This window comes from Medicago sativa, chromosome 4 (genome assembly GCF_051527215.1).
Source record: "Medicago sativa cultivar Bolivia chromosome 4, Bolivia_mono, whole genome shotgun sequence".
Lineage (NCBI taxonomy): Eukaryota > Viridiplantae > Streptophyta > Magnoliopsida > Fabales > Fabaceae > Medicago > Medicago sativa.
In genome coordinates, this window is record NC_140752.1 from 4699392 (window position 1) to 4760339 (window position 60948).

The following is a 60948-nucleotide window of genomic DNA, read 5'->3' on the forward strand; positions in this document are numbered from 1 at the left end:
GTCATGATCGGGGTTCGAACCCCGGTACCTCCACTTTATGTGTGTTAGTTTATGATAGCTTTGTTATCTCGTCTATCTAAAAAAAACTCTTACGAAGAAAAAAGCCAATATCATTTCATTAAGAATAATAGCTGAAATACGAGGTAGAAAGAGAAAATTTTAGTGACTAGTCTACAATACAGCTTTTGTCAATGAATGAGTAATTGTATATTTTTTTTTCCCTCATAGTAAATTAATCAAAAAGTTTGGAAAAAAAACGAAGATTGATTTTTTTAAGGAATAAGAAAGATTGATATTGAGCAATTATATAATCAAATTGAGAATTTGATTATATACGAACTACTAGTTTTTTTTATTTTTTATTTAGAGAATACGAACTACTAGTTGTGAGTCAAGTATACAAAATTCTGAGTTCCCCAAATTCTGAATCCACCAAACGCATGAAGAAAATCCAAAGTCTCTCCTTTGCTAACCAGAAGAATCAGAGTGGATCGGTAAGTGAAACCAAGTAATGATATCGATACAATCATTTGATGATAATTTTTCTGACAACTTGACAGAGTTAGAATATAACGTGAGTATGCGAGAGAGTTGTCTAAAAGTTGTCACAAAGTGGTTGTACTAATATCGTTTTTGTGAAACATGCATTGAAGAAAATCCAAAGTCTATACTAGTTGTGCACGAGTGAATACGCTTTTGCTGGGCTCCATTCTGATCATTACACACACCTTTCTCCTGCATAAATATGTATGAAGTATATTTCGTTGGGGAATGAATACATAAAAACGACATTGTAATGTGCGGCGGAATCAAAATTCCCCTAACTTGGAAGAACATGCGAGGAGCAACAACACACGCACACAAACACAAACACACAAGGGACACCCAAATTTTAACATGGAAAATCTCTCAAAGTAAGGGTGAAAAATCATAGGTAGTTCAAACCAAAAAAATGGCTTGGTTGTAATCAAATAAAGATTCTAATATAGTGCATAAATTGTGCCAACAATCAGCCTAAACAACAAAGCACAAAAGCTAATACTCCCTCCGTCTCACAATATTAGTCGTTTAAGGTTTGTGCACGATTATTAAGGAAATGATTAATTGTGTTGATTTCAATGGTAAAATTAGAAGCATTTACTAAAATGTTCTCATTAATTGTAGTTAGTGGAGTAGTTAAGTTAGATGAAATTCAATAAATAAGGGTATAATAGTGGAAAAAAATAATAAATGTTGCATTGGTATTATAAAGTGACAATTATTTTGAGAAAAAGAAAAAATGCTAAAGAGACAATAATTGTGAGACGGAGGGAGTAAATGAGAACAAGGAGATGTGTGGAGTGATATCTCTCGTTTGATCCATACTTGTTTTTGACGATCCATCTAATGAAAGTGAAGAATTACATGCCCCGAGTCTTCTGGCAAAATTTGAGTCTAATCCAACGGTGGACGAATTCCAATCTGAGTTTTATGGCTATGAGTTATGACAAAAAAGATAATTGCTTTTACCTTTTTTTTGTCTCCTTGGTGACTGTTCTCCTCACCAAAATACTCTCTTCTTACAGGTCTAATATGATCTTTCTCCAGTTATATAAGTGAGACGTATAAAGAACTAAAATATTAGGGTCTTCTATGATATGGACCTGAGAGGTTTTTCATCTTGATATAGACTTCTACACTTCTATGATATTGACCTGAGAGGTTTTTTCTATACTTGCTAATCCGCGTTTCAAGATGCATGGTTGATAGGATCGCTCCCAGAGCATTAAGTACCAGGCTTCCTATGATAAGGTTATAGGGTGACTTACCCTCTACCACCATCACCCTTGTTTGAGTGGACTTAGAATCAATGTTGGTGGTGAAAGGTGTTGGAACAAACTATTATTTGGAAAAAGAAGGATTAAGGAGAAGAGAAAATTGCACTCAATTGTAAGAATCATAAAACTTTATTAGTCAATCAATCTCACTTACAATGAATTACAACCATTTAACTTGCTTATATATCAAGTACATCAACTAATATCTAAGGGGGTGTATTGGATTAGGATTTTAAAGTAACAGTTATAAACTAACTCAACTAACTAGTTAACTAACTCTCTATATTAGTTAACTAACAAACTTTAACCAACATTGAATTATAACATAAAAAAGTCATTAATGTCTTAAGGTAACCATGTGAAAATTGTGTTTCCTTCTTCATGAGTTTTCTTCTTCCGGAAGAGGGGCGGATCTAGGATTAAATTATTAGTGGAGCTATTTTTTTTTTGAAGGAAGTAAGACTAAAAAGTTTAGAGAAATAAAAACATATGTATTAATCGTAACAAGTCGTCAATCACTTTTTTCCTTGTGTAGTTATGTTGTTCATATTTTTGTGAAATTGAACTTTTTAATTACAATTTAAATAACATCATAAAAATGATAAAATAGTTTAAATCAATGTTAAATTCAGAGTAAAAAATCTCAATCCAAAAATAGGTCTCCTCTATATATATATATTTGCGTTTAAATTACAAACAATATTTTATATAATTTTTTTTATATAGCTTAAAATTTTAAGTTTGGATATTTGTGACTTTCAAATTTAACAAACTCAGCAAACCATATTTATCTTTTCATATTGACAACAATAATATAACAAATATAATAAAAATCCTTATCTTTTTTAATAACACCAACAATATAACATTATTATAAGAAAATATGTTCAAGGGTATAATTGAAATAACAAAAAAGTCAACCTAAAAAGCCGAAACATGCTAATTCTTTATATGTAGTATAGTTGTACGACATAAGTTGCAAAATCTTAATATATGTTTATATATCTTAGCATATTAAGATATATAATATATATCAATGTTGCAACACAGATAACATAGCAAACATTGTAGCTTAGTGGGAGATATTCAATTTAATGGGTTTCACCTCACAAGTTTGATTCCCACTTTGTTTGTTTATACAATTTATGTTGTTTATATTATTCTTTTAAAAAATTATGAAGAAAAAAAACGTAAAAGTTGAGAGTTGAACTGGGGACAACCAAGTATCAACATAGACACAACACCACAAGACAAAAGCATTATGATTGACAAGGTTATCTAAACCGGACCGGTTCAACCGGTTCAGCTGTGCACCGGACCTTTGTCCGGTCCGAAACTCCCTTAAAACCGCTTGGCAAAAAAACCGGAATAAAGACCGGAAAACCGGGAAACCCGCTGAAAACCGGCGGTTGAGCCGGTTTGAGTGGTTGGACCGGATTTTGTCGTTTAATCTTGAAACCAACAAATAAACCAACATCAACTGAAATTATGTATTTCTTCATCCAAAAATGAAACAAGTATGTATGGAATGATGGACTTGCATTTATAATGAAGGAAAGAACAAAGAAAAGATATAGAGAGGCAAAGAGCTAAGAAAATTATACAAAAGAAGAAAGAGAAGAGAGAATAAATGTGAAGTGAAAGTATCAGCTCGCTCTAGTCTCTACCCTATAGAGAGTTCTGTTGGAAAATTCAAAATTGTGTTGGAACCTTTTTTTTTTAATCAGCAAATATTATTAAACGCCATCCTTGCAAGACGCAAGGTATGGACGAAACAAGATACAAATGGTGTCGCATATAAACGGTACACCATAACCCCTAAACAAAGCTCATGAAGATAAACCCACCAAAACACATCACCACCTAAGATGGACACCTTAACAGAAACAAACACTGTAAACACAATATCCACAACCACCCATCGTCACTACTCACCCCAAAGAACACCCCTCAAAAAACTCTCAGACTTCAACACCCAAACTGATCCACATTCGAAAAGCTCCTAACTGAATGAACATGCAGCTTCCACAATCTCTCGACCTCCGATCCACCGAAAGAGCACAAAACAAAAGCCCAAAAACCAACTTGAGCCAAAGAGCTGACTCCCGATCTCGAATCAAAAGTGATTGGCCCACCAGACTCTAGAACCAAATCGGCAGGGCACCCCTCGCCCCCGGTACACCAGAGAACACCATATCAAGTCAAACAGTATTGCAGCTAGACGTCGACTCCCAATCTCGAATCAAAATTAACTGGCCCGTCGAAAACCAGCACACAAAATGAAGGACAAAAGACATGGTATGCAAATGTGCAAAACCAAACAAATCAAAAGGAAAAGGCTCATCACAACGGGACACCCACCCTCTAAACACCCCAAACACCTAAACAACCCAAAAAGCATAAAACAAGAGACAGTGACGACGAGCATGGACCCGAGTAACAGAGGTTGTCTCCAAAGGAAATCACCCCAACAAACACCCTCCTTCTCACCTAAACAACACCTGCCACCCCCTTAGGTAGCTCACGTCCGCAATCCTTTTCGACACCAAATCCGAGTCCAAAGCAACCCTGACCACTTATCCAAACCTCTCCAAGACAGCCTCACGATCTCCCACACAAAACCACCACCACCACACAAACAGAAAACAACCCCAGTGACCTCGGGGGTCTGCCACCAAACAAGCAAAATCTGAATCACCATGGCCAACGACGCGAACAACCACAACCACCATGATCCTTACGACGACAAACGATCCAGAAGTTTGTTGAAGGAGGATTAATCGTGAATGAAAGGGATGCCACCACACATGCAGCCGCCGGAAACAGTTCTCACATATCGGCACCACACAACGCCCCTTCCACACCACACATCTGTCTCCACCGCCGATCATCCCGTCTCCACCTACACTCCACCCAAAAACCACCACTAGTCGAGCCGCCGGAAAAATAGACCACCCACGGCACCACTCAACACCACCACCATGTCGCTACCCATCCATAGCACCATCACACATCACCACCGCCACATTACCACCACCACCGCTGCAGTCCCACTGCCGCCTCAGCCTAAGTCCCACCTCCGCCTCAGCCTCAGTCTCCTTTAGACGGATTGGTGACAGATCCACCACCACACAACCTAGAACCACCCAAGCTCACACCACAGGAACACCCTCCCATCACCACAAACATGGATCGGTAGAGGTGGAGTGACGCAACCGAAGTCACCGAAGCAACAGGAGCAGCAACACAGAATCTTCAAAGTAGAGAGAAGAAGACATGCTACAAGATGGTATATTGACTCTAGATCTGGAACAGATCTAGGCAGGAAACGACAGACACGAAAACAAAACGGACAGAAACAAAGCACCCCCAGGGGAGGAGGACGGTGGTGCGGAGATGAGGTCTCATAGCACCACCACCGCCATAGAGCTACATGGGGTCGGCCGGAATTTGGATTAAAGGGTGGAACAAGGTTTGAGAAACTAGAGAGAGGTCAGAGAGAAAGTTTTTAGAGAGAGAAAAAGAAGTTGTTTTTATTCACTTTTTGAGGTGTTTTGTGTTGGAACTTGAAAGTTGAAAGTTGGAACAAAACCCCATTAAATGAAAGGAACCAATAAATGGGTGCCATGCTAGCGGCTAGGCTGCTATTTGCTTTGTTTAGTGTGTTTTATATCTGACAACAAAATAGCTTTTATTTTATAAATTCTTGTACCTTTTTTTAACCTTTTAATCACAACTTCTATATAGTTAATTATATTAGTCAAAAAATAAAATATCGTTACTTATATGTTATATTTACGTTGATTTGTGATTTATCAAGTGAAATTAATTTCTATCAATGAACTTATTTCTCTATTTTTAATTAATTTTTGTTATATATACTATAATTTATAATTAAAAATTATATTTAATTAATACCGGTTGAACCCGGTTCGACCTCCGGTGGAACCTTTAAACCTTGAACCCATGCCTACATTGGTTTTATGTCCGGTCCGATTTTAATTACCTTGATTTTTGGTTATATTTCGAAATAGAACACATACATTATATAATTAGGCTTTGTATAAAAACAAAGGTATGGGCTGGGCTGGTGTGGCAATAGCCACACCCCGCCTCACACACATCCGCCCCTGTTCTGAAAGTATAAATTTTCACATGAGACATATAGTAGTGTGAAAATTGTGTCTTGGTTAGATCAAGTGGTTCATAAAGCACTACTATTTCACATGACACTACTATTTCATATGAAATTTGAGTTTTCTTCTAGATCAATTTTCACATGGTTAAATCAAGTGAAATTTGTGTTTCCCTCTACCACTAATTTTCACATGAGAAGGAGACACAATTTTCACACTCATTTTTCATTTGTTTTAACCATGTGAAAATTTTGTTTCCTTCTTCATGAGTTTTACCTATTCAATATCTGACGCTACCTTTTAAATCATACTAAGATGATGTACAATTTTAAGAGGATTCATTACAATGTGAATAATCATTAGGGCATGTCATAATTGGTAGATAAGTTGGTCTTTTAAACATGTGATCATGAGTTTGATTTTTGATGCATAAAAAGGAATATATGTTAAGAGAGAGGTCAAATCCTTAAAAGATATAAAGAAATTGATGTTGAATTAAAAATTTAATTAATCAATTACAGATTGATAATAATTAATTATTATAAATTATGGTCTATTGTATTAAACACTAATTAGTAGATGAATATGTGTGATTGTGCTATTGTTTTTAAATGAACCGTGATGGGTTGACCATTTGGTTAAGCACGATGAGAGGTCTCTTCCATCAACCGTTTAACTATTTAAGCGTCATTCTGTCAGACGGTTAAACATATTGATCAAACACTAAAACATAATAATAATTAATTATTATGGATTGATAATAATTAATTATTATAAATTATGGTCTATTGTATTAAGCACTAATTCGTAGATGAATTGTGCTATTGTTTTTAAATGAACCGTGATGGGTTAACCTTTTGGTTAAGCACGATGAGAGGTCTCTCCCCTCAACCGTTTAACTATTTAAGTGTCATTCTGTCAGACGGTTAAACATATTGATCAAACACTAAAACTTAAATGGTGATGAGGGTAGTTACTCTTCTCATGATTTCCTCTTCATTCTGCCACGACGACTAACTGTTCAAAATTTCATCAATTGAGACTACACATGCAATGTTTTCCCTTTATTGTTATTTTTATTCATGCATTGTCGTTGCTGCCAACTTATTGTGAGTGCATTGCACACAACATAAACTTCATAAATTTGACTTGTAGATTACATGTGTTTAGCATTGGTTGAGACTTGATACCATGATTCATTGAATACAGTGCAATTGGTAAATTTATCGCGAGGAGAACTACTACATTTTGATTTTCACATAACATACTTTTGGGATGGGATGAAAGCTTTGAGATAGCAATCAACTATAAATTAGTCATATAGCTGGTTTTAAGGACCAAATCTTGAAAATATATTTTGTAGTACACTTGAAATGTCAAAGACCTTAATTTACCGTTGTTGTATTTTTAAAAAATAAATATGAGGGAAATAGTACTATTATTATTGTCTAAGTTATTAAAAATCTTAAAGAATAATGCTAGCAACACTCATTACATTAGAAAACCAAAAAACATCAAACTAGGAAATTATAGGTATCTTAGAAGGCCATGCATGGAAAGTTGATTTATGAGCAAATATATTACTCAAAATGTGGCCATTGCATAGTAACTCATTAAGAATTAGAGAGCTTTATGACCTTAGCAAGACAATTGTCTATTGGCTTAGAATATGGGAAACTAGTAAGTGGACATTCAGGATTTATTCGCTCCAACCTACAAAATTTAAGATAAAAATTAATATTTTGATTACTATATATAACACCGTCTAAGACCGGTACAATATGAGTATCATAAGTGATCAATGTAACATGTTGATTTAAAAAGAAAGTTACAAAGAAACAATACTAACTTGTAATTAAGGACAAAATAGTGTAGAAATATAGATATTTCATATTTGGCCAGGTCTCTTCCAGGACAAAGCCTCCGACCTACTCCGAAAGGAATAAAGGTTCCCGATCCTGGGTTATAATCCTACGCATATAATCAACTCATAAGAAATAATTTTTTTATAGATATTAAATCTAATTCTTTCATTAACACTATAACTCAATTAACGCATATAAGATGAATAAGTGGTGTATCTTTGATTTAAACCCTAACCCCTACATATTATTTGTGTTCTCCATTTATTATTATTAAAAATATATTTTATTGAAAACCGTTAAGGTCCGCATTTGGACCAATTGGAAATGTCCTTCTTTAGTGTGTGAACTATGTATCCTCTGTGCCCATAAAAATAATTCATAAAAAAGTATAATATTAGAAATTGTTGATTGAATCATTTTATTATTATTATTATTATTATTATTATTATTATTATTATTATTATTATTATTATTATTATTATTATTATTATTATTAGTATTACTACTACTACTACTACTACTACTACTACTACTACTACTACTACTACTACTACTACTACTACTACTACTACTATTGTTATTGTTATTGTTATTGTTATTATGTCAAACTTTGAATTGAAGTCTTTTTTGAGTTGCCTATGCTTACATTCCATCTCGTTGGATTAAATTCTTTTGGATTTGAGTAATGCTCGGGATCCATATGAAGAGCGCTTAGCCAAACTAGTACTTTCCATCCCTTTGGTATTAAATAACCTAAAATTATTGAGCAAAAGACATATTAAATTCATTATTCCCTTTCAATAACTAGAAAAAGTAGCTTCTAGAAAGGTGTAAGGAATATATCAAACCATTGATGTTTACATCAGTTGTTGCCTCTCGAAATGCTGAAAAGATAGTGATATGGCGTATTGTTTCATCAACAATCTACAAGATAAAATGAAAACAACATTTTCTCACTTTGATGATGTTGTATTATCTCGAATTAAATAATTTTATTTGCAATGTATAAGATAAGAGAAACGATTAATTGAGTACTCGTGATCCAATCTAATACATATAGAACTAAAAAGTAAAAGGGAATTAATATGAAAATGGCACCTGAGTCTCTCAACATGAATAACACCCTAAAACTCTATGAAAACAAATATGACAGTATACTACTCATAGTATAGATAATAACCTCATTTTCCCATGTTAAAAATCATTTCCAAGACATAATTTTAATATGTTCAACCAAAACTCCTACCTTTGAGATATTCTTTCAAAAATACAATCATTCTTCTCCCTCTATATTTCCTAACAAAGCACATGTCAGATACCCACAACCCCACTTCCATCTTAGTACACTAAATGAACCAAACAAGATAAATTTCATCGATGCATCACTCGACATAACAATGACAGACCTAAGTATATTGAAGACCTCATACCAGATAAATGTAGATAACTTTCTAAAAAAACACAATGATTAGTTATCTAATGATACCACACCTCTCGTCAAGAGGCTCACCCTAGTTGGAAGCCTATTATTTCTTATAGTACACTATAGGGTAATGTAATGATACATGAATTATATATATGATATGTTGTATCCTAATATTACCTGAGAAAGATAAACCATTTTCTTAATTTCCTCAATGCTTAATTGTTTTTGGGAAGGTGGTCTTGCTTTCAAGATTTCTTCTTGCTCTTCCTACAAAATAAAGATAAAGAATGATTGATTACCAGTTTATTGTCCTGTACTAAATTAGATTTTGCTAAAATTTGCAATACTTTATTTACAATATTAAATCATCAAGAAAAACTTTTGACAATCTAAAAAACAAGTACATTATCTTCTATATGTAGGTAAATTGAGTTTTATTACTATTTTCTAATAAACAGAATACATAATATTATTTTAAAGTTCATTTCTTGAGTGGGATATGTCCAGTCAAATTTTCGACTTCAAGTTTTCAAAAATGTTCCGAAGACTCAAGCATTGTTAGAGTTATTTGATGAAATTCAAAATAATACAACTACTGAAAAGTGTCATATCAAGTGTGTTGAAGAAGCTTTTCAGGAAAACTGTTACTTGTTTCTCAGCGCCAAAATTTAAATTCAAAGAACAAACTTGCAGAAGAAGTTCCTTAAAATACACATGATGTTCATGCAAACATATGAGTTTGTTTGTTTCTTGCCTTTAAATTGTAAGATTGAATTTCATGCAAAGGAGTTCATTTTCGTTCAACAAAACTACACCTACTTGATCCATATCCACCCTCGTAAGCTGACATTCTTACTAAAATCCATACATTTTATCGACTCATAACTGTGTGTTTGTAACTCTAAACTTGTCTAAATAAAAAAAAAAACTTTAAACCTATCAACTAAGAGCCCTATTAAGAATCAAACTCAAATTCTAAACTGATCTACTAATTTAGCAGCCCCGGTATATATATATATATATATATATATATATATATATATATATATATATTTTAACACAAATAACAAATATCATATATGGAGTAACAAGTAACAAACAATCAATAGAACTTAAGCAATACCTTAAAAGAAAACATATTTGTAACATCAAATTGATTAAAAAACTACTATAAAAAGGTTATGTTCGTATTACTACTATTAGCTCTCTTAACTAATTAGAGAAGTTTTCCATTTCTTTTGCATTTATCTTTTCTCTTGTTCTCTGTTAGATAATTTCCTTGAATCAATTAAACCCTTAGAGTATGTTTAGATAATTTTCTCTGTTAGTAAATCATTGCATCATATGTAATTTTCTTGCCAAACAGATAATTTTGGGTAAGTATATGTAATACCCTAAAATTAAATTTATGATAATATATGATGCTATATTAAAACAAACAACAATAATGGCAGTATATCCTTATGTACTTGCCAAAACATTATGGTTTTCACCCTTGTGTACGGTGGATATGGGTGAGCTGCTGGAGCTCTATCGTGCTATTATGTGGATCAATGATTTACAGTCAGCGAATATTGATTTTGAGGTAGACTAGTAGAAAATTGTCGACTATTTAAGAGAGATAACATATTACGAGGTTCGGGGGCAATTATAGTGGCTTGCAAGCAATATCTTAATTTATTTTTTTACTCAGAGACAAACGAATGAGGTCGCTCATGCTACGGATACTAACATCTCGAACTAATCCACATATCATTACTGATGTACCCTCATGTAATTTTTTTGGGTCAAATAGTCCAATGACTAGAAATTCACCATTTTTTTCAAGGTGAATAAGTGGGGGTGTTCAGAGTTCCAACCCGACCCCTACATATATTATGTTTCTACCAACTGAGCTAAACTCACGGGGACAATGTAAACTTGTATATTACTAAATTGATATCTAATTAAATGCAAAATATTTAAAAGTAACAAATTCTAGGTGATTTACCTTGGCTTTCTTCAAACAAAGTGGATTTTGTGTAAGATATATAATTGACCACATAGTAGCAGTTGCGATCGAATCATGAGCACCAAATAGAAACGCTATCAGTAAGTCAATAATGTCCTTATCCTCCAACTTTTCACCCCTTTCGTCATTGGTTTCCAAAATAATGTCTAACAAATTATTATTTTCTCCAATTTGTCCTTTTTTTATCGTCATTCTTCTTTCATAAATAATATTTTGAATTATTTTGACAAACTTCATACGCGCCTAAAGTAGCCATGAAAAGTTAGAATAAAAAATTCAGACATATTCATAAATAGAAAGAGTGGTGGGGGGAAAATGGAATAGGAAATAGAAGTAACGAACCTTTAATGCTTTGTTGTATGCAAAACCAGGTACATTTATGGGCATGAAGGATAACAAAGCAATACTCATAACGTTAAATAAATCTCCAATATTGTTTACGGTATCTTGATCGCAAGAGTCAAAGAAAATGTGAATGACGAATTCAAAAGAAGCTTTCTTCATCTCCGTAAGGAACTCAACAGGGTGTTTCATGCTGGATAATTCTTCTAGTTTGTTGATCACAATATCTTCAATACGCTTTAAGTACATTACTAATACATTGTGACCATTGATAGGAGATGATACTAGTTGTTTAAAACGTCCGCGTTCTTTATGTAGAATCTTACTATCGCCTAATTCAAGGGCGGATTTTGGGTAACCAATCTTAAAAGTCACTTCATCAATTAAGACTTTCTTGCATATAGCAGGTGCAATGACAATGATACTTGGACTTCCATACAAGTGAGTCTTGTAAATACCAGTTCGTCCAAATCTGAAACATCACAAACATGTTAAGGATTCGTTTGTTTTCTAAAATTATTTTCATTCTTCCTATTATCATATTGCATGAATGGAAAGACTAATGATTTAACAATCATGATAAAGAAGATGAAAGACCAATAAAGGACAGTTCATTTTTTAAAATAGTGAAAATAGTGTTGGAATTTTCCAAATTTATAAAAATATTATAAATGTCTCCGAAATGCATCTTAAAAAATGTTGTAAAATTCATTTTTCAATACTTGTTATTTTGAATGAAATGTAAACCAAGTGGGCGTGTTATAGAAAAAGAAAATTGATGACAAACAAAATGAGAGAAAATGAAAGAGACTTGAAAATAATGTTGTTGATGAACATTTCACCGCGACCAGATGAGAAATATTTGAAGAAGGTCCAAAGATTTCCAATTAAAGGCCATCCCATGTCACCAGGGGGTAGTGGATATTGTTTGTTTTTAAATTTAAGATCATAATACCACCCATTCAAATTCTTCATAACTTTGCTAACAAAAATGTAACATGCCAACAAAGTGGCAGCAAACATCCAAAACCATTGAAGTTCCATTATATTCTTGGAATCTCTTTCGTCTTTGTGTTGTCTTAGTGATGTGATTATTGATTTTTCAAGTATTTATGTCAGTGGCAATGAGATGGATTTATATTTGTTTATTATTGGGTACTACTAAGTTAGGAAAAACGTTAAAAATTTACTCCCTCCGGTCACTATTATAAGCAAATTTTAACTTTTTAGGTTCATTCAATAAATAATGTATGTGGTCTATATTGTAGACCACATACATCATTTATTGAATGAATCTAAAAAGTAGAAATTTGCTTATAATAGTGACCGGAGGGAGTATGTATTTAGATGGAGATTATAAGTTAAACTTCGTTGTATCTAAAGAACCGAACACCCGAAAACCACAACAAACACAAAGAGCCAAAATCATAGGAAAACAAAAACCACACTAGCGATACAAACAATTAGACACCCACTCCCAATTATTGGCCATGTATGCTTTTGATTTATGTGTGATATATAGATCCACTTCATCATGAATTAAAAGTCAATATATTTATTTATTACACTAACTGCCAATGAATCTTATGGACACTATTACAAAATTGCTCATCAATTCCCAGTTGGAAGAAGGCGATTGGTCTCAAAAGGTTCAACTCAATCCTTTGATATTAAACAATATGGCTCTTTTTATCCGTAGTTCGCAATAGCAAAGTTGATTATAGTAGTTATTTAGCCATGAATGAGGTCTTGAAAAACAAGACACCAATTATTAGCATTAGAATTCTGCTCTTCTCCCTGCACTTTTTTCCTGCGTCCAGCATGATTTCCTGTTATACCCTTGCGTGAGTTCAGTCACGCTGCTTGACTTAACTCACGCATCTTATAAGCTCTGCGTGACTTAAGTCACGCACCACTGGTCTGGGCGCGAGTTAACTCACGCACGTTGGTCGGTGGTCTGAGCTCATGAACAAACGTTTTTTGGACGGTGGTCAGTTTTTCAACATTCAATCTACACGTTTTTTTATACCAAATTTACACTTTTTTTGACCCAATTTATGATTGTTATAACTTATACTACCATTCCCACCTATAAATACCCCTCCATACTTCCCTATTTCCTCACACCATATCACTTTCTCTCACTCTATTTCTCTTTTTTTTTTTTCTTTTTCAATAGTCTCTTTGGGGGGCAAAAGTGATCAGACTTCTTTGGGGCAAAATAGTGGGTAGCCGACTTGGGGAAGTGATCAACCCTTGGGATAAGATTAAATTTGCTTCTTTTTACCCCAAAAACTTTTTACCGTGGGTAAAAATAATCTTCTTGGGGTATAAAAAGAACCAGATTTAAATTTAGCCCAAAGGTTGATGATGTATTTTCCCCAAGAAGGTTGCTCACTATTTTACCCCAAGAAGGTTGGTCACTTTTACCCCAAGAGGGTAAAAAGAAAATAAGTAGATTTAGTGAATTCGAATAAATTATTGTATCAATTATTGTATGAATTCTATTAATAAAATGAGATGTTGTTATATATATTAATTTTGTTCATTTCTTTTTATTTCTATTTGCTATTATGTTCTGATTTTATATTTAATGAATAAATCCGAATAAATATTAATTTAATTCATTTCTTTTTATTTATATTTGCTTTTATTTTCTGATTTTGTATTTAATGAATAAATCTGAATAAATATTTATTTAGTTCATTTCTTTTTATTTATATCTGTATTTATTTAATGAATAAATTCGAATAAATATTTATCTTAAGTGCATAAATAAATTAGAATAAAGTGAACAAATAATTTAGAAAATAAATAATTTAGAATAAAGTGAACAAATAATTTAGAAAATAAATAAATTAGAATAAAGTGAACATATAAATTAGAATAAAGTAAATAAAATAGTTTGAATATAGTAAATAAATTAAAAAAAAGTATTCACCATGCGTGACTTAACTCACGCCACGTAACTTGCGCACATTTTTACACTTGCGTTAGTTAACTAACGCAGGGGTAGTTTAGGTATTTCAGCTGGGCGCGAGCGAAACTTGCTGGGAGAAGAGCATAATTCTTAGCATTATATAATCAGACGTCATCTTAATTTTTTTTGAAGGAATATTACTTTAGATATTAAAATACTTCTAAATGACTTTTTTGGGTTATTGAAATCGCGGCTCAGGGTCGGCCCATGGATCAAGCCACCCAAACAAGGGCTTTAAGCCTTAAGATTTTGGGTTAAAATATCAAAATAAGTTTAGTTTAGTTGGTCAATTTTAAGCCTCAAATATCCTTTTAGTCCTAAGTTTAAATTTTAGATTCAACAAAACTTGATTTATTATGCTTTTACTAAGCATTGTGTTATTTTTTGTTAATTCCAAGAGGTCTCATTATAAAATTTGCTTTAAGTCTCTTGTCATGTTGGCCGGCCCTGTCGCGGCTAAACATTTGTTTTGAATTTTCTTGAAAAATAAATCAAAAATAAAACGTGATCATGAATGAAAATCACTTTAAAATTAAAAAGAGTTATGAAAATGTGATGTGATTTTTTTTTTTTTTTGTGGTGGCCGGGGTTCGAACCCCGGATTTTTTGATGTGATTTTTTTTTTTTTGTGGTGGCCGGGGTTCGAACCCTTTTTTTTGTGGTGGCCGGGGTTCGAACCCCGGATTTTTTGATGTGATTTTTTTTTTTGTCGTGGCCGGGGTTCGAACCCCGGATTTTTTTTTTTTGGTGGTGGCCGGGGTTCGAACCCCGGACATATTTTATGTATTGTCCATACCAACTGAGCTAAGCTCACGAGGACAAAAGACACTTAAATGGAGTGACTTTTATCTTAGTTTTCGTTAAAAAAAAATTAAACAAAATGATGTTTTATCTTAGTTTTCGTTAAAAAAATTCAAACAAAATGATGTTTTAAATGTGCATTTGTAGCAAAACAGAAGCTCAAACCAACTGAACCGTAGAAATTTCATAATTTTAATAGCAAATAAGTATAATTGCGTGATTTGCATATTCTATTTATGTACTCCTCCGTCCAATAGTATAAGCAAAAAAAACTCATTTTCATTGTCCCAAAATATAAACAAAAAAGACAAACTTTTATCCTATTTAATCTTGTTTTTTTAAAAAATCTTTTTTCCAAGAAAAACTTTTGTTTATTCTCATAAAATTAAATGCAAATTACATTCAATTTTCTCTCTCTTTTATTTTTTCCATAACCAATAGCTAATGAAAATTGTTTTTACATCTTCCTATAAAACTTTTTCCAAAGAAAACGCAAAAAACTATACTCCAAATTCTTATGTTTTATTTTTTTTAATAAGTGTGATTTTTTGGGACGAATGGAGTATCTCATACTCCCTCCGGTCACATTTATAACTTTTTAGGTAAATTGAATAATTAATGTATCTACCCTATAAATGTGATCGGATACATTAATGATTCAATATATTATTTTTTTGAAAGAATGATTCAATGTATCTAAAAAGTTGTTTTTTTCTTATAAATGTAATCGGAGGAAGTATAATATAAGTCTTCTGAAATTTCTATCTCATACAATCAATAAGGGTCTGTTTGGATTATCAAAGAAAGTGAAAGGAAAGAAAGAGTAAGGAAAGATTATACGAGGAAAGAAAACGAATAGAAAGTGAGAGGATTGTTTTGGTTGTTTGGTATAAAAGAAAGTGGAATAGAAAGTTGAAGGAAAGAAAGATATATATTTATTAATTGACATAAATACCCTTAAATATATACACCCCTTTACAATATATATATATATATATATATATATATATATATATATATATATATATATAATATTAGGATGGGATAGGAAGAACAAAGGAATTGAAAAAACAGGGGTGTTTTTTCTTCACGTGCAATTAAACGGCAAATTGAAAAAATAAAAAGAGAGAAACAACAAAGAAATAATAACATAAATAAAATAAGTAAGGGTATTTTGGACTTTTCAGATAAAAAGTGGTTGTTCCTCAACCTTTCTCTTCATGTTGGCGTGGAATGATTTCTCGTGTGGGTCCCATTAAATTCTTTCTTTCCATGGCCTTTTTAGAGAGTTCCAAACTAGAGAAAATGTTTCTTTCCCTCATCTTTCTCTCCTTCCCACAATCTTTTCTTGGAAACAAACACACCCTAAATGTTTTGTCTTATGTATGTATAGTGTAGATAAATGTGCTCTTTCACGTTTACATTTCTAAAATGGATGTCTAGATTAACTTTTCTTTCATGTTGGCTTATGTACGTATAGTATAGATGTGCTATTTCACGTCTTCATTTCTAGCTCCAGAAAGAATGAGTTCAAAAAACCCAAAAAAATAGTTGGCCGTTGGGATATAGAGCAAAATTTTTTTGGTGGCGTCCAAGGTTCGAACCTTATGAGTTCAAATAACCCAAAAAAATAGTTGGCCGTTGGGAGGGATATAGAGCAAATTTTTTTTGGTGGCGTCCAAGGTTCGAACCTTGAAAAGGTTCGAACCTTATGAGTTCAAATAACCCAAAAAAATAGTTGGCCGTTGGGAGGGATATAGAGCAAATTTTTTTTGGTGGCGTCCAAGGTTCGAACCTTGGCGTCCAAAGTTCGAACCTTGAACCTTGCATATATTATGTATTGTCCTTACCAACTGAGCTAAGCTCACGAGAACGATATAAAGCAACTTTGAATGTATAGGTAGAATATTTACATATTCATTTTTAATTAATATTATTCTTATATTTTCCTCCTATAAAAAATTCTCGTTTTCATATTTTCTTGACATTTTAGGGGTGATTGAATGAATATTTTTATAATCTTTTTAGGTGTAAATAAGATATCTTTTGCATCTAACGATAACGATGAAGATTAATCTCTTAAGTCTGCAGGATCCAAATGGATAGCAAACATTTCCTAAAACTTACGATAGGAATATATCAAAGGAAATTCTACGGTGCAGTCACCCAAATGACTTTTCCAATAAAGTCAAACATTTTAAATCAGTTTGTGAAAAACCGGCTTTAAAAGTCTAAATAAAAATGGAATTTATTAAAGGACCAACAGGGAAATGTATTTTGCAACCCTTTATATTATGTCCAAATTATCAAGATATTACACTAGTTAAAGCACAAATTAGATGGTGTGATACAACGGCTGAATATTTCTTAGACAAATATTTATATGAAACCCATGAAACTATATATCATTTTTTATATAATGAATATAAAGGAATAGCTCAAGATTTAAGGAATAAACTTAAAGAAATAGCTAGATGAGTGAAGAAAATAATACACTCACAACCAGAGTCAAAGCTTTGCTTGACGAAACCAAGAAGTTAAATGAGAGATTTGAAAGACAGATTTCTTTTCTTGAAACCTTACCTCAAATCTATAAACAAAATAATTTGTTTACAAAAGATTATGAGCAAGGATTAGAAAGACCCCATGAAACTTGGGCAAATATGGAAAAAGATTTTCCGTGTTACAATAAAAATGAGAATAATAAATATCCTCATATATATCATTCTTTTAATCCTCAGTTAAACAATATCACTGATATGATTAATTATCTAATAAAAAACTGTTGTAAACAACACCTTTCTCTTCAAGAAGGGGGGAAGAATAAGGAAAAGATTGAAGAAATTGAAAAAACTCTATTTTCTAACTATAAGAAATGAGTATAGAAGAAAATATAGAGTATCAACTCGAAAAATTAGATCAACTTATGGCTACTTTAGACATAAGTGAAAAAGATTCTATTAAGGAAGAATCTGAACCTAAAGATCTAGAAGATTTTGTCTACGACTTTAGTTCTGATGATGATTCAAAAGACGATGGAAATTTTGTTAAAATAGAACAATTAGAAATGGGCGAAAGCTCAAGAACAAAAAGAGGACCCTCTTATAATTGGAATGCAGAATTCCGTAGAGAATTTTCCCAAGCTAAATACCAAAAAATTCCTATGAGTTATATTCCCAAACATAGTATAAACGATGGAAGTGGAATTTTAAATATTGATTGTGTTGACAATCTTGTCCAAACCATAAGAAGTTGGTATAATAAAAATACTATCCAGATACAGTTAGATAGTGACTTAAAAGGTCTAAGCCCAAAACAAATTTTTAATTATCTTTTGTGTAGAACAGAAGGTAATGCATATAAATTTCTGGCAGAAAAACCTGAAGAAGAACAAACTGCAGAAAACAGTATGGGAATGATCAATAAAATCTTTGAATGGCTTTTAAATGAATTCAAGGGATGGCAAGATACGGTAGACTCAAATACCGCCTTTAACACTGAAAAATTATGGAGAATAATGAATTTATCCATATGTAATCCCTGTTACATAGAAAATTATATTTGTGAATTTTCACAATTATATTATGATTTAAATAAAGACACTAGAGAAAACCAAAAGGTTGTCGAATTATTTTACCAAAAATTACCTATGTCTATGTCCCAAATAATTCAAAACGAATTTAACAGTGCAGTATCCTCAGGAACGGTTAAAGATACTTTAGGAGCTAGAATTTCTATCCTTAGAAATTGGATGCAAGAACAATGCCTAAAGAAACAATCAAAACGAGATGCACGAATAGGTTTGTGCTGCGATAGAATCCAAGGAAAAATTGGAGCATATGGTTGTGAAAAAACTAGGAAAAGAAGAAAATATCCTAGAAGAAAGAAATTTAAAAGATTTTCCTATGATAAAAAGAAACATAGGAAGAAAAGATTCTATAGAAGAAAAAGGGAGTACCCTAGAAAAAATAAAACCTGTCCTAAAGGTAAAAAAGCATGCACATGTTGGCTATGCCATGAAACTGGACATTATGCTAATGAATGCCCAAAGAAAGTTTCTAAAGAAAAGAAACAAGTTTTAAACATGATCTATAGAATAGGTTATGAACCAGTAGAATCAGACTCAGATTCTGATTGGGAGCAACAAAGTTTCTATGAACTTTGTACAGATTCTGAAGATGAGCAAAACCAAGATTTTGAGTAAAGGAAACCCTAGTGCTACCTTTATTAAAATAAAACTTCGTAAGAAGGAGATTTTAGCCTATTTAGATACAGGCGCAACATTATGTTTTGGAAAACGAAACATATCAAGAAATTGGGAAAGATTAGGAAAACCCAAAGAAATAATTGTTGCAGATAAGTCAAAACATCAAATATGGTTTGTTTTGAAAAATATCTCAATTACTATAGAAGGTCATGAATTCTTCATACCAACAATTTATCTCCATGATTCAGGATTAGATTTAATCATTGGAAATAACTTTTTAAAGTTATATGCACCGTTTGTGCAAAATGTTAAAACTATTTCTTTACTTTGGAAAAATTTAGCAAACCCCAAAGAAAAGACAAAAGTTATAACAACAAAAATTATAACTAGAAATGAGATTATTCAATTAATTTCTGAAAATCTTATAAACCTAAAGAGTATTTGGGAAGAAGGCAAATTATTTTTAAATCTTGAAGAAATAGAACAAAAACTTGATTCTGTATGTTCAGAAGATCCTTTGGATAATCTGAAAAATACAAATCATGAACTTGTTACCATCAAATTACGAGATCCTAATAAAGAGATTAATGTAAAGTATAAAATGCCTTATTCAGTACAAGATAAATTAGAATTCCAAAAGGATATAAAAGAACTTCAAGAAAAGAAGTTAATTACTCCATCTGCAAGTCCACATTCAGCACCCGCTTTTTATGTGACAAATCACAATGAAATAAAAAGAGGAAAAGCTAGAATGGTGATAAATTATAAGAAACTCAATGATGCTACAATCGGAGATTCTTATAAATTACCACGAAAGGATTATATTTTGCAAAAAATAAAAGGATGTGATTGGTTTTCATCTTTTGATGCAAAATCAGGATACTATCAAATCAGACTTTCAGAAGAAACTAAGCCTTTAACAGCTTTTTCATGTCCACAAGGACACTACCAATGGAACGTTCTTCCATTTGGACTAAAACAAGCACCATCTATATACCAAAGATTTATGGATAATGCTCTTAGAGGATTAGAACATATATGTTTGGCATATATTGATGATATTTTAGTTTTTACAAAAGGAACTAAAGAACAACATCTTAAAGATGTAGAAATTGTTTTAAATAGAATTTCAGAAAAGGGAATTGTTATTTCAAAAAAGAAATCACAATTAGCCAAAAAAGAAATCGAGTATTTGGGCCTTATTTTTAAAGAAAATGGCACCCTCGATTTATCTCCACATGTTCAGGAAAAAATCCAAGCTTTCCCTGATGAATTGAAAGATCGAAAGCAAATTCAAAGATTTTTAGGATGTTTGAATTATATTGCCAATGAAGGATTTTTCAAAAATTTGGCAACTGAAAGAAAGATTTTACAGAAAAAGATATCTGAGAAAGTTCCATGGTCATGGACTGAACAAGATACTCTAACTGTAAAAGCTATTAAAAGAAAAATTAAAGTTTTACCCAGCCTATACAATCCGACAGAAAATGATTTTTTAATTGTTGAGATTGATGCTGATAAAACAACCTGGGCAGGTTGTATGAGAGCTCTACCTAATGGTAAAGCGATACTGAATCTTGATGATTCAGGAAACTATGTTGGTGATGTAACCCATCAACAAGGAATGAAAGATACTGGAGCAACCCAGTACGCTAAGTCTAGTAGCTCGAAAGAGAAATTGGACAAACTCTCTAATTCATCAGAAAAATTAGTATCAAAAGATACTAAGATTGATTATTCTTATGAAAATATTAAAAATAAGATAAAAGATGAAGATCTTTTACTTTGTAAATATGTTTCAGGATCATTTACAGATACCGAAACAAGATATCCAATTCATGAATTAGAAACATTGAGTTGTGTTAAAGTTTTAACAAAATGGCAAATGGAATTAATTCCAACCAGATTTTTATTAAGAACAGATTCCAAATATGTAACTGGATTTTGGAAATATGACCTTCGTGTCAATTATAAATATGGAAGACTTGTAAGATGGCAGATGAAACTTCAACCGTTTCACCCATATATTGAATATATAAAATCTGAAAAGAATTGCTTCGCAGATGCACTGACAAGAGAATGGAAGCAGCTATAAAGACGCTACAGAATTCTCTCAGACAAAAACAGGAGCAAATTGCCTCTGCAAAAAATCGTCTAGAAACTCTTCTTTCTGAAGAGGGGGAGATGATATTAACAATTCAAAACCTTGAAAAACTGTGCAAAAAAGAAACATCAACAGTTTCAGAATCTAAAAATAGTGAAAACTGGGATCTGCTTGGTCAAGATTCTGGAAAGTTCAACTACTATGTAAAATACTCAGCTCCAAAAGAGTCAAACATCCCAGTTAAGTCAATAGAACCAAAAGGATGGAAATCCCCAACAACTGATCTTGCAGATTTACCAAAAACATCTTGGGCTGATAAAGTCGAAGAAGATGAAAGAAAAAATGGAAAAGAAAAAGAACCCATTGATCAGCAAACAAGTCAAAAGATTGACAGTCAACTTGGAGGCAAAAAGAAAGCTTATGTAATTTTTGATGGACCTATGAAAGGTATCTACCAAAACTGGGAAACCACAAAGTTACATACAAACGGCAAAAATGTCAGATACAAAGGATATGAGACCCTTGAAGAAGCCAAAACAGCCTACAACGCTGTTTACAAGGAAGTTGCAACAGCAAACAATATAGTCCAGCCATCAAAAATGGAGACTAAGAAGAAAATATCTGTAGATAGAATTATCTATGGAGAAAGTAAATTTGTTAAAGAAGTCACCATTGGAGACTACTACAAAAACTGGAGATGGTTAACCAACTACTCAGAAGAGTTAAAAACAGAATGTTTTTATCCTAGCAACAACGGGATAGAAGTAAAAGCTGTAACAGTCCCAGGCGTAGGAAAAGAATTAGTCAGATCATTCTATGATTGTGGAATGATTAAAACAATGTATCTTCAAGAAGATGCAGGAAGAAAAATTCATGAACTAGAACTTCTTCCAAAAGATATAGGCGAAATCGCTTATAAGTTCAACAATAGCTTTGCAAAAGGTAAAGAGTTCTTTTTATCTTTTACTTCAACCTATCCATGGTTTGAAGACGATGAAGTTATTAAAGCCAGACACTTAATCAAGATTGGCATTTCAAATCATTCATATCCAACAAATGATGGAAGAGATGTAGATCCAAGACCAGAATGTTTTCTGCATCAAATGGAAAAATTCTATGATACTCTCATCAGATTTGGAGTAAAATTACCAAACTTCAGGGTAATTACTGCGAAGGAAAGCTTTCTAGTCTATAGTGACTCAAGGAAGCAAGCAAGAGAAGAACACCTTCAGCAAATTCTAAAGTTCGAAGAAAACTTTAGCGGGCTTGAAGCAGACTTGGGCCGTCTACCCGACCCAATCCAACAGGAGTGCTGCCGACACTTTCAAAAATACAAAGGACACCAATGCAAGTGGTGTGCAAAGGACATAAAAAACGTGGCCGACAAAGAATCGTTGTATGACAGTGACATATCACCAAATAACGAAGAAAATGTAGAAAGTTAGTGGGCATGGGACCCATTTAGAGATAAGCCTTATCTCTAAGGCAATTATGTAACATATTTTTCTACGTTTTCTTTTTCTTTTTGTCTTGTCATTACTTTTGTGTGCTGTAAAGGAAAGAGACGTTGTGCCAACTATGAAGGCCAACTTGTGAGTCTCTCATCCTATAAATAAGGGCCTCGAAGCTCATTTGTAAACACCATGTTTTGAAGCAATATAAGTTATATCGTTTGATATGAGCTTGCCTCTTAGTTCTTAGAACTAGTGGTCCTATAGTGGTAAAACACTATAGTTGAGAATTCTTGAGGTAATACTCTGGAGGAATTCGCCCTGAGTTGGGATAAACTCAATACAAGCAGAAAAAACTGCTGAAGATCAGATTGCTGAAGCAAAACAACCCATATTTCTGAAGAAAAATCAGGTATGAATTTATCAAAATTATTATAAAATATGTCTGAAGTTTCATATTTTGAAGGAACATCTAGTTATCATGCTGATAGCATAATAGATAATAAAATTGAAGAAGCAGATTTGTCTTTAACTGCTGAAGAAAATTTTAAAAGAAAGTTTAGTAAACTTAAGGAATTTCTGTCAAGAAAAAATATTCTAAAATTCGGAATAATGGTAGGAGAGGAAGCAATTCCAATTGAAACAACTAATGGAAAAATAGTTATATCAACTATAGATAAACAACAAATCGATAAAAGACTTGGAAAATTTTCTGAAAACGAGAGAAAAAAGATTGGTTATATTCATATATCAACCATTCAAATTCTAATCAAAAGTACCTTCATGAAAGGTATTGATTCACCTCTAGAAATAGCTCTAGAAGATTCTAGAATTAGAAATAAAAAACAAGCAGTAATTGCAAAAGGAAATTGTAATCTAAAATATGGAAAGATAAAATTTGATATAAATTTACAGATGGGATTATCCCTAAAAGATATAGATCTGAATAAATCTATAGTTTTTCATTATAAGCTAAAAGATTCAACATTTATGAAAGAAGGTAATCATCCTTTTACAATTTACTACAGAATTAATTATGCTTTGAGTAATTCACATCATAGCATAGAATTCATAGGAAAAGAAACAATTCATATTGATGAGTTATTTACACCATTAATTACTTTGGAAACACCAATATTTAAAGATATCACGAGAAATAGTTTTTCTCTGATAGAAGCAGAAAAGAATATGTTTGAGGAAACAGAAAAACCGTTGTTTAGAAGCCAAAGTCTTCGAATAACATCACCAAACAAAGATCAAAAAGATTTTAACAAATCATTAAGTTCTCAAACCATATTTGAAGATGATACTTCATCCTCATTCGAACCACCTAGAAAGGATTTCGAAATAAGCAGAGAAAAAGAGCTTAAGGATCTGCATGATTCTATAAAAACTCTATCGATACAGGTTAATAAGATTAATCAAAGACTATAAAAAGTCAAAATGCCTGGTCTAACTCTTAAATCAGAATTAATACTTTTTAAAACTAGGTTACAACATCTAGTAAGTGATATAGAATGGTATTATGATCTAATATCATACAAACAAATAATATATAAAGCTCAAACTTTAATGAGATCTCATATAGATTTAATTGAAGGTCTGGTAGAAGAAATGCAAGAAAATCTCACAGAGATCCAAATGAAAAGAGCAAAAATTCTTTTAGAACCTTTTTGGGGCTTAGAAGGAATTGAATACCTTATAAACGAAGCTCGAGAAAAAGATAAAGCTCGAAAAAATTCCGCTGGTAATTCTGCTGAAAATCTATAATGCCTGGATTAAATCTAAAAACAGAGTTACAACTCTATAAGCAAAGACTAGAAGAAATAATTTCTGAAATAAATTATCAAAATACAAGAATTATATTAAAACAAATTCTTTTTGCTTCACAAGATTTAATAATCTACCATGTAGGTTATATTTCTAATTTATTAGAAGAAATAGAAGATTCGAATACTCTTACAAGTATTCAGCAAGAAAAAGCAAAAAGACTTTTAGAACCCTTTCAAGGTTTAGAAAAAATCGAACAAATGTTAAACGAAGTTCGAAAAAATTCCGCTGAAAACCCCACTCCAAGGGAAAAACATGAAAATAAAAATAAAAAAGAAATTAAAAAATATTTTTTATATAAAACAAAAGTTTTTTAAAATCGTTTTTCCAAATAACCGATTTAAAAAGACATCCACGTGGCACTCTCCCATTAAGCCACATAAGCGACTTTTCCAAAAAAGTCACAAAAGCAACTTCACCATAGAAGCCCCCATATATCAAATTACTGACAAGTTTGATTTTGTATTAGTGGCAGATTTGACCATCAATACTTATCGACAGTCTATACTCTATACCCTCAATAATGGTGAAAACCCAATAAAAAAATGATATTTAACATTTTTGGAGGAACCCACTTAAGTTGGTCTGGTGGTGTTGTCTTGACACTTTGGAGTGTGCTCTTCCTCAAGGTCTCAATTTTATTTCTCTGCGGTGTTAATTTAAGTGAACTAATTTAGCTTCTTAAGAGAATTACTAAAGGACTGGACCGCCAATAAAGACTTGACACCAATTTAAAATATCATTTTTTGAAGAAAACCAATTTAAAATAGGGTTATGCTAACATATGTCCTAAGGGCACTTGTTAAGGATTCAAGGATAGAAACAATTGATAAACTTTATGCTAAAAAAGTTGTTTTTTTTAATGTTTCAATATATTGATTACACAATTCTCAATATAAAGTTTCCACTTTAATTTTCTTAACAAATGCCCCAAAACACTTGTTAGCATTTTCTTTTAAAATACGTTAGGCATTGGTTGCGGATTTGAGTAACATTTGGAATATGATTGTTACTTGCATTAACGATAGTTGACAGTCTTTAGCAAAAGGCTCCTAGCTTTATAATAATAAACATAACACTCCCTCCGTCCCATAATACATGACACAGTTGACCCTATCATGTATGCCAATGCATAATATTGAGCTTAAATATCTTGAATAATATATTGGAAAAAATTATGAAAATTTGATATTTTGAAAGTATTCGTCGAGACAAATCCAACAACATCTTATATGCTATAATTTGTCCTTGTCTATTAGTAAAAAAAATATAGTCAAAGTATGTTATAAAAAGCTTAATTATACATTACACACATTAGCAAATCAAAAACTGCAAACTAGGAAATTATAGGTATCATAGAGGACCATAGAAACTTGATTTACGAGCAAACTATGTATAACTCAAAATCTCGACCTTGCTCGGTACCTAATTAAGAATTAATTTTAGAATAGAGGAAGTTCAAATTAAAAATCTAAACTGTTTGTAGTAAAACTTACATGTCTTTAGACAACATTTATATTTTTTAATATGTATGTAAAAACCTTAAACGACCCTCTTTTAAAACAGAGTAAGTACTAATTAAGAGTTAGAGAGCTTTATGATCTTAGCCAAACAATTGTCTATTGGTTTAGGTTGTGGAAAACTAGTGAGCGGACATTCCGGGTTCATTCGCTCCAACCTACAAAGTTTAAGAAAAATCAATATTTCCATTATACACCATCCAACATCTCAAACGAACTAGTAAAGTATGAGTATCATGAATAAAATCATGATTCAAAAAGGAAGTGACAGAAACAATACTAACCTATAATTTAGGATAAAATAGTGCAAAAATATAGAAATTTCATATTTGGCTAGGTCTCTTCCCGGACAAAGCCTCCGGCCTACTCCAAAAGGAATAAAGGTTCCTGTTGCGGGGTTATAATCCTGCATATATATAATCAACTCATAAGAAAATAATTTTGTATAGCTATTAAAGCCAATTATTTCATTAACACAACAACTCAATTAGCATGTGTGGGCATGTGGGTGTTTATATACATAAGTCCTTGAAAGTACAATATAATATGAAAATAGTTCATAAAAAAAAAATATAATATCAAAATTAGTTTATTGAATCATTTTATTATCATCATTTACTAGTGGAAGTTGGAATTAACGTGTTTGCCTATTTGTTTTTTTTAATGGTATTTTGTATGTATGTACACACACACACACTTTCTATAATATCTATACTATCTAAGTTTATGTACATTTTCATTTTAATATTTATTTTATACCTTTTTAAAATTTGAATTAAAAAAATAACAAAACAATCTCAACTAAAATAGTAGTTAGTTTCAAATTTCTTGTAATTATGATATAACGATATATATTTAAATTTTTATTTAAAAAAATTGCTAGAGGTAAAGTTGTCTAAAAAAGGCGTGACTTAAAAGTTGTTAATGGTTAGTTAACTTTGGAGTGGTCTTTATATATAATGATATAGATTTCTGCTGCTACTATCATCATCATCATTATTAAGTATATCAAACTTCGAATTAATGTCTTTATTGAGTTGCCAAAAAATACTTGCTTAGTCACAAGCTCAAATAAAAAGGACTTAAGCTCATAAACATAAGTGAGAAAAAGAAAACGGAGAATAAATGTAATAATATGTATTTTTTTAAATAATATGTATTTTTATGTGTGTGTGACGAAATCCTTTTTATTTAGTTAGGGTTGTGTCCAAACAAGTGTTGATCGGAATTGCTTATGCTTATAGTGCTTACATCCCATCTCGTTGGATTGAATTCTTCTGGATTTGAGTGATGCACTGGATCCATATGAAGAGCGCTTAGCCAAACTAGTACTTTCCATCCCTTTGGTATGAAATAACCTAAAATTATTGAACAAAAGACATATTAATTAATTCATTATTTTAATAACCAGAAGAAATAGCGTTTGACAAAGCGCAAAGAATATAACAAACCATTGATGTTCACATCAGCTGTTGCTTCTCGAAAAGTTGAAAAGTTAGAGACATGGCGTATTGTTTCATCAACGACCTGCAAGGCAACAAGAAAACAACATTTTCTCGCTTTAATGATGTTGTATTTTAACTAGAATTAATTACTTTTATTTGCAAAAAATTTACCATTAAAAAAATAATTATATATACAATAAAACTCTATTTGTAATTTTTTTATCAATAAAAGAGCAATTGTTGATTGAGTTTTAATGATCTGATCTAGTCTAAGTACATATATAACTAAAAAGTGAAAAGGAATATGAAAATGGCACCTTAGTCTCTCAACCTAATAGCCTATATTTAAAAAAAAAAAAAAAAAATCGTTAAGGAAGATTTCTTTAACGTCAAAAAAAAAAATGTACCACTCATAAAACAGATAATAACTCCTATTTTCTCAAGCTAAAATTCATTTCCAATACATAACTTAAATATGTTCAACCAAAACTCATACACAAGAGGTGTTGTTTGCAAAGATACAATCATTCATCTCCCTCTATAGTTTCCATCAACCCGTGTGATGACTTCCAACAACCCCACTTCCATCTTTGTACACCAAATGAACCAAACAAGTGAAAGATCATAGATAAATCGTCCGATATAACAATAAGAACCCTAATTGTATTGAACTTCTCATACCAAATTATTGTAGAGAAGTTTCTAAGAAATAAACAAATGGTGTTCAGGATTCTGGTCCACATAATAATACACATGTACATAATGATTGGTTATCTAATGATATCAACTTATTTGTCAAGAGGTTCGCCCTAATAAGAAGCCTATATATGCAACAACTGCCAAGAGAAAGATGTTGATGAAAAACATAAAATCCCTTTTCATAAGATGATTTAATGATAACAAATTTACTAGGAAAAAACCATTTATAATTCTCATGTATTTTGTTTTATAATCAAGTTTCTTTGAGTGTTCTTAAGGACATGGTATTTCAAGCTCACATACAAAAATTATCAACAAAAATAAACATCAAAATTATACTTCAAAATCATATCAAGTCTAATTCAAAGCACTGCAAATTAAGAATCAATGCAAGCTCAGAATAGTCCAAATGAAAAATTAAAAGCAAAGTCATGATAGACTTCATAATGGACTTCAAAATGGTCAATTTATTAAATAAGACATCATCTCTTACCAAAATTCTCTTCTCCACAAGTCCGCTTTCTCAGCCTCAACAATGATATTTAAACACCCCAAAAGTTTCACACACTCATTCAACACCTTATTTTATCTTTATCTTTCTTATACTATCACATAACAAACATATCAATCTATCAAACTACTTTCTTTCTCGAGATGTATATGTCTATTGGGGTGTCCATTAAACATTTTTCTTCCGACCCCATCCATCCAACTCCCAACCTTCAAGACCATGCTATCCTTCACGAGGGAAATTTAAAGAGCTAGAGGAATACTATATATCCATAGAAAATCACCCACCTTTTTGGATGCCATGTAAACAATTTAATCATAAAGATCGAGTTATTATATGAAATTAGAACACACTTACTTGGAAACCATGGTGACTGGATTCGCCGAGATTGAAGACAAAGTCTTCCTTTGCCTTTCACATGCTCCAAACTTAGGGTTTTCAATGGGGCAAACCACCAATGAGCAGAAAATAGTCAGAGTGATGGCAAAGGGGACCTAGCCTCTCTATTTATAACCGTGCAACCCTAGGCACCACCCATCATGGGCCTAGTGTTTGGGCCTACACTATGTTTCTACACAAATCAGATTAAGTGCCCAAAAGCCCAATATTTATTGATCACTTTTATTAGGGCCTAAGCATCATCAAATGGATCACAACATCAGTCCGTTTTTATTAAAACCAAAACCAACAATTGATTGTAGCCCACAAAATATTAGAAGAAATTCTAACATTCTCCCACTTGGGCAAAATCAATTGTGTATTTTAAAAATTAAAATTAAAATAAAATAAAAATAAAAATTTAAAAGTAATTTTTGAAAACGACTCTCGGACTGATAACAAACTTCCTAACGTGGCCACTATATGATCCCATGATGCAACGCTTAATAAAGACTCCGTCCAACTAAGAACTGAATGATATCGAATCATGGCGGTAGTTATATCATTAATTGATACAACACCTTCCATGGCTACAAATATCACCAATTCCGTCGACTAGTCATCTGTGTAGAGTGTAGCAAGAAATGATATGTCAACGTGATCATCGACCATACTATCATTTTCATTGTCGGTCCTCAATTTCTCTCAATGCCTTAAAGCCAGAGAAATTATGTGATTTCTCTCAAATGCTTAAAGCAAAAGAAATTATGTGATTTCTCTCAAATGCCTTAAAGCCAAAGAAATTATGTGATTTCTCTCAAATACCTTAAAGCCAAAGAAATTATGTGATTTCTCTCAAATGCCTTAAAGTCAGAGAAATTATGTGGTCCACGGAAAACCACATTGCCTCAGCTCCAAAATAGTGTCAATCACCGGCATAGTGATCCCAACGACACTGAGCTCTAATTTTCACACATAATACATCAGCTCCAAAATAATGTTAACAGCCGGCATGAAGATCCTGTCAACATTGAGCTCAAAATTTTTCACATGTAATGTCTCAGCTCCAAAATAGTGTCGATCACCGGCATAGTGATCCCTTCAACACTGAGCTATAATTTTTCACATTTAATATTTGATGTATACAAGAATTCATCTCATCATCAATAATTAAATTGAATGGAAATTCACATCAATATATCAAAGAAAATAAGTGAAAGAAAAATTCATCATAAAAAATTAATAATATAAAATTCAAACTCCCACTAACCAAATGCATCAAAAGAATTCACAGTATTCATGTTATTCAAAATGACTCTTGAAAACAATGAACCTAAGTCATTTGGTTAAAAGAACAATTAATGTCAAAGTTAGGGAGCCACTAATTTCATTTTCGACAAGTTCAAAGGGTTCAAAAATGCTAGTTGTAACTTTTGGTTTTAGTAAATTTGCTTCTAATGCAATCCACACAAGTACCTGGATCATCAAACTTTAAGAAAGGTAGAATATTTACTTTGATTAATTTCTCAGTCCTTTCCCCAATAAATATGATCCAAGTGCTTATGTCATAAACTAAAGGACGAAGCAAGGTTATGTGAAGTCAAAGACAACTTAAATAAACCATCAACAAAAGATCCAGGGAGTCATGAACTATCTACTAGAGACCATTTATATAGATGAACAAAGGATGAAGCAAGGTTATGTGAGTTTAATCTCAAACTTAGTTTTCTACCTCCAAGAGTAAAACTAAAACAAAGTTGCTCCAACAAAGAAACACAAACAAGATTCATCCTAAATGAAGGTAAGGGAAAAATATTTTTCAAAACAAGTTCAAAACTAGAATGTTAAATTATGGTGACATCTCCCACTGACTTCACAATTACTCCTTGATCATATTAAACTGATGGACACCAATATGGTCAGGTACTTTAACTTGTGAGTCATCTCCCACTTACTAAAAGGTTATTTCAGTTCAGGCATGTTCTCCTAGAGATAACTCCAAATCTTACTTCCATTTCTTACGGTTTGACTTGTTTAACATCAATATCTCGATGGAAACATAACAATTATTCACATAGAAATTCATTGGTACAAAACATGAATTCATTAAAATATGTCATAAGACAAGATTTAGCTCAAAATAAATACGCTATTATAACGAGGCCAATATAATTGTGCAATCACCTTTGGGCAGAATGCACAAACTAAGGTCAAAACCCAAGTCAAAACCTCAAATGAGTTAATCAATGAGGATACATTGAACTTAGGAAATTGTCACCTTTGGGCAGACAAATTCTTTGGTTCAACATATACTCCAATAACTCTATCTCATATAAGTTAATTAATGAGCATGCATAATAAAAGCATAACAATTATCCATTGAGGAAATATATGAGACAAAACATGAATGCATCAAAATATATCTTTTGACAAGATATAGCTCAAAATAAACAAGTTATCACAATGAGGCCAATATAATTGTACAATCACCTTTGGGCAGAATGTACAAACTAAGGTTATAACCCCAGTCAAAACCTCAGGTAAGTTAATCAATGAGCATGTATTGAATTCAGAAATTTGCCACCTTTGGGCAGGCAAATTCCTTAGTTCAAAACATTCTCCAATAACTTATCCCAACTAAATTTTTAATTGTAAAATGTAATAACCACCTTTGGGCAGGAAATTACTTGTTACAATTAAAAACATTCCTCAAACTACAAAAGAAAATTTCATCAATCAATCAATAGAGGCGGTCCCACTTTGGTGGTAACGGCCTATATCAACGCATGAAATTCTTTTTGCATAGGAATCAATAACTCTTGTCAAAATACGACACAGAAAAAATATGCATCATTTAAATGCATCTAAACTGGTCAATATCGTTTTAATTTGCATTCATCATAATTTTGTTTGTTCCAATGCGGTAAAATAGTACGTTAAAAGCACATAAAAGAAAATCAACATATAATTATGTGCTATCTTTTGGAAGAGTAACTACTACCGCTAAACTCATAATCTCATACAAGCAATGATTTAAATAAATTAACTACGCAGCGGAAACATACGAGACTTGAATTTCACCACAATTGAGGATAAAAGACAAAATAGTCACAAAAAATATTTAATAAAAGACTATAATATCCTCAATGTAAGTCTCCATAATAAACAAAAGAGTATTCATCAACAAAGGATATTTGTTTCTCATTTATAGATAATTGACATGTAAGATTCTCCCACTTGATAGAGAATGATAGTTGGATTATCAATCCAAGATTTTAAAATATTTAAACAAATATTCAACTATATTCTCTATCACACAATGGTCATGTCAATTAATATTACACCAATAGGATATGTATATCCCCTATATAATAAGGGAACAAGTGTAATCAAAGTGTAATCAAATTCAATAAAAAGAATTTAAATTAATTAAACTATGACTAACCTCGAAAAGTGTAATCAATTCTCCTTGTATGTAGAGTCATTAAGCTTCGATGACTTAAAGAAAATTCCGCACAGCTTGGCATATTGTCATCTCAATTGGTTCATAATTCAACAACAAACCAATATAGCAAAAGAAAGACTCTCATAATACATCAATAAAATACAAGGATAACAGTTTTTGATTGCCTTCAGAATTGCTCGAAAATTATCTTTTATGATATTTCACAATTGAGCATTCAAATAAGAAAAAGGCAACATATAATTTAATAATTATAAATTCATATACGTTGATATTTGGTGCTATGATTGACAAAATTGAGTCTAAAGTAATTTCACAATTACAACACTTTAATAGAATAATTCACTTCTATAAAAGAGATTTTCACATATAATATTTTAGACTCACATCCTTGAAAATATATGAGTTCAAATTCTATAAGATTCTCATATTTAATTGACACCAAATATTTACACATTTCAAAAAATAAAATTTATTCCCAAATGTTTGGAAATTAATCCCAATCAAATTACTTAAATTTCAAAACAAATCAATCCATCAAAATTAAATCAAATCCTCTTGAATATGCAATCAAATATTAATCATGATGTTTCCTTCTAGATTTGAGATAAAATAAAATTATGCTTGATGGAATATTCATATAGTAATCATGTCAATGGTTATACACACTAGATGCACATACATAATGAATCACAACATGTGAAAACTGTTTCAAAAACCGCAAACCTTTTGCCAATAGAAACAAATGTAAAACCAATTTGCAGTGACAAACTCAACATCAAAAGGAGTAGCACAAAAATACATAGATTTTAATTTGCACGTGACTACTCAAAATTATCACTGGATCCACATATGCAGCTGTAATTCAATTATGATAAACATATTCTTAAAGCAAATTCAATCTAAGAATAAACCAAATCTCAAATCCACTCAAATAAAAGAGTAGAAACAATGGCCAGATATAAAGAAAGTAACCATAAACATAAATGAAGGAGACACACAAAAATTGGATCAATGTACCATTTTCACACGTATTAATTCACCTATGGCACATATAAAATTAATAATAATTGAGCAAACAATTATTAAACCCAAATCATCTTTCATATAGATTAAGGAAATTTACCAAAATGAAAAAAAACAATCAAAACTCTTGTTCAAGTAACTTCATGTTGATTGAAAATTGTTTGCAAATAAGCAAAACCAAACACATAAGAATAAGAATAGGAAATATTTAATTTTCCTATCAACCATATGATTTTAAAAATTGAAACAATTTCAATAATTCAAATTGAATATTAAAAGTAAAAAAAAATATTTTAATTCAAAACTTCAAAATGTATGCTTAAAATAAGAACAAATCTTGGAAACAAAATTGAACCTTTTAAATAATATGCAAATTCACCATGAAGTATAGACCATATATATAAATATACCAGCCCAAAAAATACCAAGGTGAAAAGAATGTCAAATTCCAAGATATGGCAACGATATTAAAAAAAAATGAGCAAAGTGAAAAGATTTAATTCTAAATTTTTAGAAACATGTCACTCAAAATTAATCGATATCCATATCCACTTTAGAAACTTGAATTCAATTGCATGATGAGAAGCATCCTCTTCCGATCCATATTAATATCCAAAAAATGTCACTTTAGTAGTACATGGATTCAATCAATTCATGCCAAAATATGAATATAAATTATGTCCAAATTAAAACATAAAAATCATAGCATAAAATTGAAAATCAATATCTCTTACTAGTTCACATAAATACCATAAAACTTGATTCGTGTAAAAGCATAAAAAGCCTCAATCAGTACACATAAATATATACACATTGTTTAACTACCTTCATGAGTTAGTGACGAAATCAAGTAGCACAATCAATGCCCTTAACCCTTTATAAATATATCAACCCAAAAAGAGTATTCATGTTCCCAAGCATACAATAATTTTCTTAAGAAATATCGGAAGTCGCACAACAAAATTACACCGACTTTGCTTTGCAAAATCTCAAATAACAAATAACATGCAGCCAAAATATAGCAACTAAAGAGCTATTTACCATCAAAACTCACATAGGATGCAAAACACATATTATCAAACTCATGGCAAGTTATAATCAAAATCAAGAACCGAAGGATAATTACTTTCTCGATGATCAAAATATAATTTGCTACCATCAACCCATTGATATATTTTTGAAAACCGCAATAAAATTAAAAATAACAAAATCATTATGAGTATGTTTTTGTTATAAATCATATTGATTCTCAATAGTGCAGAATTAAGTGACGGCAGTAACATAATACTGATGTCAATCAAAAGTGTAATTAATTTTTTTTTTTAACACAGTCACTGTACAAAAGCACATATCAAGTTATAATCAAAATTGAAAAGCCATGAAAAAGATGTCCGATGTTAAAATCTTATAATCGCATGCTGATGAAACAATGATTAATTATGATAGCCATGCCAACACAAATTAATTTGCAAACGAGTAAGTATATATGTTACGATTTGCAATCCGATAAAGTGAACCAACTTATCAATAAATAAAAACCAACGATCCATAAAATCCCAAGTACGGATTAATTTGGGAAAAGTTAACCATGAACTTTAAAATAGAAAATTAGGGTTCTAAATCATATAATAGTAGGCTCTGATATGTAAACAATTTAATCATAAAGATCGAGTTATTATATGAAATTAGAACACACTTACTTGGAAACCATGGTGACCGGATTCGCCGAGATTGAAGACAAAGTCTTCCTTTGCCTTTCACATGCTCCAAACTTAGGGTTTTCAATGGGGCAAACCACCAATGAGCAGAAAATAGTCAGAGTGATGCAAAGGGGACCTAGCCTCTCTATTTATAACCGTGCAACCCTAGGCACCACCCATCATGGGCCTAGTGTTTGGGCCTACACTATGTTTCTACACAAATCAGATTAAGTGCCCAAAAACCCAATATTTATTGATCACTTATATTAGGGCCTAAGCATCATCAAATGGATCACAACATCAGTCCGTTTTTATTAAAACCAAAACCAACAATTGATTGTAGCCCACAAAATATTAGAAGAAATTCTAACATGCCCCACTCTAAGTTCAGCTTGAGGTTATCTCTCTTACTATTTTATATAGTACACAATAGGGTAATGCAATGATACATGAAAGATATAGATGATAACGTTTATATCCTACTAATTACCTGAGAAAGATAAACCATTTGTTTAATTTCATCAATACTTAATCGTTTTTGCGAGGGTGGTCTTGCTTTCATGATCTCTTCTTGCTCTTCCTACAAGATAAAGACAAAGAATGATTGATTACCATGTTCCTTGTTATGTACAACTTGGATATTTCTAATGTTTGTAATACCTTATTTAGAATACAACAACATTTATTGTCTCTAGCAACACTTTTTTAGGTAGTGATGACAGTGCATCAACATTAGTTTTTAAGTCATATTTAGGTCTTTATTATAGTATTTAGAGAGTCAACTGCAATGAATTCATGGGGAAATCAAGCTAAAACAGGAACAAGAGCTCAAGAGAAGAAACTTCAAGAAACCAAGGAAAATTGCCTAAAACTCAACCATCGTGCCACGTTTATCACGTTCGTGGCACGTTGAAGGAAGCGTGGGACAAAGGATTCAGCACTGGAATTTTCGTGGCACGAAGCAACATGCAACGTGCCACGATGGTTGATTTTGTCTACTGCCACGTAGGATTAATGAAGCATCGTGCCACGACCAGCCCGTAACGTGGCACAATGATGGGCTTTTCTGAAACCCTAATTTTCTTTCTATAAATATCCAGCTGCTAGCAAGGGTTTTGGTACCGATTATTATTGCGATTTCGAGCATCAAGGACGACAGGAGACCAAGGAACGAGCCCTGAATCTCATACCAACACCCTGTTGGTTAGATTTATGTATGTTTTCTCTTGTTATTTCTTATGATTGTTTAGCTATGAGTAGCTAAACCCTTAGTTTGGTTAAGCCATGATGAAACTTTTGTAATATATGATTTTGTAGTTGAACTCTCTCTACAATCAATGCTATTCAGTTTTTATTCAGAATTACTTGTGTTTATTGCTTTTCATGATTATTGTTTTGTATGACTACTAGCCCTAGCTTCTTGCAATCACATGAATTGATCTTAGGAATTGAATGACTACTAGCCCTAGCTTTTAATCCTGAAATAGTAATTTTGTTTGACTCAACACTAGGAGCCTAGAGATAGGAAATTGAGGGTTATGATGCATGAATTAACGTTCCAATATTGCTTCCACGGTTATTCAATCACGTTAAGAGATTAATAGAGTTATAACTTAGGAAAGGGCTTTGATGCGAGAGATTGATCAAAGTCACTTAGTTAATTTATCGTAAAAACTGAGTAGTAATTGAGAGTAGAGAGAGGAAGGCTTTTTCATATAAAGCAATAGTGGATTCACCGGCTTAACCATTCATCTCAATATAATTTTCTTTCAAACTCTTTTTATTCTAATCAAATTTGATTAAAACCAAACCTTACTGCCTAGGGCAACCTAATACAAACTTTACACATCCTAACGTATAATGCGCTTGCTACACTTGAAATTAACACAATCCTTGTGGATCGATATTTTTACTACTTCGATAGTTTTTGGTACACTTGCCAGATATCTATCAAGTTTTTGGCGCCGTTGCCGGGGACTGTTGAATCATTTCAACAAGGCAATTACGTTATAATTTAGGATTTCTGCAATTTAATTTTCTGTTTTTATTTTATTTTTCTGTTTTAGTAATCATTGATTACTTTGCATCGTGCAGTGCTACTAAGGTATTTTGTTGTTTATGCGAGGTAAGGTGAGCGCCGACGATCTCGAATTCAATCCAGAAATTGAAAGGACTGCTAGAGCACTCCAGAAAGCTGTCTGGTTGCAAAGGTTGGCTCATTCCGTTCCTCCGGGTGTTCGAGAACAAATATCGGAGCCACTCTCAACTGAATCTGAAACATCTACTTCTCCTAAATCTGCTATCATGGGAGATCCTGCACCAAGACCAAAGCTAGGAGACTACGGGTTAGCCACTCATCGCGGTCAACTAACCCACACTTTTCAACCAACTAACCCCGTTGCTTTCGACATCAAGACCACCGTTCTCAACGGTCTTAGAGACAGACAATTCGATGGGACCGAAGCTATGAGTCCCCACGAACACTTGAGCCGCTTTGCTGAAACATGTGAATTTTGTGTGCAACCAGCCACCGTGACTGATGCGCAAAAGAAACTCAGGCTATTCCCTTTCACTTTGACGGGAAGAGCAAAAGATTGGTTGTTAACTATACCAAACGGGACTGTCCAAACATGGGAGGAGTTAGAGCTGAAGTTCCTAGAAAAGTATTTCCCGATGTCTAAGTATTGGGATAAGAAGATGGAGATTTCAAACTTCAAACAAGGGGAGAATGAGTCACTATATGATGCTTGAGAAAGGTTTAATTTGCTTTTAAAGAGATGTCCTAATCATGAGTTCACTGAAAAACAGTACCTCCAAATCTTTACTGAGGGGGTGACACCTAACACTAGGATGTTCCTAGATGCTTCAGCGGGAGGTAGTCTCAAGAGTAAAACTGATCATGAAGTTCAAGCTTTAATTGAAAACATGGCTAGCAATGAGTATCGTGCTGAAGCGAAAAAGAAAGAAAGAGGAGTGTTTGGGGTGAGTGATCAAACTGCAATCTTAGCCAACCAAGCAGCCATGAACAAACAAATAGAGACTCTAACTAAGGAGTTTCAGAACTTCACATTGGCACACAAATCACAACAAGTGGCTGCAATCAGGTGTGATTTATGTGGTGAAGGACATGCTAATGGCGAATGTGTACCTGAAGGAACTAGTGAGGACGCCAACTACATGGGAAGTTATCAAAGGCAGAATCAATATTATCCTTCACAGCAACCACAAAGAAAGCCTTCAGCTCTGGAGGAAACTATGATTAACTTTGACCCAAGGAAACTTTGAAGAAATGAAGAAGAGTCAGAAGGCTGAAAGAAAGAACAATGAAGCTTCTAGAAAGATGCTTGAAACCCAGCTGGGGCAATTAGCTAAGCAATTGGCTGAACAAAATAAAGGGGGATTTTCAGGTAACACGCACGAGAACCCTAAAAATGAGTCTTGCAAAGCTATTGAATTGAGAAGCAAAAAGGTTCTTGAACCTTTAGTTCCCAAGGCTCCTAAGAGAGTAGTAGAGGAGGAAGGTGAAATGGGAAAAGAAATTGAACATGGTGAAGTCGAAAATGAGAATGATCAAAGAGTAGTTGAAAATAAAAGGAAGAAAAAACAGAGGGAGAAAAAAATGAGAGATTAATAGATGAAGACTCAATATTAAGGAAGTCTTAGAGCCAATTATTGAAAGAGGGAGATCAGCCACAAATTGTTCCATCATATGTAAAACTTCCCTACCCTCACTTGGCCAAGAAGAAGAAGAAGGAGGAAGGTCAATTCAAGAAGTTCATGCAACTTTTCTCACAACTTCAGGTGAACATTCCTTTCGGTGAAGCTCTTGATCAAATGCCTATGTATGCTAAATTCATGAAAGACTTGTTGACAAAAAGAAGAAAGCCAAAGGATGACGAGAACATTGCGCTTTCAGAAAATTGTAGTGCAATTCTTCAAAAGAAACTTCCACCAAAGTTAAAAGATCCTGGTGCTTTCACTATCCCTTGTTCTATTGGACCGGTAGACATTGGGCGAGCCTTGTGTGATTTAGGGGCAAGTATCAACTTGATGCCCCTTTCTATGATGTAAAAGCTGGGATGTGGTGAGCCTAAACCAAAAAGAATGACCCTCACTCTAGCTGATAGGTCGATATCTTACCCTTTTGGTGTGCTTGAAGATGTGCTAGTTAAGATCAATGAGCTAGTATTTCCTGCTGATTTTGTAATTTTAGACATGGCTGAAGATGAAGACATGCCACTCATTTTGGGAAGACCCTTCCTAGCAACAGGACGTGCTCTGATTGATGTTGAGATGGGCCAGCTCGTGTTGAGATTCCACAACGAGCAAGTGGTGTTTAATATTTTTGAAGCCATGAAACATCAAGCTGAAAATCCTAAGTGTTACCGGATCGATGTGATTGATGAAATAGTTGAAGATGCTTCTCGAAAACCTCAACCAACCTGACCTATGGAAAAGACACTGATTAATTCTATAGAAAATGATGAAGATGTTGAAGAGGTTGAAGTGAAAGAACGTGTTAAGCAACTTGAGGCAAGCAAAGAACAAATTCAGCAACCACCACTTGAAGACATCCTTGGCACAAAATATGGGGATTCAGAGACTTTGAACAATGAAAAAGAGAAAAATCCTGAATTAAAAGAACTCTGATGACACTCTGTCATCCTAGTTTTTCTTAGGCATTTTTATGTCATTTTGGGTCATATTCATTGCAATGCATGGAGTTACAAGCTACAAAAGGAAAGAAAATGAAGATTTTGAAAACTGAAAATCGGCCACCGATTTGTAAAATCGGCCACCGATTTTTGCTGCAGTTTTGGGCCATCAGCTTCGAAAAAAATCGGCCACCGATAAGAGAAAATCGGCCACCGATTTTGGCACTTCTGGCACGCGTTTTGGAAAATCGGCCACCGATTTCTGGAGCACGGTGGCCGATTTTTAGCTTCTTATAAATAGAAAAGAGGTGTTTCTGAAAAAGGATCACGATTTTTGGAGATTAAAAAGGCCTAGAAACACATAGGAGAGCGATTTGGAGCAACTTGGAACATCATTGAAGGAGTTTTAACAAGGTTTATTCATGAATTCATCTTGTAATTCTTCTTTTATTGTGTATTGCTCAATTATGTGTAACTAAACCCTCCATTGTTGGGGATGAATAGACCTAGATGAACATGTTTGTTATGACCTAGTTTATTTTATTGATTGAAATTCACATGATTGTTTCTCTTATTTCGGTTCTTAATGCTTTTTATTGTGTCGGCCGCCTTTAAATTGATTTACGGTTTATTTTGTGATACGGAAGTGGAATTGATAAATGCTTTGAAATAAGAGATCCTTGCCTTTGTAATCTAGGAATAGATACAAACCCTTGGAATCATTAAGAGAATTCTTGTTCGTTAATGCTTAACCCTAATCTTCAAAGTCACTAAGGAATTAGGTCTTTAGTTTAGGTTTAAAGTTTTTGTCACTAAGGAATTAGGGCAAGAATAAATTAGATAATTCGGTAACAATCATATGAGTCGATTCAATAGTTGAGACTAAGTTATTAGCGTTTCATGGTCATCTAGTGAAATTCATCCCTAGCATCTTTCTCCAATTAACCTTAATCACTTTACTTTCCGTTATTTTCATTATTGCACTAAAAACAAATCTCGTACCTTTTTGTTCAATTAAGTCTTAAATACAATTCGATAGTATAACGCGATCCTCGAGTTCGACACTCGGTCTTACTGTTTTAACTTTACTACTTGAACGGTTTCGTACACTTGCGAAATACGCCATCAAGTTTTTGGCGCCGTTGCCGGGGATTGCCAAATCACTGTTGAATTTTATTTTCTTAATTGAAATTTTTTGCTCTGCAACAAAATTATTGTTTTTATTTTTGTTTTTAAAATTAGTACTCACCCATTGTCTAACCTTGTATGCGAGGCCAGCCCTCAGCTGAACTTACCTTTATTCCAGAAGTTGAAAAGTACTGCCGAGCAATCCGGAAAGAAACAAAACTCCGAAAACTTCGAGAAAAGGAAGGGACCAGCGGAGTAGAGGTTGATACGGACGAGCAGTTAGACGAAGAGATGGCGGAGGGACCAGGGCCACAGCCCCAACCTGAAGAAAGACTTCTAGGAGACTATGGGGCCCGTGACAGAAACCGAAACAGGCTGACCATCACTAATCAGCCTGTGACGGTAAACAAGTTTGAGATCAATCCCGGTCTGTTGCGGGAGTTGAAGGAGAATCAGTATGCGGGGAAGTACAATGAAGATGCCAACAAGCACTTGAAGAGTTTCTTGATACTTTGTGAGACAGCTAAGGTACAAGGGCACTCTGAGGAAGCAAAAAGATTGAGACTGTTCCCGTTCACTTTAACTGATGATGCATATGAGTGGTTTGATTCCTTACCGGCTGGTAGCATAACAACTTGGAATGAGATGGAAGATAAGTTCTTGGAGCAATTCTTTCCTACAGCTCTATTTGTGAGGAGGCGTCAAGACATTTCCAGCTTCCAACAGAAAGAGGGAGAGTCCTTGGGAGAAGCTTATAAAAGGTACAAGAAGTTAATCTCAGCATGTCCCGAGCACAACTTTGATACTACGGTTCAAATGCAGATGTTTTGTAATGGTCTACGTCTGGCTACTAGACAAGTTCTCGACACAGCTTTCGGTGGTTCCATCAATTTCAAAACCGCCTCTCAGATAATCAAAATCATTGAAGCTGTTGCACTTAATGAACAAATGGAGATGTATGATAGAACCGGTGGTACAAGGGGAGGACTCATAGATCTGAATCAACTTGAGCTCAAAAATGCTCAAAGCATACTAACTGGTAAGCAGATTCAAGATGCAGTCGCTGCTGAAGTATCAAAGAAAATGGCAGCACTCAACTTAACTCAACCCCAAGTTGCTCCGGTGAATCAAATGAACACTGTTAAATGTGATTGGTGCGCTGGCCCTCATTTCACTATGCATTGTGATGTGCCCATGGATGCAACCCAAGTGGAGATGGTGAACTACCTCAGCAGTCAAGGGAACCAGGTTAGAAACATCCCTTTTGCAAATACATATAATCCAGGCTGGAGGAACCATCCAAATTTCTCTTGGAAAAATCAACAAGGTGGTTCCCAAAATCAACAACAAGGGGGTTATCAAGGAGGTTCATCAAACCAAGCACCGAAGAAGGCGGATTGGGAGTTAGCAATTGAAGCAATGGCTACCAACATGAATTCCTTGGCTCAAGAAACCAGAGAGGCTCAAAAGAATACAAGGGCTTCAATCAAAAATCTTGAAACTCAAGTTGGTCAAATTGCTCAACAACTCACTCAACGAGCTCCAGGAACCCTTCCAAGCAACACTGTAATCAATCCAAGGGATCATGAAAATGTGAACATGGTTACCACAAGAAGCATGAAAAAGGATGAATCACTATCATCTCAAGCTAAACATGATGAAGGTGACTCATCTCCTGAACTAATTGAAGTGGAGCTTGAGGTGCATGATACTGTTGATACTCATGTTGTCGAGGAGCCAGAAAAGAAAAAGAACGATGATCTTCCAAAGCCACAAATCAAGCTGCCGTATCCTCAAAGGTTGAAGAGAGAAAAAGATGAGAAGTGCTTTGCAAAATTCATCGAGATGTTCAAAAAGCTACAAATCAACATCCCATTTGCTGAAGCTCTCCAACAAATGCCTTCATATGCAAAATTCATGAAGGACATCCTTTCAAGGAAGAGAACAATTGATGATGAAGATGTGATGCTCACCGAGCAATGTAGTGCTGTTTTACAAAGAAAAATCCCAAGGAAGCTAAAAGATCCTGGTAGTGTTACGATTCCTTGTACCATTGGAGATAGAACTTTTAAGAAGGCATTGATTGATCTTGGAGCTAGTGTGAGCTTGATGCCTTTGTCTATTTATAAGAAGTTGGGCATTGGAAGAGTAAGAGACACAAGGATGACTCTACAGTTTGCAGATAAATCTTACAAATTTCCCTATGGCATAGTTGAAGATGTTCTTGTGAAAGTTGATAAATTCATCTTCCCGATAGATTTTGTTGTTCTTGAGATGGAAGAAGATGATGATATCCCTTTGATACTAGGAAGACCGTTCTTGCAAACCGGGAGGTGTTTAATTGACATGGAAGATGGCACTTTAACTTTGAAATTCTTTGATGAGGTGGTGAAGTTGAATGTTCTAAAAGCTATGAAGCACCCCGAAGAAGAAAAATGCTATAGGGTCGACATGATCAAATCCTTTGTGAAAGAAAAACTCCAAAAAGAGATACCAGCCCTACCACTTGAAAGAGTCCTAAGCTTGCCACCGGAAATTGCACAAGAAAGTGAGGATCCTAAAGAAGGTGAAGTCTTAGCTATGTTGGAGGCCTCTCCATCCCACAACCGTCGCACCCCTACTAGGTGGGAGGAACTTCATCCTCAAAACGAAGTTGTGGAGAAATCAAAGGAAGCACAGGTAGTTGAACTCAAACAATTACCCTCTCACTTGAAGTATGTGTTCCTTGGTGAGAAAGAGAAGTACCCAGCCATTATTAGTTCTAACTTGAGCAAACTTGAAGAAGAAAAATTGTTAAGGGTGCTTAGAATGTACAAGGGTGCTTTGGGTTGGTCTATTGAGGATTTGAAAGGCATAAGTCCTACTTTCTGCATGCATAAAATATTGATGGAGGATAACTTCAAGCCGGTGGTGCAGCCACAACGAAGACTAAATCCAGCCATGAAAGAGGTGATTAGAAAGGAGGTGGTGAAGTTACTTGAAGCTGGTATCATTTATCCCATTTCTGACAGTTCGTGGGTGAGTCCCGTCCAAGTTGTTCCTAAAAAGGGTGGGACTACCGTGGTTACAAATGAGAAGAATGAGCTGATCCCAACACGTACAGTCACCGGGTGGAGAGTTTGTATTGACTACAGAAGGCTGAACACTGCAACCAGAAAGGATCACTTCCCACTACCTTTCATTGATCAAATGCTTGAGAGGTTAGCGGGTCATGAGTACTACTGCTTCTTGGACGGTTACTCCGGGTATAATCAGATTGCGGTGGCACCTGAAGATCAAGAGAAAACTGCTTTCACATGTCCTTATGGGATATTTGCTTACAGGAGGATGCCATTTGGGCTATGCAATGCCCCTGCCACGTTTCAAAGGTGTGTTATGTCCATATTCTCCGATATGCTTGAAAAACATATCGAAGTTTTTATGGACGATTTCTCTGTCTTTGGCTCTTCTTTTGATAATTGTTTGCATAATTTATCTCTTGTATTGGAAAGGTGTCAAAAAGCTAATTTAGTCCTAAATTGGGAAAAATGCCATTTCATGGTGAGAGAGGGAATTGTTTTGGGTCACCGAATCTCCCACAAGGGGATAGAGGTTGACCAAGCTAAAATTGAAGTAATTGAAAAACTCCCTCCTCCCACTAATGAGAAAGGCATTCGAAGTTTTTTAGGCCATGCAGGTTTTTATAGGAGGTTTATCAAAGATTTTTCAAAAATAGCAAAACCCCTTACTAACCTGCTTGTCAAAGACATTCCTTTCCAATTCAATGATGAGTGTCTGAATGCTTTTAATACTTTGAAGCAAAAATTGATCACTGCCCCTATTGTCATTGCACCTGATTGGTCACTACCTTTTGAAATTATGTGTGATGCAAGTGACATAGCTGTTGGGGCAGTACTTGGTCAAAGAAAAGATAAGTTGTTGCATGTTATCTATTATGCCAGCCATGTTTTGAATCCAGCACAACTTAATTATGCCACCACTGAAAAAGAACTTATGGCTGTTGTTTATGCTTTTGATAAATTTAGATCTTACTTGTTAGGGTCTAAAGTCATTGTTTACACTGATCATGCTGCACTAAGGTATTTGTTTTCTAAGCAGGAATCTAAGCCAAGGCTTCTTAGGTGGATACTGTTGTTGCAGGAATTTGATTTAGAGATCCGTGACAAGAAAGGATCGGAGAACACGGTGGCTGACCATCTTTCTCGCCTGGAGAAGATGGATGAAACAGAGGAGGAGAGGCCTATCAAGGACCTCTTTGCTGATGAGCACATCTTAGCTGTTACGATGGTGCCGTGGTTCGCGGACTTTGCGAACTACATGGTGGGTAAGATTATTCCTCTTGACTTTAACTCCCAACAACGTAAGAAATTCCTACATGACTGCAAGTCGTATGTGTGGGATGAACCATTTTTGTATAAAAGGGGGGTTGATGGGTTGTTAAGAAGGTGTGTCCCCGAAGATGAACAAGAAAAAGTGTTGTGGCACTGCCATGACTCCAGCTATGGGGGACACTTTAGTGGGGATAGGACTGCTGCAAAGGTCCTACAATCAGGCCTGTTTTGGCCTACTTTGTTCAAAGATGCCTTCACCTATGTTAAGAAATGTGACCGCTGCCAACGCACAGGAAATATTTCAAAAAGAAACGAGATGCCACAAAATCCTGTGTTAGAAGTGGAAATCTTTGATGTATGGGGAATTGATTTTATGGGACCATTCCCATCCTCATGCTCAAAGATGTACATTTTGGTGGCAGTGGACTACGTTTCTAAATGGGTAGAAGCAATGGCCACGCAAACCAATGATGCTCAAGTAGTGGTTGCCTTTCTTAAGAAAAATATTTTTTCACGCTTTGGGGTACCTAGAGCGTTAATCAGTGATGAAGGCACCCACTTCCTCAATCGAAAGATGGAGGCGTTGTTGAAAAAGTACAATGTGCATCATCGGATTGCCACACCGTATCACCCTCAAACAAGTGGCCAGGTGGAAGTATCAAATAGGCAAATCAAGCAAATTCTTGAAAAAACAGTGAACTCGTCCCGAAAGGATTGGTCACTAAAGCTTGATGATGCCTTGTGGGCATATAGAACAGCATTCAAAACTCCGATAGGTATGTCTCCTTTTCAAATTGTCTATGGAAAATCTTGTCACTTACCTTTGGAACTTGAACACAAAGCATTATGGGCCACCAAATTCCTGAATTTTGATCTTAGCAAAGCAGGTGAATCCAGAATTCTTCAACTTCATGAGTTGGATGAATTCCGGAATTACGCTTATGAAAATGCCAAAATTTTTAAAGAAAAAACAAAGAAATGGCATGATAAAAAGATTCAAAATAGGGAATTTTGGGAAGGGCAATTGGTTTTACTTTTTAATTCCAGGTTGAGACTGTTTCCTGGGAAGCTGAAATCAAGATGGTCCGGTCCATTTAAAGTGGTGAAAGTTTATCCCTACGGTGCCATTGAGGTGAAGGATCCAGACTCTGATAGAACTTTCAAAGTGAATGGGCAGAGACTCAAACCATACTATGGGGGAGAGTCAGAGCGTCCAACTGAGTCTATCCCGCTGCACTCCACTTGAAAGAAGAGAAGTGGACCGTCAAGCTTAGGACGTTAAACCAGCGCTTGATGGGAGGCAACCCATCGTAGGTATATTTTTCTTTTCGTTATCTTTGCATATTTTTTTTTATGAAAAATGTGGGCGCTACAGATTTTAAGTCCCACACAAAAAAAAAAAAATTCAGAAATTTCCTTTGAAAATGTCAAAAATCGGTAGTCGTTTTTCACAACCGGTGACCAATTCTTGACACCAAAAATATATTTTTCATCAATTTTTGTACAGTTTTTAAAAAAAAAAAAAAACTTCAAAATCGGTGGCCGATTTGCCTGGCTCGGTGGCCGATTTCGAAGCAAGCAAAACGAAATTCCTTACGGGAATTTTCGGCGGCCGATTTCTTATCATCGGTGGCCGATTTGCTACCCATCGGCGGCCGATTTTGCAACATCAATGGCCGATTTCGGCCTCTTCTTAAACCCAACCTTCATTATTTCTTTCACTTCCAACTCTCCAAACTTAAGTGTTATGCTGCCCAACCTCCATAGAAACCGAAAAGCAACATCTCCATCTTCATCTTCATCATTCTCAACCACCCAAACCACAAATCCATATCAAACTCTTCACCCACCATCTCTAAACTTCACTAACCTTTCACAAACCTACACAACTTCATCCCTAACCTCACCAACTCATAAACCTTCAAAAAATCATTCTCATAAACAACAAGCTTATCACAAATCATTATCACCAACCAAACCCACAAGCTTTTTACCAACAAAGTCAACCCAAATTCCATCAATTTCATCAAACCCTAACTTTATCCCCAATTTCATATCCTAAATTCACATACCCATTTCCCAATTCAAACAACAACTATGGCCAAAAATAAAAACCAAGCTCAAGAACCCACCACAAAGAGAACTAGAGGAAACAGATCTACCGGAACTTCTTCTCAACAACCACCTAGCCCACCACAACCTCAACCACCCATCCAACCACCATACCAAAGGTTTGTTTCGGAGATTGCGGAGGAAAGATATAATTTGATTAAGAAGAGGGGTTTCAACAAAGAAAGGGGTATTGCTATGGATAAGTTAACAAAACACCCTGTTTTTGTGTGGCAAATTGAAGCTAGAAAGTGGGAAGGAATTGTGAACATGGTAACCGAGGAGAGTAATGCGAGCATTGCCTTAGAATTCTTGGCAAATGCATTTGTGCAGAAAAATGGGTACACTTATGTGCGTGGGAAGAAGGTTAGTTATTGTAAGAGGAACATTCAGCGAGTGCTGGGTTTGAGGGACGTGGAGAAGTGTGATGTTGAGTATCGGAAGCAGGTCTATGGTACTTTCTGAAGTCGAAGTGATTGGGATGGGTTGCTTGAAGGGTTGATGAGAGACGGGAAGGGATGGATAGGACTGGTGGTTAGACCTCAGAGGATTAACACTGTTGATTTGCTGCCAGAGTACAAGGCGTGGGCTTCGTTTATCTTGACTGTCATTGAGCAAACTTCGTCAACAGCTGAGATGATACGAGACCGGGTAATTATTTTACTTGCTATGATTGCTGATGATGAGATAGATGTTGCTGGATTGATGACTGATAGTTTGTGGAAGCTGATTAGCACTGATAAGAATACTTTAGGACATTGTTGTTTGATTAATAGACTATGTCAGGAAGCTCAGGTTCCGGTCGAACCCACTGATGTGTATGTGAGGTCTTTGAGGCCTATATCTGATCCTGTGTTAGAAGGCTTTGAGAAAGAACAGGAAGCTTATGATCGGAAGTTTAGGGAGGCGGAAGAGCATCAGGCTATGGAGCAGGATCACATCCCACAGGTGCCTCCACAACAGGTGCCACTACCACAGATGCAGCAGCAGGGTCTTCCACCTTATTTCATGGAGTATACCTATGCCATGGCCAACTGGGCCCAAGACATTTCTTCCAGAGATAGGATGCCGCCACCAGCATTCCCTCAGCCTTTCTACGAGGCAGCTGAGCATTACCGCCAGAGTGCTACTGCAAGAACTAATGCTTATGACAGGTTTGCTAGCCCACTAGAGATGGAGAACTATTTTGCTGAAGAGAGGCAGCGGGGACTCAGAGCGGAGGAGCGAATTAGAGCGGAGTACTTTCGGATTCAAGCTGAGAGGAATCCGGGGGCAGACTCACAGCCTCTCTACTATCCATTTCCACCTTCAGGACCAGGAGGGTCCTCAGGAGCACGACAGTGATTTGGGCACCTTGTCTAGCCCAAACAGTTACTATCTTATCGCTTTCAGTATTTCTATTTTTGTTATGTCATTTAGTACTTTGTTTCAGTTGTATTTTGATTTGAACTTGAGTAGTGTCCCTTATTTGTACTTGTTCTTGAACTTGTTTATTATCAACGAATTTGTTTGTTTCAGGTGACCTATTCCAGTTTAGTAACAGTGAGTTGATGAAATGATATTCTGAAAGTTCAAAAGGAGGAGTGACTTGGTTTTTAAAGGCGAAGTGTACGGCGTTGCTAGGTAGTCACAACTCCCAGAAATCTCAGCCATAAGGTTCATTGCCAAACTTTGTTTTTCAATTTACTTATATGATAGATTAGATATCCATGCAACTACATTTCTAGAACTTGCATTGTTTCTATACTGTTGATTGGTCTTTGTCATTTACACACTGAGGCAAAAGTGCTTGGTCCTGTGAGCCTTTTTGAAGCCTACCCTATTTTGTTTACTTTTGCTTTATCCATTTGAAGCCAATTTGAGCCAGTAGGTTTAGAACTTTTTGTTCGGTGACAAACTACAAATGAAGCCTAGAGCCTTTTAGGATGATTAACCCGAAATTTTATTTTTGAGTTAGGCTAGGTAGAATGTTGCTAAATGATAAGTTTGGGGTTGCCTTTGGAATTTGCAACCCAATAAGTTTGGGGTGGGGGTACTAGAGAACAAGAAAGAAAGAAAAAGGATGAAAAAAAAAAATACACACAAAATGGTGTATCGAAAAAAGAAAAATTTTGAAAAAAAAAATGAAAAGAAAAAAAAAAAAAAAAAAAGATGAAAAGTGAAAAAGGGACACACAATGCTATATCCGAGTGAACTTCAAACTCGAAGTGTCCCAAGTTTTGAAAATGTTCTCTAGGTACCTAAAATTTTGGGAATTGGGGGATTGAATTTTGTTTATCACTTGTAGGAATGCCTAACTCAAATTTTATGTAGCCTACTTATCCAAATATATCCCCCCTTTTACCTAAGCCCCGTTACAACCCTAAAGACCTCAAAAGTGTGTAATGACTTTGACTTTGATTGATGTTTAGAAACTTTTCAAGCGTATGGTAATATGTAGACCTGCATGTCGACTGGTAGAACCCTATTTCATATGTTTGCGTGGAGTTGTGAATCGGTGGATGCGAACAAGTCAAACTAGCTCATCTTTAGCTAGAGGAGATTGAACTTTTGGGTACTATCATTTCATCAGGTACCTGTTATTTTACTGTCGTTTGTCACTGTTGCAAGTAAATTCCTTGAGGACAAGGAATAGTTCAAGTTTGGGGTTGTGATGACACTCTGTCATCCTAGTTTTTCTTAGGCATTTTTATGTCATTTTGGGTCATATTCATTGCAATGCATGGAGTTACAAGCTACAAAAGGAAAGAAAATGAAGATTTTGAAAACTGAAAATCGGCCACCGATTTGTAAAATCGGCCACCGATTTTTGCTGCAGTTTTGGGCCATCAGCTTCGAAAAAAATCGGCCACCGATAAGAGAAAATCGGCCACCGATTTTGGCACTTCTGGCACGCGTTTTGGAAAATCGGCCACCGATTTCTGGAGCACGGTGGCCGATTTTTAGCTTCTTATAAATAGAAAAGAGGTGTTTCTGAAAAAGGATCACGATTTTTGGAGATTAAAAAGGCCTAGAAACACATAGGAGAGCGATTTGGAGCAACTTGGAACATCATTGAAGGAGTTTTAACAAGGTTTATTCATGAATTCATCTTGTAATTCTTCTTTTATTGTGTATTGCTCAATTATGTGTAACTAAACCCTCCATTGTTGGGGATGAATAGACCTAGATGAACATGTTTGTTATGACCTAGTTTATTTTATTGATTGAAATTCACATGATTGTTTCTCTTATTTCGGTTCTTAATGCTTTTTATTGTGTCGGCCGCCTTTAAATTGATTTACGGTTTATTTTGTGATACGGAAGTGGAATTGATAAATGCTTTGAAATAAGAGATCCTTGCCTTTGTAATCTAGGAATAGATACAAACCCTTGGAATCATTAAGAGAATTCTTGTTCGTTAATGCTTAACCCTAATCTTCAAAGTCACTAAGGAATTAGGTCTTTAGTTTAGGTTTAAAGTTTTTGTCACTAAGGAATTAGGGCAAGAATAAATTAGATAATTCGGTAACAATCATATGAGTCGATTCAATAGTTGAGACTAAGTTATTAGCGTTTCATGGTCATCTAGTGAAATTCATCCCTAGCATCTTTCTCCAATTAACCTTAATCACTTTACTTTCCGTTATTTTCATTATTGCACTAAAAACAAATCTCGTACCTTTTTGTTTAATTAAGTCTTAAATACAATTCGATAGTATAACGCGATCCTCGAGTTCGACACTCGGTCTTACCGTTTTAACTTTACTACTTGAACGGTTTCGTACACTTGCGAAATACGCCATCAAACTCCCTTCTCATTTGAAATATGTCTTCCTTAGCGAGGACTCTTCCAAACCAGCAATCATCAGTAATACATTGACACCTCTAGAGGAAGAGAAGCTAATGAGAGTGTTAAGAAGTAATCAAGGAGCACTAGGGTGGAGTATCTCCGATCTTAAGGGTATTAGTCCAGCGTATTGCATGCATAAAATACACATGGAGGCTGAATACAAACCTGTTGTTCAACCTCAAAGAAGACTAAATCCGACAATGAAGGAAGTAGTCAAGAAGGAAGTACTAAAGTTGCTCGATGCGGGTATGATTTACCCTATTTCTGATAGCTCTTGGGTGAGTCCTGTTCATGTGGTACCTAAAAAGGGAGGAATGACGGTGGTGACTAATGAAAAAAATGAGTTGATACCTACACGCACGGTCACCGGTTGGAGAATGTGCATAGACTACCGGAGATTGAATGTTGCAACAAGGAAAGACCATTTTCCTTTACCATTCATGGATCAAATGTTAGAAAGGTTGGCTGGCCAAGCCTTTTACTGTTTCTTGGATGGGTACTCGGGGTATAATCAGATTGCGGTGGCTCCGAAAGATCAAGAAAAGACAGCCTTCACTTGTCCTTTTGGTGTATTTGCTTATAGGAGAATGCCCTTTGGGTTGTGTAATGCGCCGACGACCTTTCAACGGTGTATGCTCTCCATCTTCTCTGACATGATAGAGAAGAACATCGAGGTATTTACGAACGATTTTTCAGTGTTTGGTAAGTCTTTTGATCAATGCTTGTTTCACTTAAATGTTGTACTTAAACGATGCACCGAAACTAACCTTGTTTTGAATTGGGAAAAATGTTATTTTATGGTTACCGAAGGTATAGTTTTGGGGCATAAAATAAGTGCTAAAGTCATAAAGGTGGATCAAGCCAAGATAGAGGTTATAGAGAAACTTCCTCCTCCTCTCAATGTTAAAGGAGTTAGGAGTTTCTTGGGGCATGCCGGTTTCTATCGGCGATTTATAAAAGATTTTTCAAAAATTTCCAAACCCCTTTGTAACCTCTTGGTCAAAGAAAATGATTTTGATTTTGATTCTGAATGTTTAAATGCTTTTTCTTTGATTAAAAACAAGTTGGTGACTGCACCAATAATCATTGCACCCGATTGGGAATTATCGTTTGAACTTATGTGTGATGCAAGTGATTATGCTGTTGGTGCAGTCTTAGGCCAACGAAAGAACAAATTTTTCCATGCAATTTACTATGCAAGCAAGGTTTTAAACGAAAATCAAGTGAACTATTCCACTACTGAAAAGGAATTGCTTGCAGTAATCTTTGCATTGGAAAAATTTCGTTCTTATCTAATAGGCTCCAAAGTCATTGTTTTTACAGATCATGCAGCTTTAAAATATCTCTTAACAAAAGGGGAATCGAAGCCTCGGCTGTTGAGGTGGATCCTTTTGTTGCAAGAATTTGACCTGGAGATTCGTGACAAGAAAGGAGTCAAGAATGTGGTAGCTGATCACCTCTCAAGGTTGGACAATGAAGAAGTAACAAAAAAGGAGAGGGCCATCACAGCCGAATTCCCGGATGAAAAGATGATGGCTATTGAAGAAAGGCCTTGGTTTGCCGACATGGCAAATTTTAAGGCCGGTAACATAATTCCGGATGATATGGATCAGAACCAGAGTAAAAAGTTTTTCAAGGATTCAAACCACTATTTGTGGGATGATCCTTATTTGTTTAAGGTAAGTGATGATGGTTTGATCAGACGTTGTGTTACAGGTACGGAAGCTAATAGTATCATGTGGCACTGCCATAGCTCAGCGTATGGGGGCCACCATAGTGGAGACACTGCAACTGCTGTTTCTAGAACTTGCGATATTTCTCTATTTGTTGATTGGTCTTGTTTTGTACACACTAAGGCAAAGTGCTTGGTACCTTGAGCCTTTTTGAGCCTACCTTGATTTATGAATTATTTATCCTTTGTAAAGCCAATTTGAGCCATTAGGTATAAATCTTTTTTGTTCGGTGTCAAGCCACATTACAAACCTAGAGGACCTTAGGAATCAATGTCCCAATTATTTGTTTGAAGTAAGCTCTTTAGGTTGTGAAATGTTCAAGTTTGGGGTTGCTTCTGGAATTAGCAACTTACTAAGTTTGGGGTGGGGGTACTAGAGAACCAAGAGAAGAAAAATTGCTAAATTCTACATTTTATCTCTTGAAAAGCACTTGGAAATGTGCAGAAAAAAAAATGAATGAATGAAAAGAAAAGAATCTTGTGTATGAGACCAACAATGTTTATATGTCTCAAAAGAATAAGTTCTCTAGTACTCTTCTGTTTTAAATTTGAAAGGAAGGAGATTGGTTTTATGTGTTGTTACCAAAGATATCCAAGTAGTATGAGCTTAACTTCATTGTTTTATAAAACTACTTCCCAAATTATATCCACCTTTCACCTAAGCCCCGTTATAACCCTGAAAGACCTTAAAAGTGTGTACTTGACTCTGACTTTGATTGACAGTTTAGAAATTTTTCAAGCTTATGGTAATACAACAGACCTGCATGATGATTGTGTGACCCTATTCAAACAATTGCGTGGAGTTGTGGATTTGGTGGTATGAGCTAGGCATCCAGTACATCATTACACCGGAAAGGAGTGAACTTTTTAAGCATATCATTGGTTGGTAAGTTGTTATCTCACTGCGATTTTTCCATTTGCAAATTTGATTCCTTGAGGACAAGGAATGGTTTAAGTTTGGGGTTGTGATGACAGTGCATCAACATTAGTTTTTAAGTCATATTTAGGTCTTTATTATAGCATTTAGAGAGTCAACTGCAATGAATTCATGAGGAAATCAAGCTAAAACAGGAACAAGAGCTCAAGAGAAGAAACTTCAAGAAACCAAGGAAAATTGCCTAAAACTCAACCATCGTGCCACGTTTATCACGTTCGTGGCACGTTGAAGGAAGCGTGGAACAAAGGATTCAGCACTGGAATTTTCGTGGCACGAAGCAACATGCAACGTGCCACGATGGTTGATTTTGTCTGCTGCCACGTAGGATTAATGAAGCATCGTGCCACGACCAGCCCGTAACGTGGCACGATGATGGGCTTTTCTGAAACCCTAATTTTCTTTCTATAAATATCCAGCTGCTAGCAAGGGTTTTTGTACCGATTATTATTGCGATTTTGAGCATCAAGGACGACAGGAGACCAAAGAACGAGCCCTGAATCTCATACCAACACCATGTTGGTTAGATTTATGTATGTTTTCTCTTGTTATTTCTTATGATTGTTTAGCTATGAGTAGCTAAACCCTTAGTTTGGTTAAGCCATGATGAAACTTTTGTAATATATGATTTTGTAGTTGAACTCTCTCTACAATCAATGCTATTCAGTTTTTATTCAGAATTACTTGTGTTTATTGCTTTTCATGATTATTGTTTTGTATGACTACTAGCCCTAGCTTCTTGCAATCACATGAATTGATCTTAGGAATTGAATGACTACTAGCTCTGGCTTTTAATCCTGAAATAGTAATTTTGTTTGACTCTACACTAGGAGCCTAGAGATAGGAAATTGAGGGTTATGATGCATGAATTAACGTTCCAATATTGCTTCCACGGTTATTCAATCACGTTAAGAGATTAATAGGGTTATAACTTAGGAAAGGGCTTTGATGCGAGAGATTGATCAAAGTCACTTAGTTAATTTATCGTAAAAACTGAGTAGTAATTGAGAGTAGAGAGAGGAAGACTTTTTCATATAAAACAATAGTGGATTCACCGGCTTAACCATTCATCTCAATATAATTTTCTTTCAAACTCTTTTTATTCTAATCAAATTTGATTAAAACCAAACCTTACTGCCTAGGGCAACCTAATACAAACTTTACACATCCTAACGTATAACGCGCTTGCTACACTTGAAATTAACACAGTCCTTGTGGATCGATATTTTTACTACTTCGATAGTTTTTGGTACACTTGCCAGATATCTATCAGGTAGCTTGCAAAAATCGTTGCCTAAAAGTAGTTCTAAAAAAAATCATTAGATTCAAAAAACAAACACATTAAACTAATGATATTTTACAATTGTGTTTCACGTGGGATTCAAACTCTGTCCTCTAACCTGGTATTTAAAATACTCTAAAATTAAATCTATGATAATATATGTAAATTCATGTAAAACATATAATAGTGATATATTTCAATCATTAGAACTTCCGGAAGCTATGCAAAATATTTAAAAGTAACAATATTGTATTGTAGGTGATTTACCTTTGCTTTCTTCAAACAAAGTGGATTTTGTGTAAGATACATAACTGACCACATAATGGTAGTTGCGATTGTTTCATGAGCACCAAATAGGAACGTTATGAGTAAGTCAATAATGTCTTTATCCTCAAAATTTTCACCACTTCCGTCATTGATTTGCAAAATAATGTCTAACAAATCATTATTTTTCCCAATTTGTCCATTTTTTATCGTCATTCTCCTTTCATAAATAATATTTTGCACTATCTTGACAAACTTCATACGTGCCTAAATTAGCCATGAGAAGTGAAAATAAAAACAATGATTATATATAGTAGAAAAAATGGAATAGAAAATATATATAATTAACGAACCTTTAATGCTTTGTTGAAAGCAAAACCAGGAACATTTATGGGCACCAAAGAGAACAATGCAATACACATAACATTAAACAAATCCCCAAATTTCTTTACGTTACTTTGATCACAAGAGCCTAAGAAAATGTGAATGACGAATTCAAAAGAAGCTTTTCTCATCTCCATAAGGAACTCAACAGGGTATTCCATGCTGGATAATTCTTGTAGCTTGTTGATCACAATATCCTCAATACGCTCTAAGTACATTTCTAATACATTCCGACCAATGATAGGAGCCGCGACTAGTCGTTTAAAACGTCCGTTTTCACTATTTAGTAACTTACTTTTTGCTAGTTCAGTGGCAGCTTTTGGATAACCAATTTTAAAGGTCACTTCATCAATTAAGACTTTCTTGCATATAGCAGGTGCAATGACAATGATGCTTGGACTTCCATACAAGTGAGTCTTGTAAATACCAGTTCGTCCAAATCTGAAATATCACCAATTAATTAATACATTATTTGTTTTCTAAAATTGTTTTTATTCTTCCTATTATAAATCATGTCATGGATGGAAGACTAATAAAGGAGAATTCATTTTTGAAAATGGATGATCTATCTCTGAAATGCATCTTCAAAATTGTTGTAAAAGTCATTCTTCAGTACTTATTTTTTCCATAAAATGCAAACTGGAACCAAATCAAAATAAACAAACATGTAAACCAAGTGAGTATGTGTGTTATAGACAAAGAAAATTAACGAAAAGATAAATAAAATGAGAGAGAAAATGAAAGAGACTTGAGAACAATGTTGTTGATGAAAATTTCACCACGACCGGATGAGAAATATTTGAAGAAGGTCCAAAGGTTTCCAATAAAAGGCCATCCCATATCACCGGGAGGCAGTGGATATTGTTTGTTTTTAAATTTAAGATCATAATACCACCCATTCAAATTCTTCATAACTTTGCTAACAAAAATGTAACATGCCAACAAAGTGGCAGCAAACATCCAAAACCATTGAAGTTCCATTATATTCTTGGAATCTCTTTCTTCTTTGTGTTGTCTTAGTGATGTGATTATTGATTTTTCAAGTATTTATGTCAGTGGCAATGAGATGGATTTATATTTGTTTATTATTGGCTACTAGTACTAAGTTAGGAAAAACGTCAAAAATTTATGTATTTGGATGGAGATTATTACAAAAGTTAAACTTCGTTGTATCTAAAGAACCGAACACCCGAAAACCATTGAAATTTCATTCTTGATTTTCTTTGGTCTTTTGGATTCACCGATCACTTATATATAGCTACTTCCTTTTTGTAGTAAATATATAAGGGAAATGTTAACGAGTGTGCACTTGTTATTAAGCAATTATAAAAGGCAATATAAGTGTTCTTTTTAATGTAAAATTTGACTTTTGTTTCTACTTTTAGTACTAGTGCCCCGAAGCACTGGTTAACAAGACCCACTATATAAACATATATGACGTCGTAGCTATGAGATTATTGACTTTTTGAGTCTGTATGTCAATGGCAATGAGGTGAATTTTATTTGTTTATTGTATTGGCTTTTTTCGATAAATTGGAATTTCATTATTAGTAATAAAAGTTCAAATTATTCAACATCACATCATATCATATCATAGTGAAAGAACGTTATTCACCTTCAACAATGAATGGCACCTAATCATATGGCACAAAAATGGGACAACAACACCTTACAAAGTTCTTACTTACATGACAGACAAATGGAACAAAAACAAGGAACAAACAAATGGCACCAAATAGAAACAGCCGGTGCAAAACACAAAAAGTGGCAGGCAGTCTTCAATTATTTTGATATGAGATATAGTTTGCATTTTCAATATGTTTTGTCTTGAACAACAGAGGCTTTGAATTGTATTATATTATGGTATAATCAACTATGAATATCTAAAACTCCTCATTATAAGGATCATATGCACAGCCGTCTATATATGCTTTTTTTAGAACAACAGGACGTAGGTATCATATGCACAGCCGTCTATATATAATAAGGGTTATACTTTTTTTTTTTTTTTTTTTTTGGTTCAGTTTTTTGGAAGGGCGGAGAATGGCTGCACTATGCTGCATAATAAGGGTTATCTTTGAATTGTGTGTGAGCTTTCAATAGTTATTGTCATTTCGTTGATGGCTTCGAGAATAGTAAGATTAATAATTTTAATAAGGTGGTGGCAAGAAGAGGATTAGGAATTAAGGACTCATTTGATGATCATGATATATATAATAGAGATAAAATAGGATATAGAGTTGGATATGGAGAAGGTGAACATTTATCACATTCCTTATTTGTTTGATGCACACACCTGATAACAAGGTGGTAGGATATATATATATCATAATTAAATTGATGAAATTAACCTAATTTGGTTTTTATCTTACCAGTAGTGGCTTGGCTTCAACATGAATTGTTTGAGGCTTGCCAATAAATATTCTTTAAACAATTGATAAGCGAAACTTGCATTGTTTTGAGCAGCTTTGCAAAATATCACCAAATCTCACTCGAGATGCAACTGAGTCTTCCATGTGCTACAAGTAATAACGATAATTGTCTACTCTACTCAATACTTCTTCTACAATGAAAAAAAATATAAGTAGTGAAAGAAGATCACTTTATCTAACCCCTCTTGAGCAACTAAAGAAAGCCACAAACTTTTCATTGATTAAAATGGACAACTTAGAAGAATTGAGGTTGGTTAATGTTGATATCCAATCACATAATTTGTGGTTGAAACCAAAGGCTTCGAGAACATTGAGAAGAAATGTGCAATCCAAAGTATCAAAATATTTTTCAATGTCAATCTTGATGGTCATATATCCTCCAAAAGGTTTATTCTCCAACATTTTGATAGCTTTTGAGGTAATGACAACACATTCATAAATTTTTCTGCCATGAATGATTCCCATTTGATTCTCCGAGATAATTTTAGGGGCAACAATAACCAACCTATCCACAATAATCTTAGTGATAATACGAAGGGTTAAATATGTTTTTAATCCCTTTAAATATACTCCCTCCGTTTCAAAATGAGTGTCACTTTATAAAAAAAAAATTGTTTCAAAATGAATGTCGCTTTACATTTCCAATACAACTTTAATTTTTTTCTTCCAACTTTACCCTCTCAAACTTTTCTCTCACATAATTTTCAATGCAACTTTAAGTTTGTATTTTTCTAATAAAGTAAGGACAATTTAGTAAAAGTGTTATATCCAATGATTATTTCACTCTATTTCTTAATCTGTGTGTCAAAGCCTAAAGCGACACTCATTTTGAAACGGAGGGAGTACTAACTTTTCGTTTTAATCCCTCTAAAATTTTCCTTCAATTTTTAGTTCCTATAAAATTTTCAATCACTATTTTTTGTCCCTATTTTTAAGTCAATTTTTGTATTTTTTGGTTCCTTCAATTTTTTTTAATCATTATTTTTAAATCATCAGACTAGGAGCTGAGAACCATCCATATAAAAACACCATGATGACTAGCTTCTTGGCAAGTAGCTAGGAATTCTTGTCAGCATCGAATTTGACAACAAGGCATTGTTGCCCTAGCACGGAAAATGAGGTGAATTAAAAAGGTCAAATTGAAGATATGGATTTACCGTGCAAGGGCACTCATGTCCATGTCATCCATATGGGTGGTATAAATGAGTCAATTAAATACATTATATTATTTTACACTTTCCAATTATTTAAACCACTAAACTATACTCCATCCGGTCTCAAATGTAAGAAATTTTTCACTTTTTAAGTTCATTCAATAAATGATGTATATGGTCTATATTATAGACCACATACATCATTTAAGGGAGTATTTTCTAAATATCCATATCACCTATCCAAAATTCTAAATTGGGTCACACCTAATCACACAATACATCTCAAATTTGAGATATTCTTGCATGAACTCTTACCTAAGAGATTATTCTTACACTCAACCAATAAAAATATGACACATGTTATTAACTTTAAAAAAAATGTGATTTTAATTAAGGAAATGGAAACAATAAATGGTGGTGGGTGGTTTTTGTTGGTTAAAGAAAGTGGAAAAAGGAGATAGAAATATTAAAAATAATGAGAAGAAATTATGATATTAATTATTTTTATTATTTTAATGAGATGTTTGATTTTAATTGGTTGGGTGTAAGAATGATCTCTTAGGTATGAGTTCATGTAAGAATTTCTCCTCAAATTTATAGTTTAAAATCATATTCTATTTTTATATTATTTTTTACATAAAAAAGTAGGAAAGAGAATGTGGTAATGCAGTACCACCCCACTTGTTGGACAAAGTGAAATATATGAAACATTGTCATAAATATCTGCAAATATTTGCAAAGGAACCTATCTTTATGCTCTAAGTGTCACAATATGTGTTCACTTTTCAATTCTCTAAAATAAAGTGGTGTCTAATTTTCCACAAGTTCTAGTTTAACGGACTAAAATGCCAAAATTGTTGGAATGGATGTCATAACCTGGATTTGAACCCCGACACATCCACTTTTATATGTGTGTGTATTAGAGAGACTTTTCAATAGTTATTGTCATTTAGTCGATCTACAGAAAAAATTGGTGGCGACTTATTTTGTTCCTTTTTA

At 34.1% G+C, this 60948-nt stretch overlaps 3 protein-coding genes across 3 annotated transcripts; 1 reads left to right on the plus strand and 2 right to left on the minus strand.

Moving 5' to 3' along the window:
• Nucleotides 1–7504: 7504 nt before the first annotated feature.
• LOC146925649 (beta-amyrin 11-oxidase-like) lies at nt 7505–12641 on the minus strand. The gene is made up of 8 exons (XM_085708039.1): nt 12409–12641; nt 11598–12069; nt 11235–11498; nt 9422–9511; nt 8667–8742; nt 8465–8571; nt 7803–7924; nt 7505–7666 (listed from the first exon to the last, which is right to left on the minus strand). The coding sequence occupies exons 1-8, from the start codon at nt 12639–12641 to the stop codon at nt 7567–7569; spliced, it is 1464 nt and encodes a 487-aa protein (XP_085564165.1). The 3' UTR covers nt 7505–7566.
• Nucleotides 12642–23408: 10767 nt separating this feature from the next.
• On the plus strand, nt 23409–24690 carry LOC146925650 (uncharacterized). Its single transcript, XM_085708040.1, has 2 exons — nt 23409–24381; nt 24466–24690. The coding sequence occupies exons 1-2, from the start codon at nt 23582–23584 to the stop codon at nt 24572–24574; spliced, it is 909 nt and encodes a 302-aa protein (XP_085564166.1). The 5' UTR covers nt 23409–23581; the 3' UTR covers nt 24575–24690.
• Nucleotides 24691–26427: 1737 nt separating this feature from the next.
• On the minus strand, nt 26428–57344 carry LOC146925651 (beta-amyrin 11-oxidase-like). The gene is made up of 8 exons (XM_085706803.1): nt 57112–57344; nt 56333–56804; nt 55983–56246; nt 36203–36292; nt 27942–28017; nt 27742–27848; nt 26775–26896; nt 26428–26648 (listed from the first exon to the last, which is right to left on the minus strand). Exons 1-8 carry the CDS (start codon nt 57342–57344, stop codon nt 26549–26551), a joined length of 1464 nt encoding a protein of 487 aa, XP_085562929.1. The 3' UTR covers nt 26428–26548.
• Between the last annotated feature and the right edge of the window lie 3604 nt (nt 57345–60948).

What these genes read in the sequence shown, in the direction of transcription:
- LOC146925649 (XM_085708039.1), bottom strand. Translation starts at nt 12,641, where the DNA reads ATGGAACTTCAATGGTTTTGGATGTTTGCTGCCACTTTGTTGGCATGT. An exon ending in ATCAACAACATTATTTTCAA is followed by an intron (nt 12,070 to 12,408) that starts GTCTCTTTCATT and finishes GTGATGTTTCAG; the next exon opens with ATTTGGACGAACTGGTATTT. An exon ending in TATTTTGTCCTTAATTACAA is followed by an intron (nt 7,667 to 7,802) that starts GTTAGTATTGTT and finishes TAAATTTTGTAG; the next exon opens with GTTGGAGCGAATAAATCCTG.
- LOC146925650 (XM_085708040.1), top strand. Translation starts at nt 23,582, where the DNA reads ATGTCTGAAGTTTCATATTTTGAAGGAACATCTAGTTATCATGCTGAT. An exon ending in AGCCAAAGTCTTCGAATAAC is followed by an intron (nt 24,382 to 24,465) that starts ATCACCAAACAA and finishes ATCCTCATTCGA; the next exon opens with ACCACCTAGAAAGGATTTCG.
- LOC146925651 (XM_085706803.1), bottom strand. Translation starts at nt 57,344, where the DNA reads ATGGAACTTCAATGGTTTTGGATGTTTGCTGCCACTTTGTTGGCATGT. An exon ending in TTTGTTTGAAGAAAGCAAAG is followed by an intron (nt 36,293 to 55,982) that starts GTAAATCACCTA and finishes TTTATCTTGTAG; the next exon opens with GAAGAGCAAGAAGAGATCAT. An exon ending in TCAATCCAACGAGATGGGAT is followed by an intron (nt 26,897 to 27,741) that starts GTAAGCACTATA and finishes ATATATATGCAG; the next exon opens with GATTATAACCCCGCAACAGG.